At 48.2% G+C, this 71,701-nt stretch overlaps 2 protein-coding genes across 2 annotated transcripts; one reads left to right on the top strand and one right to left on the bottom strand.

Annotated features, from left to right (window-relative positions):
• Window positions 1-25,682: 25,682 nt before the first annotated feature.
• FGF9 (fibroblast growth factor 9) lies at window positions 25,683-55,288 on the bottom strand. The gene is made up of 3 exons (XM_070800288.1): window positions 54,262-55,288; window positions 45,462-45,565; window positions 25,683-29,040 (listed from the first exon to the last, which is right to left on the bottom strand). Exons 1-3 carry the CDS (start codon window positions 54,536-54,538, stop codon window positions 28,795-28,797), a joined length of 627 nt encoding a protein of 208 aa, XP_070656389.1. The 5' UTR covers window positions 54,539-55,288; the 3' UTR covers window positions 25,683-28,794.
• Window positions 55,289-56,605: 1,317 nt separating this feature from the next.
• On the top strand, window positions 56,606-65,394 carry LOC139186155 (uncharacterized). Its single transcript, XM_070799959.1, has 3 exons — window positions 56,606-56,955; window positions 57,155-58,385; window positions 64,941-65,394. Exons 1-2 carry the CDS (start codon window positions 56,606-56,608, stop codon window positions 57,699-57,701), a joined length of 897 nt encoding a protein of 298 aa, XP_070656060.1. The 3' UTR covers window positions 57,702-58,385; window positions 64,941-65,394.
• Window positions 65,395-71,701: the final 6,307 nt, after the last annotated feature.

The following is a 71,701-nucleotide window of genomic DNA, read 5'->3' on the forward strand; positions in this document are numbered from 1 at the left end:
TGGAGCAGTGCTTCAGAGCAATGAGAAGCGCCTCCTGCCCATGGGAGGGGTGACCCAGGCTGGGGTTAGGTGACTGAGAATGGGGCTGCCTTAGGTCCCCCACCTAGGCAGTGTGTGCGAAGAGGAATGAGGTCACATTCAGAACTTCTCCCTGAGCTCCATCACTGCTGCAGTCATCTGAGCACATCCCATAATCTCTGTGAGCTTTCTTCATTCGTAAAAATGCAAACAAGGAGACCCACCGCCAAGGTTGTTGTGAGAATGAAACAAGCACCTAGCCCTGAGCAGGTGTGGAATTAAGACTCCCCATCTTAATGGAAGATCATCTGCTTGCCTCCTGTCCAACCCCTCCCGGGGCTTTCACCAGGTGAGGGAGAAATTGAGAGCAAGGCCAGTCCCAGGTGTGCCCTGCCGTTCTCTGCACCCCAATACCTTTGTGCAGACGACCTCAGATTATTAGAAACAGAAAAGCCATGTTTGCAAATGACTTGTGCCCTCCCCGCTGCACCAAGACTCCACAAGACCGTCCCTCTCCTGAGCAGCGACCTTCAGCAGGACTCCTCCACCTCCCTCTCTCTGCAGCACTAACCTGGCTGGTTTCCAGCCTGAAAACCACTTCTCTTTTGGTTTCTGCAACACAATACTGCTCTGGGTCTTCTCTTCCATCTCTGCACTTCCCCCCCAGCCTCCATCCCAGGCCCCCCTGTCCTTCTGATGGGCGCCCCCCCCTTCACCTCCTACTCACTCCCCCTCATCAGTTTCACTCAATAAATACCTCAACTCATCTCTCTAAAGTCAGTGCTCCCAAATCTGCATGTGTCACCCTGACATCTTTTCCAAACCTCAGAATAAGGCGTGAACACCCCAGTACCCAAAGGGGCCAGCCAGGTGGTATAAATAACTCAGGCTGGATGGGAGGATGGAAGGGAGCAGTGGAGACTGAGGCAGCGCGGGAGCACACAGTCCCTCCAACTCCACACTACTGCCATCTTGGGAGAATGAACGCTCGGTGCTCCAAATAATAAGGTTTTTCAAAAGAAGTCAGAACTGCAGATTTTTATAAGCAGTTAATGAGCAACCACTTCCATTTTTTTAATGGTGCAGGTTAAGCCCATACCAGGCACAAACCATCCTACCTAAAGCCAGAAGTGACCTGTTAGCAAACATTTATGCATTATCCGAGACCAACAAGTTCAACTACTCATTTTAAGCCTCATTTGAAAGCCCTCTGGACCCTCAGATAAAACAGTCAGACCCCACATAACCTCCCCAAAACCAGCTCCTCTCATGGATCTGTGGTTCAGATATTGCCAACCCCAATCTCCAAGCACCTGGGTTTGAAACTTCCACAACCTCTTGGATGTTTTCTTTACTTTTCTCTCAGCTGGCTAGCTCTGCTCTGTTAAGCTTTGCAACAGGTATTGAATCTAAATCCTCCTTTTATTCCTGTGTCCTGAGAATTCCTGGAGAATTCCAGTGAATTCTCCACTGCAGCACTGCAGCAGACTCACTGGCCTCCCCAGCTTCACTACATCTCCATCTTAATTTGTCCATGCACTACAGGCTGGTTATCCTTCCTAAAATGCTCCTTCTCATGTCATTCCCCTGCTCCAAGCTCCACAGCATCCAATGGGCTCTGAAGTTCCATATGCTGTTCCCAGCCCAGCACTTGAGACCCCCTGGTGACCTGGGATGGGTACCACCAGTTATCCTTGGACATAGCAGGACCCTGTGGTTCCCAGGGACAGGGGCAGCTAAGCTGGAGCAGATTCCCAGCATCCCTTTCAGCTAGGCATGGCCACATGATGAGTTTTCATAGTCATTTCTGGGAATGCCCTCAAAAGGTGAACATGTGCCCCTCCCCAGCCCTTCTTCTCTGATCCGTTCTGCATCCTGACTCTAGAATATGATGCTACAACCTTGGACTGTCGGCTAAGGGCCTGCACTGAGGACCAGCATGAGGAATATAGACCAGGATGCAGTGGGGCCCCAGGGCAGCTGTAGAGACCACTGGGCTCCCTGTGTGTGCATTTTGTTTAAGCCTTCACTCCTCTTGGTTCTCTGTCACTCTCAGCCAAACCTCATCCTCACAAACCCCAATCCCTCCCAGCATACCTCTCCTGACTCCCTGAAGCAGATCCCATCCATCATCCAAACTAAGCCATACACAGTTCCCCAAGTGCATCTGCTTCCCACCTCCGCCCTGTCTCATGCTCCACCTGGACTGCTTTCTCATGATGAAATTCTATCCCTCTCCCAGGAGAGAGGACTCCTCTCTCAGATCTCATATTTCACTCCCATCAAGTTGTTCTTCATCCCCCCAAAGCACATGTTTCCTCGCCAAATCCCATCAGCTCCTCATTTGTTCCTCTCTCACTTCCCCTTGCATTATATTTATCCTAACACACACACATGCGTGCACACACAACCTCAGGTCCAGACATTGCTGCTCAACACACCTGGAATGGTGCGTCTCTGACACGATGCGTGTGATTGAATTGAGAAGGAAAGCCACCAGCAAGAGAACAAGTGGGCCAAAGGTGCGTGCAGAGCCTCCTCGCAGGTTTCAGGCCAGTTGGGGACAGGGGCAGGGTTCTGGTGTGGCTCCATCTACACATGAGCTGGACATGCTGCCTGATGCACGAGCTGGCAGACCCATCTCCCATCACCCCTCAGAGCCATGCCACCCCTTGGAGCCACATCACCCCAAGGGGGAAAGTGGTTGCTTTGAGTCACTGCACCTTGCTGCAGGCTCTGCTCCTCCCCCCGCCCCCACCCCCAAGGATGGCCCTGACATCGCGGCTCAGTGGGCCACCGTCTCTCTGTCTGACCAGAAGCACATCTCACATCTCTGACCTGGGCAAGGCCTCCCCTGCACCTCCTCCACATATCCTGCCGACTTTGTTCTCAGAGCCTGTCTCTGAGCGACAGTCGGACGGACTCAGCCTGGCAGAGGGGCCGGGTTAGGATTACATGACATATGGCCCTGTTGGAGGCGAGCCACAGGCCAGCTTCTCCAGGGGCCGGCCTGTGTGCCTGCGCACTGCTCACCTGCGCCCCCATTACCTCTCATCGCCGGAGGCCTCGGACAAAGGATGACACTTGACTATAAGCAGCAGAGGAAGCACTGGGGAAAGAAGGCCTGCCTGCTCTCTGAGGAACCCAGGCTGCTGAGACTCGGCCAGCCAGGGCCAGAGGCTCCGTTCCAAGGAGCCCACATCGACATATGTTTCCTGAGGAAGCGCACGGCCCACAGGCAGGTCTGCGGCCCCTCCGTGGAGAGAGGCCTCCCGCCGGCCTCTGTTCTCCCAGCCACACGTCCTGCCTCTCCTGAGCATGGGTTTGCACTAAGGGGACCACAAACAGGAGGACAGGAGTATCCGTGCCACAGGCTGCCTGTGAGAGACTCCTGCCGGGTGAGGATAGGGTTGAGCAGGGAGGAAAGGATGGGGGTGAGGGGAGGGGGAAGGACCCAGCCTCCCTAAGCTAAAAGAAAAGGCACCTCCCCCCCAACCGCCGCCGCAGCCTGCGGGCGCATGCACCCCTCAAGGCCTCTGGTCCCAGCAGGGACCCTGCTGTCCCTGCAGACACAGAACATTCTCCAGGCACCTTCAGAGGGACTCATCCAGACAGAGACCTTGGCTCAGACCTTGGGTCTGTTGTTCTTTAACCCGTCCTTTGCTTTCACTCCTTTTTTTTCTTTTTATGTGCTACTTTTAACTTCCTCTTTACTTTTATTAACATTCGTTTCATCTTTTCCTCCTTTTATTCAGCAGGAACAAGAAGTGACTGTTTACAAAACCCACACCGCAGGACTGTGCCTCCAAGATGTCTTGGGTCTGGGGTCATCAGATGGTCTCTGCCAAGGGCTGGAGAGCAAGTGTGCTTGGACTCTGCAGGCTGCACGCTCTCTGTCATAGCCGCGTGCTGAAAGCGGCCATGGACAACACGTACACACAAAGGACTGTGTCTATCCCCCAATAAAACTTTATTTACAAAAACAGGCAGCAAGAAGATCTAACCTGAGGCCTCAAATCCAGAGCTAATCCAGATAAAGGAACCCAAGGGAAAGGTCCAGGAAGGGAACTGCCCTCTTCAACCTTTCATCCAGGCACACATTCTTTGTCCAGCCTCCCAAGACCCGTAGGACTGCCTGGCTCCCATGTGGATTTCTCAACAACCATAGTTCTCCATGTTCAACAACCTCCCAGAGCCCTGCTCTTCAGACCATGGACAGGACCTTCCCATGCTTGTCTGTTACCAGCGCCACCCTCACATGCCCTAGCTTTCATCTCCCAATGCCAGACCATGGGTCTTATCTGGACAAAGTGATAAATATGAGGACACAGCAAAAAAAAAAAAAAATTACTGGTGGTGTCATAAAAGACGTCACCAAGCTGACATACGAGCTGGGTCTTTATCACACAAAGAAGGAAGAAAAGCAGGTTCCAGGTAGAGGAGAGAAACTGCTAAACAGAACACTGGCATGAGGTTTTCACCTTAGAAAGACAAACACTTTCAATAGGGAAGGATGGAAGAGGGCAGGACCAGAGGCAGAGATGCAAGAATGGGCTAAGAGGCCGGGCAGATGGGGATGAGCCCCCGGGAACATGGGGTAGTGGCTGGCATCATGGACTCTGTGTTGTGTCCCCTGACACACACACAAACTCGTGTGCTGGAATCACCATCCCCACTGTGGTGGTGTCAGGAGGTGGGTCCTGGGAGGTGATTAGGTCATGAGGGTGGGGCCCTCGTGATGGGGTTGGTGCCCTTAGAAGAAGAGATAGCAGAGAGCTTGTCCCGCTCTGCTCTCTCTGCCATGTGAGGACATGGTGAGAACCAGAGGTCAGAGGTCAGTCAGCTCCCAGACTCCCATCTGCTGGCACCTTGACCTTGGACTCCCAGCCTTCAGAACTGTGAGAAATAAATGCTTATTGTTTAGCCCATCCATTCTCTGGTATTTTGTTCATGGAAGCCTAAGATAAGGCAGCCGAGAAATCATCACAAACACAAACAGTTTCTACTATAATATTCAAAGAATTGAGTAAGCAGAGGAGTGGGCAAGTAGAGGAGCTAAGCTTGGGTTAAGACTAGGTTAGCTGCAGGGTTGGGTAGCATTCAGGTTAAGATGAAGTTTAGTTAAGACTAGGTTGGCTGTGGAGTTAGATGGCATTCAGGTTAGGGTTAAGATTAGGGTTTGGCCTAGAATTAAGGCCCCCACTGGTTTTCTTCCCATTTGAACACATGACTCAAGAGATTTTTGTGACCCATTGTAAGGCACAGAGTCTCAAATGGACTATTTTTCACATCTATTTTTAACACATTCATTTTTCACATCTCTAATCAAGGGCTATTTTACAAAGGTTCATGATGTCTCCGCTTAATCAGCAGTATATTTATTTCATAGCTGTACATTAAATAATGGTGGATTTTCTAACCAGCAGCATCTCACATTTTTTTGTAATATGCTGAATGTGTTCAACACACAATGGAAAATCAAATAGTTCGTGTTAGTTCAGAGGAAGCACAAGCATTGTGGGGTGTTGTCTATTAGTCCTGTCTCCAAGTCTTGTTTCCTAAGGAAGCTTTCAGACTCAGAAGCGTTTTCTTGAATAAACGTTAATCACGCTCTCTTATGCATGCTGGCTTGAGGGACCATAGAGCAACAGGTCAAGAGCTGGGTGTGTTCCTACAGCAGCATGTAAGAAGACAGAAAAATTAAAGAATAAGAATCAACGTGGCCTCGGCAGACACTGACAGGGGAGTTCTCAAAAAGTCTTAAAACAGAAAATATAGGGGAGAAAATATGACAGCAAGAGGTATGGAAGTTTGGTTCAGGAATCTAGCAAGCAGGTAGACTCAGTAAACAAAATAGCTATTTTTAAAACATCTTGTGACTCATTACCAACCTACTCTATGATTTGAGTTCATTTTGGTCTTTTGCTGTTGTTCAAACCAGACTGTGTGAGTTACCTTATAAACAGAGGGTCATGTGAGCATGCTAATTGCCTGAGTCTGCAAAGGGGCCAGAAATCCTAAAAGGTGCCTCAGCCAAAAACTAGGATCTCCCTGAAAAGGAATTTCTGTCTTCCTGTTTCTGGTTGCACTCCCAGAAGAGGGTTAACAGCTGGTGACGGGAACCCCCAACTCCGGGCTTCAGTGTCCAGCCACACTGGTGCCTCTTCAACACCATTTTCCAGCATCCCAAGTGGCTCCCCAGGGCCTCAGACCTGCTATCCAAATGTTGCTGCTTGATTCACAAGGCCCCCGAGAGGGCAGATGTGGCTGGTTCTCTCCTGTGTCCTCAGCCACCAAAAGCTCACTCCAGTCCTCCCTCTGTATCTCTTTTTTAAAGGTCCTTCCCTCTGGATTCCATGCATCCTCAGAGGCTGCCATCACCAGGCCAGGCCAGTGAAGGTGACAGTGACGGCCACACCAGAGCTCCTGTGACAGACACCTGTGTGAACCAGCCTTGCGACACAGCCCTCCTGGGGGTCCTGCTGCCTAGGTGACTGGCTCTGCATCTATAGGACTAAGAAAGAGACTCTGGCTGAAGCTGACCAGGTGAGGATGGACTCCTAACTGAGGTCCACAGTCCTAGGCTGGCCAGTGGCCAATGAGTTTGCTGGGCAGGTACAGAGAGTCTGCTTAAAGAAGGACGATGAGGACTAGGCAGGACATGAGAGCCTGCTCTTGGAAATCTGGACAGAAGAGAGAGAGAGAGTACTCTAGGAGCAAACGGTCGTGTTTCCTTAACAGCAGAGCCTCAGAGAAGGAGCCAGAAGTCCTCTAGCTGCCAGGCCACGAGGCCACCCTGTTACCAGAGCAGACTTGGGTCCTGTGCAGCCTACCGAGCCCAGTTTCCGCAGGTCCAGGTCTAAGTCAGTTTCTGTCTTCCTTTAGAGCCCTATGAGCAGAGCATTTCCTGGCTTCTTGTGGAGTCTGAATGGCTAAGAGTCTTGTTTCCCACATGTATCCATACAGTCCTGACGGCAAGTTGAATTCCCTTAAAGTTAATTCATAAAACAAAGAACAATACACGTGCAGTGACCTTCACTAGCCCTGCTCCCTGAGCATCTGCAGCATTTCCAGCCTGAACTATGCCATTTGGCACTTACTACAGACAGTCCCTCAAGGTCACTCATTTTGCATTGGTTTTTCCTCCCAGCTGTTCATATACTTCCTCAGGGCAGGGCTCATGCCTCATGTGTCTTTTTTATCTCTCAAGTCCTATATGGCCTTGAATAAGGTATTGACAGTTAACCTCTCCAACCATCGGTATTCTTGTTTTCAAAACTGGAATAACAGTAGCAACTACTTTAAAGGGTAATTTTGAAGACTAAATGAGAGCATGTCTGCAAAGGGCTTGGCTTAGTGCCTGGCATACCGTGTGTGCTCAGTAAGCACTGGTGGAAGCAATGATGGCAGTGCTGGGGATGCTGGTGGTGAAGGTGGTGGTGGTGACCATGGTGGTGGTCATGATGATGGTGCTGATGGTGAAATTAGTGATGGTGATACTGATGGTAGTGGTGATGCTGGTGGTGGTAATGATGATGGTGGTGAAAATATTTATGGTGATACTGACAGTGGTGGTGGTGATGATGGTGGTGGTGGTGATGATGATGGTAATAGTGATGCTGATGGTGATGATGGTGAAAATAGTGATGGTGGTATTGATGGTGGTAGTGGTGGTGATGGTGATGGTGGTGGTGGTGATGATGATGGGATGACAATGGTGATGATGATGATGGTGGTGATGGTGGTGGTGGTGGTGATGATGCTGATGGGATGATGATGGTGATGCTGATGCTGATGGTGGTGGTGGTGGTGATGGTGGTGGTGGTGGTGATGGTGAAAATACTGATGGCGATACTGATGGTAGTGGTGATGATGGTGGTGGTGGTGATGATGGTGATGACAGTGTTGATGCTGATGGTGGTGATGATGATGGTAAGAGTGATGCTGATGGTGATGATGGTGAAAATAGTGATGGTGGCACTGATGGTGGTGGTGGTGGTGATGGTGAAAATACTGATGGTGATACTGATGGTGGTGGTGGTGACGATGATGGTGGTGATGGTGGTGGTGGTGATGGTGATACTGATGGTGGTGGTGGTGATGGTGGTGGTGGTGATGATGATACTGATGGTGGTGGTGGTGATGATGTTGGTAGCGATGGTGGTGGTGGTGGTGATGATGGTGGTAGTGGTGATGATGGTGGTGGTGATGATGATGGGACGATGCTGCTGATGGTGGTGACAGTGGTGGTGATGGTGAAAACAGTGATGATGATGGTGGTAGTGGTGATGACAATGGTGGTGGTGGCGGTAATGGTCGTGCTGGTGGCGGGGTGGATAGTATGCATCATATAGTTCTGAACATACAGCAGTAACTTAGAAGTATTCACCGTCATGTGGGTCACCTGGCAATCCACACATACTCATGGGCTTTGACAGGAAATAAGAGGTAGAGATGAGCAGAAGTGAAGGCCAATACATGTGGGGCAGCTGCCGGGACACCAAGCCAAGCCTACCAAGCAGGACTATGACCGTATTCACCTTTTGCAACACACGGGCAGAAATCCTAAAGATGAGGGGAAAAAAAATAGGCTCTGATAAATTAAATGACTTGCCCTGTTTTATAAAACTAAGAAATGACACTGCCTGGGCCTCAGATCTGCATAAGCCCAATGGTCAGGCCTTTGCCATGTACACCAGGCTGTCCTGCAAGTGAACCTTTGAGGACTGACGGGCGGAGGGAGAGGCAGCCAGTGAGCTCTTCCACGATAGCCATGGCTCCAGAGCAGGGGCTCTGCACACGAAACACGTCAAAACCCACAGTTTGTTGACTCCTGATCAGGGTTTACATATGCATCAGAAGAAATAAAATCCAGTCGCTCCATTTCAACTTTGACCTGAAAAGGAGGAGGAAACAGAAGCAAAGTGTTGAGAAGTGGCGGCACTGCTGAGGTTGGCGACAGGCCGTTAAGACACTGCAGGTCAAGTTCCTTTAGAGACGGCCTCCGAGGGTGGCTGGTTCTCGTCTTCAGATGACGCTTCTGAAAGTTCTGGCTGGGCTTTGTGTCCTGATTCTGCTCTCCAGGTGATGGAGTGGAGAGGGGAGGTGTGACAATGCTTTCTAAGTGTCCACTGCAGCCAGGAACTTAACTTCCACTCACCTGCTTACAGATTTCAGTGTGCCTCTCTCCTCCACACTCCATGAGGACGAGGAACAGGCTGGAGCAGGGCCACCTCAGCGCATAACTTGGGGACCGGACATGAATCCAGCCCCGGCCCCATTGCCCAGCGTCACCCCACCTGCCCTGAGTCCCCTCATGAGACATACTGGTTCCAGAGAGCAAAGGCTTTGCAGTCCCGCAGCTCCGACTCAAACCAGCCGGCTCACCTGGAGCTGGGTGGCTTCCTGCTACTTCCCCAGCATCTCTGGGCCTGTTCCTCAGCCTCCATGCCAGCATGCTACAAGCCTCAAATATAAGACACGCAAGGCCTGCAGCAGCCCCAGCCTGCACACCGTCACTCTCCCCGGGGCAGGCATGGTCACCGCCACTCACCGTGCTATGACACCTGCTCTTGGGGGCTCTGCCCCCTCTTCCCTCCTCCGCCTGCCAGTGCTGAGGCCTGACGGAAAGCTCCAAGTTAGTGAGAGCATCGTGGGCTCAGCCAGCCCCGCCAAGGCAGGGTGATGGTGAAGAGAAAATGAGATATGGGTTAGTAAAGCTGATACAGCAGCTAAAGGGCTAATGCAGGTTTGGGCTTTGTTCCCAGTGGTTTCATCAGCAGAGAACAGAGGTGAGAGTCCCTCGTTAATAGCCTTCTCCAAACCCCACCTGGAAAATTACATGAAATTCCGGGCACTTCAATACCATAAAGATGCAGGAAAGCTGAAGGGAGTACCGAGCCCAGTAATAAAAGCAGTGGGGTGGTAGGGAGCCGTGATTTACTGGGAAAGATTAAAATAACTAACTATGTACAGCACGTCTGGGTGGTGACTGCTGAGGAGGCAGGGAATCGTAGCAGCCTATAAATAATGAAGGCATGTAAACAGCGCGGCAGACGCTTCGCCCGGTACCAGGAGGCTCAGCAGAAGGAGGGTAGCCCGCCGGAGAGGACAATTTATGAAGGGCGTTCAGAGAGCTGTGTGGGCTTCTTTTGAAGAGAGAGCGAAATTAAAGACACTGAGGAGTACTGTTCCAACCCAGCAGGAGGAAATCCTGCTTTTCCGAATCTACTGGTTTCCGGTCCACCCTGCGTGACTCCTACCCCAACTGCTGGAGCCCGTGGCTATCACCTCCTCTCCCCAACAGACCGCAAGCTCAGCAGAGTGGAAACGCACTGGGTTTGCTCACCAGTGACTCCCCAGCACCTAAGGCAACACCCACCTCGTGGTCATCATCCCATAAATATCAGCCAAATGAAAGACACAGCAGATGACCAGTTTGCAAAGAAATAAAGCATTTATTACCAGAAATGACATGAGGTAGCAGTCATGGTAAAACACCAAAGACCAAAGACCTAGCAGGCTCATTGCTATGGATTGTAAGAATTTTAAGGTTAGAAGGGCCATTAAACATCCTATATTTCCTATAGGATGAATAAACAACAAGGTCCTACTTCATAGCACAGGGAGCTGTCTTCAATATCCTGTCATAAACCATAATGGAAAAGAACATGAAAAAGAACACATATGAATAACTGAGTCACTTTGCTATACAGAAGGAATTAGCACAGCATGATAAATCAACTAAAACACATCAATAAAAATTTCTTTAAAAATCTTACATTTCAACAATTCTCAATTTATTTTCCCAAACCAGCTCCTGTGTGCCCCGGTGCTTGTGCACAGTCTCCAGAACACTATGTACACCCAGGGCCTTCTCTCCACCCTGAGAGCGCCTCTCAGAGTGCAGCCACGTGAGAAGGACGGTCTCCCACGGAAAACCTCGAAGCCTCTCTAATTGACTAAAACAAAAGAGTGAACCAGTGGAAAGGCAGACATTGCAGGTTTAAGTTAAACAACTCAAGACTGAAACCGCACGGGCCACCTGCCGAGCCTCCTGCTCCTCTGGGCCACCTCCTGGGGTCCCCTCCCACACCCCAGACTCCTCTGCAGCAGCTCGTGTGACAAAGCTACAGGCACCGGTTTGCCGAGATCTGTGGTGAGCACGGGATTTTCCCTGTCAACTTAGCCGACGCTGATGAGCCGTAGTTATGAAATTTGGAGGCAAAGTCCAGACAGCCCTTGATGCATACATTTGTTTCTGGAAAAGTCAACTTCAAAGCCCAAAGTCCATCTATGGAATCCCGATTCCCCATTAACACCCACAATAAAACAGTAAATACATTCCAGGGAGAAAGCAGTGGGGAGAGTCATTTCTCAACTGAGTCCCCAAAGTGGTTGCTGCCCCCAGGGCCCAGGTGCATGGGGGTTGTGGGGTGGGGGGTGCTGTGGACAGAGCCCAACATAACTCAGGAATCCGGGGGTCACACAACCCACCATGTCAACACTAGGCACTGAGCACAGGAAACCGGAGGAGGAGGCATCTGAGCTGGGTGGAGTCACCCCAGGGAGGAGGGACAGGAAACAGCTGAGTTTGTTGTGGAGGGGTTGGAGGGGAGGGTGGGTTGGGAAGCTGGGAGATCCTGCTAGAATCTGCTCAGACGTGGAGCAAGCAGATCAGAGAAACACAACAGATGTTCAGAGCAAGGGGTCAACACTTTGGGGGACAAAGTCAGAACTTAAGGCCACACAGTCCGACCTCCATGGATCTGAAGCTACATATAGACTTTGTCCACTTTGATCGATTGTTCTGAACAGAAACATTAACACTTTGGAACTTGAGGTGGTACATCAGACCCCGCTGGAGTGTTCCCTAATATGGGGTGCATGTACCAAGCCCCCTTCCCAAACTCTAGAATGTTCTAGAACACAGCAGTTCAGGGCCAGGGAGTGGCAGGGCTGTACAACTCTCACAGCTCCACGAAGGATGGAGGGAAGGATCGTGAGGGAGGTGAGAACGAGATCAGCCCTACAGATGGAGGGGACCCGCTCACGGGCTGGAGAGAAGGAGCTGGCCTGGGGGCAAATCAGTAGGATTTCGTGATATTGAGAGGTAGGGTGGGGGCGGGGAGGGGTGGGGACAAGGATTTCACAAGTTTTGTCCTGGACGCAGGGGTGGGCAGAGGCGGCACCTTTGAGACGATGCTCACAGGTGGGAGAATGTGGTTTGTGCACCTCTTGAAATTGGGGTGATAAAGAGCTACAGAGTCTTCTGAGCTCGGTTGTTATTATGTTCAGCAGGTATAATAATAAGACAGTTCCATGCACCTCCACCATCACACTTTTCCTACTACTAGATTCCTTACACAGATTTTTGGTCTTCTCTGGATAATCTCTGAAATGGTTTCAAAAGTCATTTCTAAAATGCAGGTATAACTCCCAGCAATAAGCCACCAAATTCCAAATCAGGGAGGAAACCTAATGATACACGTAGCCACGAGTAAATAACAAAGTGATTTTGTTCAAACAAGTAGTTCTGGGGCAGAAAATAAACAGCAGAATCACCAAAGATGGCAAAGTCATTTTCTGTGAAACGCATTCTCACTCCATGAACACAGCATAGCTGATGGGCTATTTTCTGGTTTTGTCTTTAGAATTTGTTACCCACTTAAGTGATCCAGCAGAAAGATGCTAGAGATGGAAAACTAAGAATCCTGACCTGATGGGGAGGCAGAAGTGGAAGAGGGTCGAACGAGATGTGGTCACCGGTGTCCCTGCTAGTTCTGAACAGTCCAGAGTATACATACATCCATGTGTCCAACTCTTTATGACCCCATGGACTATAGACTGCCAGGCTCCCCTGCCCAAGGGATTTACTTGGCTAGAATACCAAGAGTTGCCATTTCCTTCTTCAGAGGATCTTCCTGACCCAGGGATCAAACCCACATCTCCTGCATTAGCAGGAGGATTCTTTATCACTGAGCCACCTGGGAAGCCCAGAGGAGTTCAATGAACTATCCCTCCAGCCTCTTGGACATTGGGCTTGTCTACAAGGTCAAAGTTGACTCTCAGGGTCATATGGGAAGGAGGAGTGATGTGTGGTGTTTGAGGCCAGCTCTAGAAATCCCATAAAATCTCTTCTACTCTCGTCTATTGCTATAAATTAATCAGGTAGTCAAGCCCTCTGCAAGGGAGGTTGGGAATTGAGTCTCCAGCTGGGTGGCTGAAAGGAGGGAAGCACGTTGTTGAACATGTTGACCATGAATCTCAGCCTGTGGTCCTCCCTCATCAGGCCCAGTGACATGGCAGTCCCAGCAGATACCCCCCAGAGCTACTGGACCACTACCTGCCAGGTATCCTCTGCATGGAGACACGATAACCAATTGAGAAAACTGAAGAGGGGATATGTTATTGGGACACGTACAATGAAACCTGGATCACTGATCTACTAAGGAAGACTGCTCCTCATTCCCAGTGGAAACTGAACCAAATCAACTCACTTCACATCCCTAAGTCCCATGTGTTTCCAATTCAAAGAAGAAAAAAAAAAAAAAAAAAGCTACTTCTGGGCTATGGCCCCACCTCCCTGGAACGTGGCGAAGGTAGGTGAAGCCACACTTGCCCTCTGCTTTGCAGTCCGAGACGTGCTGGCTAAACGTGGTGCTTCGGCTGCCCAGGCAAAGTGAGGAGGTACACATGGAGTCCACCATGATTGAAGGAAAATGCTAGGTGGGAGTTTCCAAAACCTAGAACTCAAGTGGACCCATCTGTCCGGTGTTAAGTCAAGATGGGGGAGAGAAGCTGAGGCCAAGGTCAGAGAGCCCAAGTGCAATCCCAGGACTGTCGTGAATCAGCTAGTGTGTTTTTTCTGAGACAGACATGATTGTGTGATTTCAAGGATGCAAATTTGAGGTGTGGAAGGAGAGACACACCCTGCTGTGAGCCTATGCAGGTCAGGTTCTATTCAACACGCTTTACAAACCTCACTTACCCCATCCTGACAACAGCCCCCTCAGAGGCAGGGATGAAGGGCCACGCAAAAACACACTGAGGAACATGGTATGTCCCTGGCCACAAAGTTAGAAGAAACCATGGATACGGGATTCAAACCCAGGCCACCAGACCACAAAGCTTACACTTGTAAACAATAACTAACTTGGTAGAGAATGGGTATTTAATAAATGAATAACGACACTCATGCAACTTCCACGATTTAAAAACATCAATCAGCCTCATTGACCTTCCATCCCAGGAGAAGATGCAAGTAAATACTCTTTGTAAGCTGGTATCACCCGTGTGTGAATTAATAGCAGTATAAACGATTACTACTTCCACAGGTTCCATCCTTCTGTAAACAATTAGCACAGTGGGAATGTGTTGTGTTGAAGTCCAATAGAGTGTAGGCACAACATGGCCTGATTTCCATCGAGACAACCATAGCTGGCTTATTTGCTGTCCTCCAAATGTAAAGTTCTCATCCTAGTTGTGTAGAAAACAGAAATGAGCCTTTGATTCTCTTCTGCCTTACAAAAACTTGTTTTCAGACCATTAATCTGCAATCCTGTATACAGTCTTGACGTTCATGTCATGTCTTCAGTATAAAGTCCTACGGTCCTAAGAACAGGTGAGTCAGTCACTGTGTTACATGTTGTATTAATTCTTCCCTCTAATCTCTAGTGAACTTCACAGCATCGTCTGCATTCCCAAGTTTGCTTCAAACGCTTAGCCCCTGTCTAGAGAGCAGTAAGTAACTGATCGAATGGTTTTATAAATTGTTCGTACATTTGTCACATGCTCCTTAATATAGTCCCCTGACTGTGCTCAGAACCATCGGGCGTGGCTCCCGATTTAGCCCCATGACAAGTTGTCACGAGATAAAAACAGCTAAACAGGAATTCTGAAACTTAACTCCTTTAGTTCTGAACTAAAAATACAGAACTAATCATTACAAAGCAAGCCCAGAAAGGTATTCTATATGACACCACATGTATGTCTTGATTTTTCTTGCTGTTGTTCTTTCGTTTCGCTCACAGGTCTCCTTCACAGGAGGTTGTAAGTCAAGCCTCTCTCTCCTGCAAACAGTGTGCAATGTGGTTTGGGGCTGGGGTGGAGGGCTCCCTGGACCACCACCGGTAATGAGCTGCTCTCTCCCGCCCCAGACTCACCTTCCTGTCTCTGGCAGATCACTCAAGTCCAAGGAGCTGGGTTTTAGAAAATGGTGATGAGGGACAAATATCGTCATAGTTTCCCTTCCTCTGGGTGTTCCTTGTCCTGCTGTTCAGCAGACGTGAGGATCTCCTTGAGGGAGGATATGAGGCTGTGGTTGTCAGGAAGGGGGCTGACTGATGCTCCAAGATCACACTACCACCATCATCACATGTCAACTACATGATGGCTGTCTATATAAATACGTAAAATATTTTATGTAATATTTTTTATTTTTTCCATGCTGTAAAATGGCCATACAACAAACTGTACAGAAATGTAGAATGTGAGGTTTGACATGTCTCTCCAGCCAGTAAATCAAGATCATTACCAAACCCATCACCCCAAGGTCTCCTCACTGCCCCATCTTCCCACTTCTGCTGGCCCTGCTCTTCCCCAGGAAACCACCATCTACTGCCTATAACTTCTCATTTAGATTTAATTTTCTAGAATTTTATTCAAATAGAAACAAGTACATGTACCGTGTACTTTTTTGTCTAGCTTCTTTCATTCAGCTCAATTATTTTGAGATTCATCCATGCTGTGGCATGTTTCAATAATCCACTCGTCTTTATTGTGGAGCGGTCCTCCATTGTACAGACACATCAGAGTTAATTCATTCCCCTGGAGTACATCTAATACATTTGGGGTTTTTCCCAGTACTTGGCTATTACCTTAACAGCTGCATATGTCTTTTTCTGTTGGTACATACATAGAAGTGGAATGTCTGGATCATATAGAACAAGCATTCCAGTTCCTCTGAATCCTTACCAACACTCAGAAGGGTCAAATTTTTTAAATTTTAGCCCTTTTAATAGGTGTGTAATGGTATCTCAATGCAGTTTCACCTCCCATCTCCCTAAAGAGCAATGATGTTGAGTATCTTTTTAGGTAATTATTTGCCATTTGCATAATCCTTGGAGAAGTGACAGTTTAAATATTTTGCCCACTTTACTGAGTTTCAAGAATTCTTCACACATTCTAGCTTCAGATCCTTAGGCAGGTAAGTCTGGACATAACTTGAAGATGTTATATTCTGTCAGTCTGTGGATTTTCTTTTCATTCTCTTAACAGTGTCTTTGAAAGAGATTGTGCTCTTCCTGTGTTGTATCTGAGAAATCTTTATCTAAGTTCACAGATATTTTTTTTCCTATTTGATTCTAGAAGTTTCATAGTTTTTGGTTTGATGTTTAGGTTTATAGTCCATTTTTAGTTAATTTCTATATATGGTACAAGGTATGGATTGAATTTTTTGTGTATGATATATTCAACTGTTCATACCATTTGTTGAAAGGCTGTCCTTTCTTCATTGAATTCCCTTTGTGTTTTTGTCAAAACTTAGTCATCTTGACTGGTAAGGATGTGAAGCAACAGGAACCCTCATCCATTTCTAGTAGGACTCTAAAATGGTACAGGCAGTTCGGAAGACAGTTAGACAGTTTCTTACAAAACTAAGCATACTGTTACCATATGACCCAGCGATCTTACTCCTTGATATTTACCCAAAGAAATGAAAACTGTGGTTCACCAAAAACTCTGCACAGGGATGTTTATAGCAGCTTTATTCATAATTAACAAAACTGGGGGAAAAAACCAGATGTCCTTCACTGGATGATGGATAAATAAGCTGAGGTCCATCCAGGCAATGGAATACTATTTAGTGCTGAAATGAAATGAGCTAGCCAGCCATGAAAAGACTGGGGGAAATCTCAAGTGTGTATTACTGAGTGAAAGAAGTCAATCTGAAAGGGCTATGTTCTGTATGATTTCAACTGTATGACACTCTGGAAAAAGTAAAACTATGGAGACAGCAAAAAGATCAGTGGTTTCTAAAGGCTTGAGGGGTGGAGGACAGAAGACTTTTAGGACAGTGAAAATACTCTGTATGATACTATTAATATAATGATGGATATGTATCATTATACATTTTCCAAACCCCAAAAACGTACACCAAGAATGAACTATAACAGAAATTATGGACTTTCAGTGGTTAAGATGTTGTATGGATTGGGGACGGGGGTAGTGTATGGGAAATCTATGAACATAAAATTGCTCTAAAAACATACAGTCTTAATTTTTTAGAAGTATAGAGATAAAAATAGTGAATTTAGCACATCAGATCTCTTTTTCAGTCCTGTTGCTGCTATAATACAATTTATGTATGAGTATTTGCTTCTTAGCATAAAATAGAGGGTAACAATACAATTTTGAAATTGAGGTGTCTCCCGATTTGTGGGTCTTTTTATGGACTTTGTATTCTGTTCCAGTGATGGGTAGGCACAGTCTCAGTTACTGTAGCCTTATAAGCCTTGAATTTACATGGTGTCAAGACTCCAACTGTGTTCCTTGTTCTGGATGTTCTCACTCCTTTCTATTTCCATATGAACTATAGAATCAATCTCTAATTTCTAAAAAAATGAAAAGCCTGTGAAATTTTGATTGAGGTGACCTCTGATCAATAGGCCAGTATGTAGGAGATATACAGCTTAACAACACATAAACGTGGTGTATTTCTCCATTTATTTGACTTCTTTTATCTCAGCCACATTTTGAGGTCTGTGGTGAATTGGTATCTTGAGTATCTTCTGTGACATTTGTCCTTAAATATTTGCATTCTATTAAATGTTACTTTTATTTAAATATCTGATTGTTCATTAAGAATATGTAGAAATGCAATTGGTTTTTGTAGTGCCTGGTGGCTCAGTGGTAAAGAATCTGCCTGTGATACAGGAGACATAGGTTTGATCCCTGGGTTGGGAAGATCCCCTGGAAAAGGGAATGACAACCCACTCCAGTATACCTGCCTGAGAAATCCCATGGACAGACAGGTACACTACAATCCATGGGGTTGCAAAAGAGTCAAACACAACTTGGCGACTAATCGATAACTTGCATCCTTCAACCTAAACTCGTTTTTTAATTCTACTGGCTTTTCTGTAGATATCATCAAATCTTCTGCATAAATGGTAATGTCATCTGCAAAAAAAAAAAGATGGTTCTTCTTACTTTCCAATGTGGATGCCCTTCATTTCTTTCTGCTTAGGATCTCCAGGACAAAGTTGAACAGAAGTGGTAAGAGTGAACAACCTTGCTAAGGGTTTTGTCAAGAATTATTTTTAATTTTGTCAAATACTGTTTCTAAATTTACTGAGATGACTGATAACTTGCTTTTCTTTTTTGCATGGTAATAAGTTGAATTATACTAATTTTCAATTGCCAAGTCAACCCTGAATTCTTGGAATAAAGTCCTACTTTAGACATGATACATTATTCTTCTTTAAAAAAAAAAAAAGGTTGGATTCAACTTGCTAAAATTATATTTAGAAGTTTTAAATCCATATGCTCATGATGGATACTGATCTGTCATTTTTTCTTCCTGTAAAGTCCTTCTCTGACTTAATTCATAAAGTGAGTTTTAAATATTTCCTTCTCTTCAATTTTCTGCATTTATCTTAAAGTGATATTTCTTTTTCTTAAACATTTGGTAGAATTTACTAGTGATGCTTCTGAGTCTAGAGGTTTATTTGTGGGGAGGGTCTTAATTGCAAATTCATTTACTAATTTTGTAACTAGTATGAGTATCTATATCTGTTGGTAAAGTTAATATTTCACATTTAAATATTAATAGCAATGATATTAATCCTATTAGTAAAAATAGGGCTATTCATGTTATCTATTTCTTCTTGAGTAAGCTTGGTATCTTGTAGTTTATGTTTTTCAGGTAATTTGTCCATCTAATCTAAATGTTTTAATTTATTCAACATTAAACTTTGTCATCAATTGTTCCTAGCATTCCCTCATTTCATTTTAACATCTATAGAATCTATAGTAAAGTAACCTCTCCATTTTTATATCTCTAAATTGTGTCTTCTTACTTTTTTCTCTGATCAGTTTGGCTAAAGGTTTATCAATTTTATTGATCTTGTCAAATAACCAGTTTTTTGTTTCATTAATTTTTTTTCTGTTGTTTTTATGTTTTCTATTTCATTAATTTCTACTCTGATCTTTATATGTCTTTTGCCCTGCTCACTTTACGCCAAATTTTCTCTTCTTTTTCTAGTTTCTTAAGATGGAAGTTGAATTCATTGGTTTGAGGATTTTTTTCTTTTGTTTCTTCCTTTCCTTTTTCTAATAAAGGAATTTAGTAAATATCAATTTCTCCTAAGTATTAACTTAGCAGTGTTCCACAGTTTTTGAGCTGTTGTATTTTAATTTTCATTTAGTTCAAGCTACTTTATAGTTTCACTTCTGACTTCTTTGAGTCATGGGTTCAAAATCAGAATATTTAGAAGTTACATTTTCTTAGTTTTCAGTGTTTATGGATTATCCAGAGACCTTTTTGCTAAATTGGATTCTATTGTGGTCAGAAAGTATTTTATCTTACTGGTTGCTTGATATTTTTTATTTCCATAGATATTATTGAGCATTGTTTGGGGATAAAATTAAGCTTACTTAAAATAGTTTCATATTTTTTGGTGTTTCTTTTTAAATATATTAGGTAGAACTGGAACAGTGTTTAGTCTAAGGCTAATTACTCTCCACCACTGACTGAATCAGACCTTTCTGTGTACTCCACCCAAAGCTCTGTGAATCCTGAGATTTTTCAGTCTATTCCTCTACCCTTTCTAGAGGGCAATTACTAATCAAATGTATTTATAAATTGTTCATACATCTGTCACACACTCCTTAATATAGTCCCTTCAGTGTGCTCAGAACCATTGGGTGTGGCTCCCCAGTAAGAGAGCCTCATGATAAGCCATCACATGTTTCTGAGATAAAAACAGTCACACAGGAATTTGGAAACTTAACGACTGTTCTGAATTACAAATATAGACTAATCATTATAAAACGTGCCCAAAATGTATGCCAAGTTACATCATACTGACTTTATGTATGTTTCATTTTTTGGAGCTACTTTTCAATTCCAAGTAAACCAAGAAGGAATACCTTTGAGAACAATTCTAAACATCCAGTTGAATGGGAATCCAAAGAAGATCTCCAAGCTACCCAAATCCATTATATTATAAAGCACCAGATGGCACTCTGCTTTAAACCACATCCCAGTCCTCTTCTCCAGAAAAAAGTGATATTTTATACAAAGGGGGCAAGAAGAAAAGTTACGACAATGAACTTATGACATTTTCACAAGAGGTAGGCGCAAGTTGTGTTAGGTGCTCAGTTGTGTCCGACTCTTTGCGACATGGACTGTAACCTGCCAGGCTCCTCTATCCATGGGATTCTCCAGGCAAGAATACTGGGGTGGGTTGCCATTTCCTTCTCCAGGCACAGCTAAGTGAGTCCATATAGATTCATATTGTATATGAAAACAAATTTTAACAATTCTGTTCTGCTTTATAATCCCCCAAATATATTAATATTTGCTTGCTGAATAAATTAAGGAGTTTCCATTGAAAAGTTCCCTTCACTTAAATTTTGGTCAGATTCTAAATAATCAAGTGTGTATTATGTTGAAAGATCATGAGTTTCTCTAAGAATAAAACTCAATAGTTGACCAATTTTAAATGGCTTAAAAATTTAAAGCACCAAATGTGACCTTATGACTACAAAAAAAAAAAAAAAACACTTCTATTTATCCAAGCTACAATAATAATATTTATTCTTTCTATTTTAGTTTTAGTTTTCCTATAATTTGAGCTCCTGTTATTTGAAAAAAAAAAAAAAACATGACCCAAGGGTCCATAGCAACCAGCTAATTAGGATACAGAGCAGCTCGATGGAGTGCAGTTTGACTGTTTCAAGGAGTTGATGTGTTTGGCAACACGTGTAGTACCATGTAGAATGCAGAGCAGGGCAGTGGCTCTCAGATGAGGACTTGATGTGACTAGACTTATTTTCAGGCACGTTAATTCACGTACTTTGACAGGAAGCACTGCTGATACGACTCTTCCCCTTAATAATCCACATTTTAAGAGAAGCAAGCATTTTGCATCTGGAACCAAATGAAAGCTCTGAGATGAGAACAGCAGAATCCAGCCTTCTTGAATAGGAAATATGCCAGGAGGAGGCAACAGGAAGCATGGACATAGGCACATGAGAGTCACCTCAGAATTTAAAACTGCTTCTTGGAAGCAGATTATCTGAAAAAATCCAAATTTTGCACCCTCCCTGGTGGCTCCACAGTAAAGAATCTGCCTGCCAATGCAGGAGATCCAAGTCCAATCCCGGGGTTGGGAAGATCCCCTAGAGGAAGAAATGGCAACCCACTCCAGTACTCTTGCCTGGAGAACCCCATGGTCAGAGGAGCCTGGTGGGCTAAGGTCAGAGGGGTCGAAAAGAGTCAGACACAACTAAGCAAGCACAGGCAAGCACCAAAGTAGCATTTCAGGACTCAGATCAATCTCTGGACGGCACCACACTGGTGGATGGTCATGTCAGGGAAATGTTCTGCCCTCGGGTTCTCTCCATCCAGGGCTGGTCATGTGTGTCTCCTGAGGATGGCACTCTCTCTTCTTGCCACTACACTCTGCTTTGAATGCCCCTGGTGGTAGTTGGTGCTGGTTAGTTGTTCAGTCATGTCTGACTCTTTGCAACCCCACAGACCATAGCTGATGGGATTCTCCAGGCAAGAATACTGGAGTGGATTTCCATTTCCTTCTCCAGGGGATCTTCCCAACGCAGGAATCCAACCTGGATCTCCTGCATTGCGGTGGATTCTTTACCATCCGAGCCACTAGGGAAGCCCTGCTTTGAACACTGCTCTAATTCAATTAGCCCTCATCCCCTAAACACAACATCATAAACTCCTCCAGAGAAATTCTAAAGACCACCTACCACATCCCACTCGTTCCATTTATTCTGCAGCAGGCACTGAAGCATCTCTACTCTTCAAATATGGGACAAAGAGAGAAGACCCAGGAAAGCAGGAAGCCAGGGCCCCCTAAGGTAGAAAAGGATTAACTACAGATTTTTAATTCTGGTGAAGACAAAATGAGAAGTTTTATCCCCCTAACCACAATGTGTAATTTCATCTCTGCAGTATAAAAGTTGCTGTTAGAGGCCCCTTTATATTTCTCTTTTATTTACCTTTAATTGGAGGATAAATTGTTTTACAACATTGTGTTGGTTTCTGCCATTCATCAGCATGAATCAGCCGTAGGTATACTTATGTCTCCTCCTTCTTGAACCTCCCTCCCACCTTCCACCCCATCCCAGTGCTCTAGGTTGTTACAGAGCACTGGGTTGAGTTCCCTGAATCATACAGCAAATTCCCACTGGCTATCTATTTTATACATGGTATTGTATATGTTTCCATGCTACTCTCTCTATTGCTCCTTTCTTTATATTTCAATGAGGTCAGTTGTATGGGAGATGAGGTTGTTTCCAAAGCTTCACTGGTTCTTGTACCTTCAGACTCCTGGTATCCTTAAAAGATATCACAAATATGGAACTGATAACGTTTTGAAATTCTGGTGGGTTTTCCTGTGGATTTGCCCACAGAAGGAAAAATGGTGCAGCCTCTGTTTCAGAAGAAACCCATTTACTGCCCAGGAGCAGATCATCTACAGAAAGAGTCTGTACCATCAAATTCAAGAACACTCTATTAAAACACTGTCCTGGGGAAGCAGGGGTGGGAGAGGGGTGGAGTGAGAGGGTGGGTCTAGCAGATGCAAACTTATATATAGAATGGCTAGCAAAAGGTCCTACTGTATAGCACATGGAGCTACATTCAATCCTGTGATAAACCGTAATGCAAAAGAATATGAAAAAAAGGGGGGGAAAAAACATTGTCTTAAAACAATAGGACTTGAATGGGAATACATCTAACTGTGTTCTTATATATTCCTGTAAATTGGATACATAGTTGAAGACGGGTGACGTTCATGGAACATTCTCCTAATTGCCTTCTCATATGGGCACCCCAGTCCAACAGGATCCAAACTGCACGCTTATGTAACAGTCGCCATGGAACTTAGCCTGAATTTAAGTAACAAGCTCTGAATTTGACTTCTTTCCCTCCACTACATCTTTAGCACTGTTTCATGTCGTATAGCAGCTGCTCAATACATATTTATTGAAAGAATGTAGTGGATATTTTAAAGCTTGTATTTTCACCTCTTTTATTATTCTGTATTTTCAGTGCTATCCTGTTGTGGACTGTGCCTGTGACATGAGGTAAATGAGAGGGGGATGTTAAAGTAATAGTAACAAAAACTAATAGGGTCACCTTCCTCTAAACACAACGAAAGTCTGTGCGTGCAGCCCCCAAAGACACCGTGCAGCCAAGCTGGCCTGACTGCAGGCCGGCCACCTCCATCTCCAGGAACCAAGGCCCCGACTGGTGCTGGCCAATCAGCCAGCCCTCTCTACTTTCTCAGGGTCCATCACAGGCGTCCAGGAAACTCCAGTAAAAGACCCAACAAGCCCAGATTCTCCACGAACAAAGCACCATCGACACATCCAGAGGGCCGGCAGCTATAAGCTCTCTCTCCTGTCTCTCCTGCTCTTTTATGTTTCATCCCAGACATGACGACCTCAGATCCTCAAAAGTCCACATGAGGCGCATGTACATATCCCGGCCCCCGGCCCCTCCCATCCCCAGGTTCATTGCAATACACCACGGTGCCTGTGGTTTAAGCTCCGGGACCCCTGGGGGACCCTGCCTGTCTCTTTACCGCTGATGCCAGCTCCACACAACCAAAGAAAGGGGGAAGGAAGGCATGCGGAAAAGGAAAACAGAAAGGGAGGGAGAGAGGGCAGGATTTGCTCGGCCGTGGAGTGAAGAGACATTCAGAGGACTGCCTGCTTCTGAAAGAGCAGTTATAGTCCTCAGCATCCTCACGGGCCAGGAGAAGCCCTCTTTTTATTCATCAGAAGCAGAAATCCCACAGAGCTGCCATCCACTTGCCCTGCACACCCGCAGACACTGGAAGCCAAAGACAACAGCCAGGTGGAGCCTCCAGAGTGCTCTGCCGCACCCCACAAAGTGTTCAGAAAGAAGCCTGCCAGAGTGTGTTCACAGCAAGGTTCCCCAAGCCGGGCCACGGACATGGTCAGGACCACTTACCCACCCCCGGAGGCCCTGAGCAAGGCAGGCAAACTCAGCAGCTCAGCCCAACATGGGCCGATACACAATCTTGTAAATCCTTCATTCCCAGCATCAAATGTGCCCAGTTCAGTCCATGAAAAACCAATGGGAATCACAACCAAAACCACAGCGTAATCAGAAGGATCTTCAGAAGGGCTGGGAAAAACAACAGCAGCCAGTTACAAGCACAGTTGGCCAACGGTTGTTGAGATACCTGGTGCTGTGCTCAGTTGTGTCCAACTCTTTTGGAACCCCTGGACTGCAGCCCACCAGGCTCCTCTGTCCATGGGATTCTCCGGGCAAGAAGACTGGAGTGGGTTGCCGTGCCCTTCTCCAGGGGATCTTCCCAACCCAGGAGTTGAACCTTGGTCACTTATGTCTGCTGCATTGGCAGGTGGGTTCTTTACCACTAGCACCACCTGGGAATTTTGAGATACCTGGGGATGCCTACAACTTTTTAAATTCAAGTTGTTTTAAAAATGTTTTCCAAGACATAAGCTGGAATACATTCAGAGAATAATGAGAAACCTAAAGATGGATTTTCTCTTTGACTATCAACCAAACAGCAAAGAGGCCTCTCTTTGGTGTCTTCTCGACCTCCCTGGTTGCAGTCAAAACACCGTCCAACCTTAGAACCAGACCCACCGCCCTACTGAGTGTGAGCTGGAGCAGTGCCAAGGGGTAGGTAGGGCCCACGTGGGCAACACTTATTGCCAATTTCTTCCCAAAGATGATAGAAAAGGCCGTGTCTCATTTCTGCCTGCTCCCCCTACCAACCCAGTGAAGAAAATGTCAAACAAAAATTCTTATAAAGACCTAAGGGAACCGGCCGCCCAGGCACAGGGCAGGGAGAGAAGCCACACGGAGCTCTCCTCCCACCTGGCCAGCCCTACACACTCCCCAGGATGCGGTACTCTTAATGATGGAGGCAGGCACCTTACAGTCTCATAATTCCTCCCTGTCCCACTGGCAACAATAAAATATCAGTTTTAAAACATGAAATGCCTGTGGACACAGTATGACACTGCCTGTATCACAGATGCATGCACACAGACACACGGGCTTGGTGGCTCATGCATGTTTTGAGTCCATCTGGTGCATTCCCCAACCCCCACCATTTCATTGCACTTTCGCACAAGTGGCCACAAACAGTGGATCTAAATCTGGCACGTTTCGAGGTCAAATGACACAGCACACACAGAACGCGACCTCAGACAGAGCCTTTGTCCCCTCACCGTCCATGGAGGCCTGCACACAGCTCCGAGTGCTGCCCGAGGCATGCCCACGCCTCTCTAACCCTGGCACTCCCCACTCCTTCATCTGAGGCTCACAGAAAAGACAGACACCTGGGTGGGTCTGCTCCCCCCTCCCAGCACCCCACCCCCTCGTCCCCTCAACACACACGCAACAGCTGTAAGAGCAAGGAGATCGTGTTTTTAAAATTCCATCAGTGGTGTAGGCACAGAGTCGGAAGCAGCTCCAACATGGACATCGAGTAAAAAATACCAGTTTTCCAAAGTCTGTAATTTTGTATTTACACAAATTACATAATCCTGTATGTATTTACATACAATTACAGATTATCAAGTAAATAACACAGCATAGTGTCAATGAGATGAAATCACATGAAAACCATAAACTGAAGCTGTTCACTGACCCACAGAGCAGGACATGGTGGGGACAAGTGCCCCGGGGTGACCTGGCATGTCCTGCGGCACAGCCTGGGGACAGGTGCCCCAAGATGACCTGGCATGTCTGTTGGCATGGCCTGGAGACATTTGCATGACAGATGGGGGGGTGATCAATCCATGTCCGTTAAGTCTGTGACTGAGGTGCAGCGTTGGCACCAGTTAAGACAGTGGTTTGGCTGGCCAGGCTCATGTTTGTGAAAACTGGACCCACCACTCCAGAAGTGGAGGGGCAGCTGTCCACGGCCTTGAGTGCCTTACGACAAGAACCGGGTGCAAAGCCAGGAGCTGGGGGGCTCACTCCACGGCCCCACAGGACAGTGCCAGCCCCAGACCTGAGCCATCCACTCCCCTGGCACACTTATGTACAGAAATTGCATAAGTCAGTATTTATTTATTTACACACCATTACAGTTTATTATATCAGTTGCCAAAGCATATAACATTTTGTTTTTCTTTAAAAAAAAAAAAATCACTGAAAAAAAAAAAAAACCTCCAAAAGTCAACATTAAAGTAGCACTTTCTAGGAACCCATGGAGAGCTTTGTCTTTTTCGCAGATGGTTTTCTTTCTCTCCGACAGGTCAATCCAGCATCTAGTGCTACCTTAAGATCACTTTTGGCTGTCTCCTAAAATCAGTTTCTTCAGTGCTAAACATTGTACCCACAACATCCTAGAAACGTGATCCTTCCCTGTGGTCAGAGGCTTGGTGTTTCTCAGCCAAAAATATTAAATGCCTTTTGGAAAATCTACAGCCTGAATATGTGCACATATTAGCAGCAGCAAAGGGTTAAATAATAAATAAGAATACTACATCTTGGGATTAAATGCAGCTTCTGTTTAGAGGAAAAAAAAGAAAATAAATGAAGAGGACATTCTGACCTTTATCATCAATCAGATATTTTACATTGCTTCTGCCCCCTCCCCCACATCATTTCTTAGTTCCAAATCTTGGACTTGGTTCTTCCTTAATGCACATCAGTGAACCTGCCCATTCTCCACTTCGGGCCAGGGAAGGGGCCCCTGTGCTATTGACAAGAAGCCATGAGCTTCTACCTCAAAACAGCTTTGACTCACCAGTGACATAGTTTTATTTTTCATACAGAATGTGCATCAGAGCAAAACAAAGCTGGAATATTAAACTTTAAAATTAGTTACATAAATCCCAACACATTTTTTAACTGTCACTTTCAATTTCCCATGTAACTGGCTAGAAAGTGTTATATGTGGTATTTGAATTTATTATAAATTTCTTCTTCTTAAATATTGCTTTAAGAATTTGGCTCTCTTCTCCTTAGTATAGAGTAAGAAATAGTCTCCCTTGCCCAAGGGAAGGTTTCAAAATTATTGCTACTAAAGAAATATGTATTCTTATGCTTTTCAGCATAAAATGTTATAAAAGGCTAGTAAAAGAGATATTATAAAGTAACTTCCCCTCTAAAAAAATCAAGTGCTTGTGAAGACCTTTTTAAAAAACAAAACACAGTCAATAAGTATTTATTTTCCCTCTCATTGTCATGATTGATGGAGATTTATTAGTTTCATTTTGCAAGTCTTATTTGAAGGGTGTTTTTACCAGGTATTATGACAGGTCACACGGAAAGCAATTTTCTATAAAAGATGTTACAATGACCCCTATGGTGCTTGTGTAATTTAATATCTGAAAGCCAAGTTTATAAGAATTATCCTGCTGTTTTGATTCAGAGTGTTGTCCCCTAAAAAAAAAAAAATCTGTACCAAGTAAGCTTTTTTTTCCTTTTTGAGAATTCTAAACCAGTACATGTTTGAAATGACTCCTGTTGTTCTGGAGCTTGACTGAAACAAAAACACAGTCATTGTTTAGCTTTGGTATATTCTGCAATAGATTTCGACAAGTAGGATATATACCAACCATTATGTTCTCCAACCGTGATAGAGGAAGCCACTTAGGAGAGAGGAAATAGTACAGACACAGAATAAACGTTTGAGACCCAGTTAATCTTTAATCCTCTGGGGTAAGCTATGGGACAAGCAGTCTGAAGAGTGGATACTCGGTGTCATGAGCGGTACGCGTCAGTTTACAGTAACATGGGCACGACAGCGGCTGTCACCTTCGGGACACAGGGCCATTCGAGTGTCTGAAATCCATGCACGCCACGTTCGCACGTGGACTCACCACAGGTTCTAGCGGACTTGCCATTTAATGCTTACAGAGCCTAAAGCTTCCAAATGCCTATCTGGCCTGTACATATTTCATTAAAAATAAACTCTATATAATAAATAAATATATAAAATAAATAAAATGTCGCCTTTGGAATCTCTATAAATAAATTTAACTTTTTTTCTTTTTCTTTTTTTTTTTTTACTAAGAGGTCTTTGCTTTAAATTCACTGGGATGACACCCGTGACAAGGAACCGAGAAAGTCTTGTCGGTAAGACCGCGCCCACCGCACCTGCGGAGACGCAGCGGGCCCGTGGCCGCCGGCCAGTCCCGACGCGTCCAGGTGGAGCGGCTGTGCTGACCAGGATGAGAAAGGACAGACCGGGCAGGTACATGCATGGCCTGTCCTCTCTGCTCCCCTCTCTCTGCAGGCCCTGCCCCCATGTGCCCCCCACCCCGCATCCCCAGCCGCCCTCTGCCCCAAGACCCACCCAGCAGCACAGCAGGCAGGGGTCCCGCGGGAGGACAAGCCCGGAGTACAGCACAGTCACACGTCCCCTCCACGCCTCCGTCAGGCTATGCATGCGACAGAGTTTGGCAACAATGGATGTGATGACACAGCAAATCAATAGGGACCCACCGCGTGAAACCTTTATAGTGGTTACTTTTTTAAGGGCTCAAGTGAAGAAAAGGTCTTTGTCAACTTTGGCTTAGGATATCCTTATAGAGTTCGGGTACTTTGTCAGGGTCCACGGGTCTGGGTAAAAAATGGGTGAATTTCTGGTGCCGCTTAGTCCTGGTTCCTTCCCGGGGGGTCCCGTCCTTATTTAACGCGACGTAGAACCTCCGTCCAGTGTCCACATGCTTATACAGGTTGGAGGAGTACGTGTTGTACCAGTTCTCTTCAAACTGTTCTCTGAAGACACACTCTTGCGTGAGTTTTTCCTGTTAAAAAACAAAAGCAAATATTTTGCAAAATTAGCTCCTTTCTGTATTTAAAAGTTGTTACATAACTGGTGAGAAAATACCGATTTTAACCCACTTTAAAGGCACTCTGCAAAAGCTACTTACCTCTATAAATTCAACTATGTTCTAATTTTTTTTGTAACGATTAAAGCACAAAAAGAATCTAAATTTCTTCTAGTTAAACTTTTCCGAGTGCCAATTATCTGAATGAGTCAGCAGGCAAAGGCAACTAACACCATGAGCTGTTCCTGTTTTCACCACAACGTTAGGATGGAGACCATCCTGGGGGCGGGGAACCTTCTCGTGGACAGAGCTTGAGAGCCGCTTCATCGTCAGCATCCTTTCAGAGTCCTTGCTGTGTGGACCAACATCACCCATGATGTTACAAGTTTTCTGCCCTTTGAAGCAGTGGAAGTTATTTATTACTCTACAAGAGTGGTTTTCAAACTTCAGCGTGCAGAAGAATCACTTTGGGATACTTTTTTTCTTTCAATGTAGAGTTCCAATCCCCAGCCCTTTACAATTCTGAGCCAGAAAGTCTGGAAATACGAATTTTGAACAGGCCACTGGGGACTTTGGAGGCAGCCACCACTGGGTCCACAAGTTGAGATACAAAGCTTTCTATCAGGACTGGGTCTTCCTTAGTACAAAGAAGTGAAGACAAAAATCCCAGCCCTTGGGCTTCCTTCAATTTAGACAGAAGAACCATTCCCCTCCCGGTTTAAAAGCAGAAAGGCTCCACATTTTCATAAATGTATTGCACTTTGCCTTTCACTGGAGCTTTATGAAAGCCTGGATTCCCAGGAACCACACAACCAGGGCCCCTGCAGTCATGTGTCCTGAGCGCCAAAAGGAGTAAGGACCGGAGGCCCTGCTCACATCTCACCCCGACCGCGAGCTCACTCCAGGCACAGACACAAATGAGGCAATGCGGGGCGGGTTGGGGGGCTGCTAAAACTTCAAGGTCCACACCTTCCCAGGTGGTAATGTAAAAAATAAACACTAAAATGACTTTTGAAAATATTCCCCTTGCTCTTGCACACCTGGCCCCTTATGTAAGTAAGAAAACCTACAAATATATATTCACGCAGTTACACACTTGAGGACACAACTCAGCGCGGTGATTCACAGCCAGCCTGATGGACAGTGAGGGTGAGGACAAGGGGGGCGAGTCCTGCTGAGGATGCTGAAAACCAGAGGCCTCGTGAGCCAGCTTCCTGACATCGTTCACCAAACGCTTAAACCACCCAAGGCACACAGGACCCACACCTCCTAGGAGGGGCACTTCTGGATAATCAAAATGCACTGAGTGAGTTGGTAGCAAAATATGTCCTTGGACAAGTCTCTGTTAAGTGAGCTGAACCAGGGGAAAGGATCGAGCAAGAAAGACCAATGGGGAAACACTGGACCACTGATGCCAGGTCTACAGGGACAAGGGGATTGCAGGGGGAGCGGCAGCCCCTCCCCTGGGAACTAACAGAAAGGCCCCCACCTCCCTCCATGAGCAAACCCAGAGGAAACCCCCACACTGGGGAGACCAGGCTGAATGTGATTTCTCTTCCATCTCCATTAAAGCGGACAAAATAAAACTAGTGTTAAAGACATTAACAGCTACTTCAGACTTTACTTCCATCTGTATAATAAATATTCTCCCCACAGACAAGATTACTCTTGGCTTAAAAGGTCTGGTTTGAGTTTGCAGTGATTAAGTAAGTTTTCTAAGCAGGTGATGTTCATTTATTTTCTGCTTAATAAAGTGGACCAAAGAATGGAATTGTAGAGCCTTCAGTTCTACCAAGGAAGTCAAAAAAGGAATTTTCTTTTTCTTAGCAGGAAACCACATTACCTGACAGATGCATGTGTGTGCTAAGTCACTTCAGTCGTGTCAGACTTTGTGCAGCCCCCTGTACTGCAGGCTGCCAGCCTCCTCTGTCCATGAGATTCTCCAGGCCAGAACACTGGAGCGGGGGGTTGCCATGCTCCCCTTCAGGGGATCTTCCCAACCCAGGGATGGAACCCATGTCTCTGATGACTCCTGCATCGGCAGGTGGGTTCTTTACCACTGCACCGCCTGGGAAGCCCCGGAAGATACTTTGTTTATGAAACAGGGTTCCCCTCCTCCTGGACCCTGAGCTGTGCCCCGGCCTCCATCTGCTCTGAATACGGGTCACACCTGCTGGGCACTGGCCCTCCATGGATCAGGACAAGACACGCCACCTCAGGGTCTGCACCCATGAGGGGCCTGCCTTTGGAGCCACAGGCATGCTCCCAGCTTCAGCCTCCACAGCCCCTCCTGGAGCAGGTCAGCGCCACACCTGGGGCAGGGCCAGGTCAGGCACACAGCTGGGGACCGGCGCCCAGAGCTCAGGACACCACTGGTCATCAAGGTGGCTGTGGTCACATCAGAACCTCTCAGAACTGGAGCAAACCTCAGCCAACAGCAAGTGTGTCTTTCCCCCGAAAATGCCCTAGACGGGGGTCCCTGCTCAGGATCCTGTCGTCATGGTGAAGGGGCATCTCCAGGAGCCCTGCCCAGACTCCCCACCTCCCACTTCTCACTAACAGAGGCTCCCTCCAGATACCCTATCCGTCCAGGGACTTCCAAGGCCCCTCCAAAGGGGCTTTACATGTTTGGGGGGTATTGTCAGTTTACAAAAAAACCTTTTTAAAAAAGTTGAATGTGGTTAAGAAACTGAACTAACCTTTTCACTGCTCCACAAACATGGCTCTGTTTCCCTTATGAGGCTGTTGTAACGTTGTTACACATACAATATAACTTTTTAGACAACTCAGAAAATGAAGTAAACTGTTCCACTATGATCTCCAGACAGCAGTTTTTGTGATGGCTGAAAGGTCAATCATCTCATTCTTGGGAGGGCTGGATAACTTCAGTTAACTATTTAAATGAGGCATGCAGACAATACATTGCCAAACGCCTGGTCCAGTTGAGCTCCTCTAATTATTATGCAAGGATTACAATGCCGCTCAGATAAACCTGCAGACCTTAAAAACTTTTTCTAATTTAAAGGATCATAAAAATTGAAGACCCTAATACCTTTCTATACCATGTATACGCTTTCAAATAATTTTTTCTTACTATTTGGGTTTATGTTAATTAGTGATTTTTGTTTTAGACAAACACAAAGTAGCAAGAGTTACAGAATTAATCTTTTCATGAGCAGACTTCAGTACTTAGGGATAAAATATTTAGTTGAGGTGAATATATTTATGTTAGGAATGTGCAGTCCAAAGTTATTTACCTAAATTAAAAATAAGTAAATAGATGCAAATCAGGACAGCAAAAATATATACATTAACCTGTATTTTTATATATATATGCAAAGGAGAAGAAACAGTTTCTGCCTTCAAATAAACTATACACTTTAGAATTATAGAACTCAGATGTTTTAAAACTCACCACATGTTTCCAATGCAGACGGTTTATAGAGTATTCCACTATAAAGTGATCAATTCTTGTTTTATTGTATTTCCATGTTTTAATTTTTTTTTTTAGATTATTTAACTGTAGCTGTTTATGGCATACCTATCTTTGAACTGCTGGATTATGTCACTAGGCTTGGGTGGAGAATGTGGCTTTAATTCAAAAGTCTTCTAAAGCCCATGCTTTGGAACAAAATCTGGTGAATGTTAGCAACTATGGAAACCTCTTTTCATTTTATATCATCAAATTCTAAGCAGTGGGAAAAACTGAAATTAAAACTTCAAAACTTTTACCAATCCTATTAAAACCAAAGTATGAGATAATAATGTGAAAATTATAGTATGCCCCAGAGAATACTTAGGAATGTTATACGACATAAACTCATATGGACACTAATTTCAACTATTTGACAATTGGAAAATGTGTAATTCACATGGGCGTTACCATGCCCAAGTCCCCATTTAAAAACTGAAATCAGAAGTTTTCAAACTTTGAGAGTCAAGAGTTCTCATTGAAAATACATAGACTTATGCTGCTATTTTAAAACATGGTTCCATTTTTATACATATAAACATATGGTGTAGTTCTAACCACACCATCCAAATGGTTGCTTGTGTTCAACTCAAAGAGTTGTTTAAACCCCCAGCATAAACTCACAATATGTAAATCCCAAGGTCAGAAGTCACACTGATAGGAGAGTTTCCGACCTTTTATAAGTTAATGATTTGATGTGATCACTCATTCTCTGTTGTTGTTGTCCAGTTGCTAAGACCTTTCTCATCCATCACCGAGGTTTCCACGTGCAGGCTTATAGATTCAGCAACCCCGCTCTCCTTACCTCCTTGTTGTTCAATCGCCAAGTTGTATCTGACTCTTTGCGACCCCACTGACTGCAGCACACCAGGCTTCCCTGTACTTCACTGTCTCCTAAAGTTTGTTCAAACTCATGTTCATTGAGTTGGTGATGCCATCCAACCATCTCATCCTCTGTCATCCCCTTCGCCTGCCTTCAGTCTTTCCCAGCATCAGGGTCTTTTCCAATGAGTCAGCTCTTCGCATCAGGTGGCCAAAGCATTGGACCTTCAGCTTCAGTCCTTCCAATGAATCCTCAGGGTTGATTTCCTTTAGGATTGACTGGTTTGATCTCCTTGAAGTCCAAGGGACTCTCAAGAATCTTCTCCAACACCACAGTTCAAAAGCATCAATTCTTCAGCACTCAGCCTTCTGCCTATCGTTTATCCCAGTCACGGTATTTAGACTTCCCTTAACTCCAATTACTTGTATAGACACACCTTCCTCATTAGTAATCCAGCTGTAAAGTCTTAGTGGGAACTGTTGCAAGGATCGGGGTGATTCAATATAATGATGAAAGGACCACTATTAAGAAGCCAGGTCTTTTAGTGCTTCTCTCCTGGGAGAAGTCTCCAAACAGAAAGCAACAAACACAGAGAACAGGTGGGAAGACACTGTGTCTTATTTGATTAGAAGCTCCATTTAGGTCCAGTCCCTTAACATGTCTCACCTCCAGACTCATGTTTCAAAACCTCTTTAAAATCCCCACCATCCCCCATGGGCCTGCTTTTACACCTGCAATCCTGGCCATCAAATGTGCCACTGGAATTGGGGGAACATGTGAAGAAGCAGATGTGTCTGGTGAATGCACATAGAACAAGGTGGACAGGCAATACTGTGTCATCAAATATACAGAAAATTAAGAATTCCTACATTCTCTCCACTCCTTCCACCAAACCAAACCAAACCCTCCAGAAGTGGCTTAAGCATCTGTGGACTCGAAGGCAGGGCCCAGCCTGAATCTGGAGGAACACACCGACATCTCCTAGGCTGTATGCTCACCAGCCACGTGGTACCCACAGTTCAGCCAAGGACAAGACCTGCCAAGAGTACTGCAGGGCAGACAAGGCTACTTAGAGGTAATCTTCACAGCTACCCCCAGGGACAGACATTTGTTTCGTACATCATGTTAGTTCACATACTTGCAATATATTTTCAGAGATGGAGACCCACAGGGGAAAGAAAGTCCCGCCCAAGGTTGAAGAGAATTCCAGTTTGAGAAGTTTAATATTCACTGTAGGCAATATTCTTACTTCTGTCTCAGTGTCTAGACAATGCACATTTGATTCATCTGCCAAGAACTCTACAGGAAAAGATCATGAAATTTCTTTCAGGATCTTAGAACACCTAGTTAAAAAGAAAGCTTATGTAACATTTCTTACCATAGTAACTATCTTGATGAGAGAAGTCATTCAATGACCACTTAAAATGCACATCACAGACTTGCAAAAGCTGAAAAAACTTCAAGCTAAATATTACTCTCTCTAAAAACTGAAAGTAGAAGCACAGACAATGGAGGAAAAGTGGAGAGCTTCAAGGCAGGGAGGTGGAATGAAGGAAACAATTCCTGTTGTTAAGGACACACCTAGAAACAATGGGACCCAGGCACCGAGTCTGCAGGACAATCAACACACATTGCAGGGAGTGGAATCAAAACAGAAAAATGTACCAAAGATTTTCTGTGGTAGACGAAACAGGCAAAATTCAGGCCTTGGGTTGCAGAAATGAAATTAGAGAAACTGAAAGATTAACAAAGACAATGGCTGTATAAGCCCAAAGGCAATTTCTGAAGAACTACAAGATTCACAGAATCTCTGCAGTGAAGTGATGGTGACCTCACACACACAAACACACACACACACACACACACCCAAAATGGGGTTGATCAGCCATCCTGGGCCTCAGGTTCCTTCTCTGTGAAGAGAGGGTACAGGACCCAGAGACATCTAGGGTCTCTCTCAGCCTAAGATCAAATGGTCCAGGCTTGGAGCACCCAGTGTGGAAGCCGAGATGCCCACAATGACTGGAGAAGGACACGCTGAACGGGAAATGGAAAAGGAGCTGCAGTGTCGCTGGAAAGTAGGGAAGAAACCAACTAAAATGTGCAGCATCCGTTGCCAACGCAGAGACGCGGCCAAGTGATGCTTCTGGCAGCAGCCAAGCAGGGAAGCTGCTGTTTCAGGGAAGAAAGGACAGGGACAAAGACAGGGCTATGGCACCAGGGGTCCCTCCTTCCCTCCCTGGGAGACTGGCACGACACCCCCCTCAGAGGGTGTCTTATGTTGGGGGCCCACCGCTGACCTCTTCCCTATGTTGACCTCAATAATCACAGCTCGTGAATGAACGTCTGCCTGACCAACAAAACCTGTGTCATGAGCTGCCCCAAGAGAACTGACTGGGAAGAAAAACCAAAACCTGTAGCAAAACAGTTCTCAAAGTCACAGAGTATCCAGAGCACATGCGTGCTTAGTCAGTTAGTTGTGTCCAACTCTCTATGACCCCATGGACTGTAGCCCACCAGGTGCCTCTGTCGATAGGATTTCCCAGGAGAGGTTTACCATTTCCTTCTCTAGGGGATCTTCCTGACCCAGAGATCGAACCCATATCTCGTGTGTATCCTGCATCGCCAGGGGGATTCTTTACCCACTGAGCACCTGGGAAGCCTGGGGAGGGCCTAGAGCTGGGGGCAAAGCTGGGCGTGTCACACAAGGCAGAGGAAAGGCGGCCCCAAAGAGAAGTGACCGAGGACTGGGAACTTCTCAGACACACACAGTCATCCCCCCAAGATGCACAGAGAAACCCCTCATGGGGTCACACACACACACACGTGTCTCTGCTACCTCCTGACTCCCCGGGTGCCCCCACCACTCAGCTCCAACTGGATTCACATCAACCCAGACTCCTCTAGAACCAAACTCATCCTCCCAGCCCCCACCTGGTGGTACAGAAATGGCCCCATGCTCGTGGAAAGTTACCGGTGCCATTGTCCCTTCCTCTGGGCAACATGTGGGTCACTCTCTCAGGGCCCCTCTGCTAACAGCCCACTTCCAGGACAAATTCGAGCTGACACTGTCAGTCACCCTGCTCCCCCCAGGCACCAAATCCACAGGCCATCATGGGCCATTTTCAAAACAGTGCTGTCACCCTGAGACCCCAACTCTGGGGGTGGACACTCTGGTACTGCCATGGCTGGTAGACTTTGCCAGCATGTGGAAAGGAGAAACCATCCTCACCACCATCAGTGATGGAAACTCTGTCCTTAATAAAGAAATCCAACTATTTAATTCAACTAAGAACATAACATACTAATGTGCTGCACTTAAGAAGAAGGTATACAAAATGAACCTCGGCAAATACAGCTTTATGGTTTACAGTCTGAAGGATAAAGCAAGGGATGTCATAGTTTGATCTGAAGGAAAATGCTTATTTCCTTTCAAACATGATGTCCTAACTCTTAACTTCTGAATTCAAAGGTGCAAGAAACACGACTTCCATGGGTCTTGCACAGGGAACTCTGAGGTTGGACGGGACAGCACATCCATCATGGCTGCACTCAGTCCTGAAGGAGGTTGAGGAGCCACTGCTTAGCCCCCAGGAGCCCAGACGGCGCCCACGCCAGCCATCCTCACAATGGTTCCTACTCCAGCCCACAACCCTGAGGCCTGGAGCTCGGGTCCCAGCCCTGTGCTTCCCCCACTCCATGCTTCATCTCCAAGTTCAAAGTCTTCAGGACGCAAGAACAGGCAGGAACCTTCCATAGAGACACAGCAAGCTGAAAACCAACTTCAAAAGACAGGGAGGGAAGGAAAAGGGATGCAAGCCGCTCCAGAGGACCCGGAGACAAGGCCCTGTAGACAGCGAGGCCGAAGGAAAACAGGGTTGGGGGGGTGCGGGAAGGAGGGGGTACAGAGATCAACCCTGGGTGGGGAGCAGACAGCAAGCCCATGTCCACGTCCCGGGCAAGGTCCCTGCAGGCCACGCAGAGCTGCCCGGTGGCGGCTTTGGCATTACCCTGGCGGGTCCAAGCTCACACCACACAGACACTTCCCACAAAGGAGAAGCAAACTGCGGCGGTGATGTCAAGACAGGGACAAGGATGACAAAGGGCTGAGGGAGGAGGAGACAAGCTTGGACAGGATCCTAAGTGCTCACAAGCCCTTCTTGGGCTCCACTTGACACCACGGCCTCCCCATCCTTGGGGGGCCCTCAGCCGGGGTGCTGGGAAAGCAGACACATCTTTCAGCTGCCTGTGAGATCACCGACGGACACCCAGGTCAACGGACAAGCCCTCCTGACTAGGGCGGGGTGGTGGCGGGGGTAGCCCCAGGATGGGGGGCTTTCTCAGAGAGGCTCCAGAGCGCCAGCCAGGACACAGAGCAGCATGGCAGCAGTGTCCCCTGAGCAGCTAAGGACAGTGACAGTGGAGGACCCCTCAAATGTCAACGTCGTGGCCTCTGGCAGCTGCCAGGAAAACCAGAAGCAGAGACAGGACCGCTGTGTGTGTGGGGGTGGGGGGGAGCAGAATAGGGACCCGTGAGCAGCCGCGTCTCCAAACCCTGCAGCCCCAAGGTTGCCTTCACACCGGCCCCTCACAAACTGTCTTCTCTGTGAACCATCCAGACCTCCCTCCCAGCCCAAGATGAAGCCCCGCCCCCAGCCCTCTCTGGACACAATTCCATTACCTCAACCACGTTTGCACATCCAACTCCCCCCAGAGTGGCAAGTTCCCCTTGAACCAGCGCCAAGGTCACCCAAGGAGGAAGCAGCCTTACGCGCGAGGCCACTCCATGTGGATCAGGCCCTGAACTGCAGCTCCTGGGGAAACACGGGTTCAGAGCCTGTTTCTCTGCTCATCACATGCTTGTCAATCAACCAATACACAGCCCTGCTTTGTTTTGTCTCCATTTAAGTTAATATCGTGGATTTTTCAGCTGTGGACGCAGGGCAGTGACCCAGGCCGGCTGAGACTCCTGTGAGGCCCGTGTTTCCTCCGTGACACACACCCAGACTCCTGCACTTGGGACACGCACAGCATCTCAGCACTAGGCCCCGGGGGCATTCTGATCAGAGAAACCACCCTGGAAAAGCACAAAAACATGAGACCCCAGGCACTACACAGATGCAGGAGAGGATGCTCACTCAGCAGGAGTTGAAGGCACAAGGCTGCATGGCCTCGTGGGGCCCTGGCCAGCAGTAGCTTCTGCTGCTGCTCTTGGCAGGTTTGTGAGTCACACCATTCCAGGGTCATACAATTGGGTACACAAACCCCAGCTGGTGGACAAACGTGCAAGCACGTGACCTGCAGTCAAGAGGGTCGACTATTCTCCAGCACCTACAGAAGTGTTGGCCTGTGTGCACAATGACACCGCCAAACCCTGCAGGGTTATGAAAACGAGTGAGTGTGCACTTGTGTGTGGGTGCGTGTGGCAGGGAGTGTGCACGGCTGCCCCACAGCATCATTGCAAGGAACGCGGGGATGCAGAGACTGAAGAGAATCAGAAGGTCCTGTCCCGATCACCTAAGCCCCAGGCCAGGCCCCACCTGTTCTACAAAGAGATGCGATGTGTGGGGCAGGGGGTGGGGGGGAATCGGAGCACCGACTCAGGAAGCTTCTGTACCGAGATCCCGGAGCCTAAAGGAAGCCCGCCCCTGAGCACGAACCCCAGTCCCGGGCCATCCCTCTCTTCCCCTCTCTGTGCACATGGGTGCACTGAGCCCAGCCCGTGGGCCTGACGACGAAAACCAGGTCCCTGGTGGCTCCGACAATAGATCGTCTGCCTGCAATGCAGGAGACCTGGGTTTGATCCCTGGGTCAGGAAGATGCCCTGGAGGAGGAAATGGCAACCCACTCCAGTATTCTTGCCTGGAGAATCCTGTGGACAGAGGAGCCTGGCGGGCCACAGTCCATGGGGTCACAAAGAGTCGGATACAACTTAGTGACTTCACTTTTCATAGCCTGTGATGCCTCCCCACCTGTGAGCCCTGCCGCCGCTTATCTGCCAGGTTAGCCACACAGGCCTCAGAGCATCAGGGGAGTCAGCTTGCTGCTTAACAACAGAAACTTGACTACAGTTACATAAAGAAGAAGATAAATTTTTTTATAAAAGATGATTTTCCACCAATTAACAGCCAGGAGTATAGATGCTAAGGAAACAAATGAACCACTAAGTAAAAACTAGGCTGCTAGAAGGAAACAATTGTTTCAAAATCATGTCTGTGAAGGGCAGACTAGACCCTGCTCTAATAAAAGGGTTATTTCTGGGGGAAAAAAAAAAATATATATATATATATATTTTTTTTTTTTTTTTAATTCACAAAAACAGATGGCCATTCTTGTGTGTACTGGACAAGATTAATTCACCTGCATTCAAACCAAACTCCTTCCTTACCCTCTGTGTGACCTTCACTAAGGTCACTAAGCCACCAACCCCCATCTCCTCACCTCCAGCACAAAGATGCTCTACTAGCTAAACTGGCTAATACAGTAGGAACGGTCTCCCGAGGCGCTGCCCTCCTTCACAAAGAACCGCCACGCAGTCCTCTGACAGCCGGCAACCCGCGCATAGGATGGGAGGCCGGGCTCCATCACTCAGTGTCTGCTTAAAGCCACCCACTTGCAGAGCACGCCCGCCCCAGGGAGGCCACCACACAGAAGACTCTTGCCATTTCCCCTGCAGGAATGACACCCTCAGACTCAGCATCCAGGACCCACTGGCATGGCCGCTGCCGGAGTTGTCTCAACTGACACAGCACACAGACAAACCGCTGAGTCCAGCGGGACTGGCCACCAGGCACGGTGTCCTGTTCCACAAGCACACGCTCATTCTGCACGTGCCCACGCTGCTCACACAGGCGCTGCAGACGCCTCACAGAGACCACAGGGACCGCCCCCATCCCGGCAGGTTTCCACAGCTGCACGTACCGGGAAGAAAAAGGCTAATCCAGGGGCAACAAGCTTCCTGCAGGAGCATCATCTCGGACTTTTCATCTCCCAAAAAGTAAAGGAATCCTTCTAAGGCCACTCAAGACCCTCCTGAGGGCTGCCTATAACCACACATGGTCGCCTAAAGATGTGTCTGTCTCTGACGTCACCTTCAGCACTGAGCAGCAAAACCCTCACCACTGGGACTCACAGGAAGAGAAACGACATCCTTGGACCATCTGTGAGGGCCAGGTGACACCTGGCTTCCCAGCAATTCACCCAGGAGGCCATGGGAGGCCGCCCCCGCCCCAGGAGCCCTGGGGACAGGTGTGCTGCGCCCGAAGCTGTATCTCAGCCCCACTCAGGTAGCTTCACCCATCACATCAGACCCCGCCTGCCGCTCCAGAGTCCAGCCATTCCACGGTCCAGGGTGAATTTTAATATACGTATGGTTTGCGTTGCAGTCACCAAAGGAGCACAAAGTGTCTATGTTTGTACATATTCACTTAAAACAAAAATAATTTAAGGCAAATGGGGTTTTGGGATCTGAGATATTTCACTGTTTCCTCTTACAGGGGTGGACATACACCTTCATCCTGGGATGGGTGGTCCTTGAAGCCCTCCAACCACTGCCTCCCTCCATGGAAACACTGCACGAGGGACAGCTCCGGTTCACACAGGCCCAGCCAGTGTGGACAGGCACCCCACGTGACGTCTTGGGCTTTAAAGTTTCTACGCAGTGGAAACACAGTTTGAATCCAGCACACCCTGGTTACTGATTACACGGACTCACGTGGACCCAGCCAGGCACACCTGTGTCTCTGGAAACGTAACAACTAACCGACGGTCTGCAGGTGCCTGTGTGACCAGCGTCTCTGGCAGGTGGTGGCCAGGCTCCCGTGCTCCAGCGCTGGTCTAAGTCCTCGCTCTGCCCCACAAGCTCTGGCCCAGGAGCAAGTTACCCCACCTCCTCTCTTTCAGCCTTAATATCTAAGCAAGGTCCCAACAGCAGAAAACCAGGGTGGCCCAGGTGGAAACCAGGACAGTGGAGGTGGACAGTGACAGCTCGGGTCACGCTATCTACGTGTGACATACTACACGGATGCAGGCGTGACCAGCCAAATGGCTGGGGTGATGACCCTACATGCCAACAGCATGCGACATACACAGCACGGCCTTCGGGAGACAGAGACCGGCTCCTAAGAGCCAAATTCAGTGGGAAAGACCAACGGGAATGAAAACTCCAGACAGAAAACGGCGGGTGCTGAAAGGGATACAAACAGGGGTCTGTCATCGTCCTCACCACGTTTTCAGGTCCCATGTTCCCCTTTCCTGTACCGTTACAGTTTTAGAGACTGCGCTGCCTCTTTTTAATGAAAATGTCAACAACTCTTATTAAACGCAGGCTTCTTGAAACAGATTAATTGTTTTCAAGGCATTCTTTTTTAAAGAGGTATTTATTACAGTGAATTATTCTTGACACTGTGAAGTAACCTGATGATGCTCAGATGATTTAGATTAAGACTCTAGAGGTAATGAAGCTTTACATCTACTCTTTCTCTGTCATGAGAACAAAAGTGAAAAATGTAAACTAGTACTCTAACATTTTAATTCTCTGCCCAAGTACACACTCATATGTGTGTGTGTGAGAGAGAGAGAGAGATCTAATACCCTTCCTAAATCTCACCCAGGCAGGGTATTCTAATCTTTACATTTGAAAAATTACATACCTTTCCTTTTATGCCTCCCTTTTTGGAGACTCCTATACATCCCTCAAAACCCAGTGAAGTGCTGCCACCCAATTTCCCCAGGCAATTACTTAGACACTCTTCTGGATTCCCAGGATATCTGTGATTCCTCTAACATGGTACAGTTCATACTGCACTGAATTATTTATAGGTATATTTCTCCCACCAGAGTCTGAGATACTTGCTGTGTTATCTGGGCACATATTAAGTATAAATGTTTGTGAAAAAATGAGCAGATGAATGGACATAGGGATGAATTCAAAACAGGATTACAATAATCAGACTCCATCCCAGAAATAGAATGGCTCAGATTTTCCTTAAATCACATCATAGTATACATCAGCAATAGAGTTTTTTCTATTTCCACAGTATGACAACGTGTGTACATGCTAAGTCACTTCAGTTGTGTTTGACTCTTTGCAACCCTACGGACCATAGCCCACCAGGCTCCTCTGTCCATGGGGATTCTCCAGGCAAGAATATTGGAGTGGGTAGCCATTCCCTTCTCCAGGGGATCTTCCCAACCCAGGGATAGAACCCACATCTCTTATGTCTCCTGCACTGGCAGTTGGGTTCTTTACCAACTGCCATCTGGGAAGCCCTCTAACAGGGTTCAGAATCCTATATATTTTTCTGAATACGTATTACCCCATTCACCTCTGACCTTTTAGATCTAATACTAATATAGTCTTGGAAGCAAAAGAACCACATAAATGAAAATAGAAAAAACAATCCTAAATACATTTTACATTAACTTTTGCTGCACTTACATATGCATAGACTTTATAAAAGTGATGGCTAATTCCCCAAATCTCCTGTTCACCTTCTTTCCCAATGAGATCAGTCTTTCCAAGGTTTCCTCAATGTTTAGAAACACATCTTCTCCACTCCGCTGAGCTTCACACAACTTCACATAGGTAAACTTCTCAGCTACCGTTTCTGGCATGCTAATAACAGAATCGCTGTCTGCATCTCTTTCCTTCTCTCGGTCTCTCTGGGATGGAGAGGAGATGTGTGGGTCACCCCGTTCTCACTGCCACACAAGGGTGATGACAACCACAGTGCAGTGTGGCTCTGGCCACCAAGGAGATGGACTCCCTCACACCTGTGTGAGGTATGCACACAGGCAAACCAGGCAGGCAGCTTGGAAGAGGCGATCCTGCTGTGTAACATCATGGGCACACAGAGAACATCAAAGGACAGGCAGGGAAGACGGGAGTGAAGCCCGGGGCGCCCAAGGCATGAAAGGCCGAGACCCAGAGCAGAGGAGCCATGAGGCCACCAGAGTCCAGCCCCTATCTGGACAGGAAGAGCAGGTGGGGGAGCCTAGTGTCCCAGTGGCCACCACCCTCCTCAGACACCATCCTCTCCAGCCTCTGCCTCTCCCCACAGGGATGGATGCTAGGACAACACGTCACAGCCTGGCTCAGCAGGGGGAGAGCAGAGATGGACATTCCCTCCAGCAGGGCCCAAGGGACACACTGACCACACAGGCAGAGACAGCCAGGGCCACACATTGAGGGTCGGGAAGCCATGAATAAACCACAACGTTCAATCCACTGCAACCCAACTAAGACCCTCGCCGCTGCAGGCCCAGGCTGTGTGCAGAGCAACACTGAAAGGAAACCTGCAGCCCCCACCTCAACACCTAGGGAACGCAGACCCACAACCAACACAGAGACACAACCACATCAGAAGTCTACATTCCTGGAGTGGACACATAACAAACATGGATATAACCAACATGGACACAACCAACCTGGACACACAACCAACACAGACAAACAACCACACCAGAAGTCTATGTTCCTCTAGTGGACACATAACCAACATGAACACACAACCAACACAGACACATAATCACACCAGAAGTCTAAATTCCTCAGGTGAGGATGGAAATATAAAGAAGGCACCGCCAGAGCCCAGAGGACACACACACATACGAGATGCTGACCCAGAACTTGGGCTCCAGTGGGTAGGAAGGTTTTGTAGAAGAGGCAGTATTATCACTGAATCCTAAAGAAAAAAAGCTGTCTCCTGAGGCACAGGGAGGAGAGGACGGCAGGGCGGGGTGGGGGACCCGACCCCACAGCCCATCAGATGACAAGTGACCAGAGAAGAGCAGGGGGCAGACTCGAGGCACATGGGACAGGGGCAGGAGACGGCCTAGCAGAGCAGACCCGGGCAGCAAGGTCCGGCGAGGCGAGTGCCTGGAAGCAGGTGGCCAGCGCCTTCAGGGCAGGAGCTCAAGCGGTCTGAGCAGGAAGCAGCGGTGTCGGGGGCTGAGGGACCCTCTGTCGGCGGGACCAGGGTGGGCACGGGGGAGGCTGGAGGCTGAGGAAGGAAATGAGGGAAAATGCAGGCCTGGCCACCGTCCACCGAGCAGGGCCCCAGCCTGAGGACACCTCCAGGCGAGCAAGGACACAGAGGGCGAGGGGGCTGTCCCACCTCTGCTGGGCACCTCAGGCTCTGAACCAGGCAGGGGGCCTCACAAGCCCGCAGTCAGACCTCCCCGCTACCCCATGGTCACCAGGTCTCTGCCCCAGAGGGGCTGAGCCGGGGACACGCGGAAAGGGCGGGGGCAAGGAATGGGGCAGATGGGCCCCTGGAGAAGCCCCCACAACGGGCCACAGCCTTGAGGACACAGGTCCATCTGCTATGGACAGAACATGGCCTCTGACTGCCCACTCGTCCATCCCTGCCTTCAGAGCACTTCACCTTAATGCGGGCTGCAGAAAACAACATAACATATATGGGCTACACTTTATGTACACAACTTTTAAACAATTTGACATGAGGCACTGAGATCTACGCTCAGAAAACTCTGGAGACCACCATTCCAGGTGCCCGGCCAGCTGCAGTGAGTGCTCTCTGCCTCCACAGGGAGCTTCCAACCCACTGGAGACAGGAAGGAAGACACAAGAAAAAAGAAACTCATAATAGTTACAAATAATTATTATATTTTTCTATTCCTTTTCGCCTACAAGAATATCTGACAGTAATTTCCATCTCCCTTGTCTCTACATAATGAAAATCTTATGTAGCTCAGAAAAAGGGCCGATACTCACTGCATGGTCTATTTCTAGTTTTAATTACAATGCTTGCCAAAGCTGGGGAGAGATCATTTCAATTCATTTCAAAAATTACTCCCATTCAATACCAGAAGATGGGATTTTTCACAGTTTTGAATATTTTATTTACTGGGTAATGAAAATGGCTCAGCATATAAATAAAGCATTTGCTTTAGAAACTTTGGTCTAGAGAAGATTGAGGGCTGACATCTATTCATAACAATGAAGTGGTTTTCTTCAAAAAGTGAAAGCCTACACTCCCCTTCCCACCACCACCAGTTTCATTTCTATTTATAACCTCGAGAAAGAGTGGTTCCCAGCAAACGTGAGTCAGGGATGCTGGTGAGGTAGCCCGCTGCACTTACCGATCCATACAGCTCCCCCTTCTCATTCATGCCGAGGTAGAGTCCACTGTCCACGCCACGGATGCTGACCAGACCCACGGCTATACTGATGAACTCCAGGATCCCTGCAAGACCGAGACAGAGGGACACAGGTCAGGGCGTGGAGCACTGCCCTCTGCGTGTCCACAAGCCTGGGAGCACCGAAGAGGAGCATTTACTCAGGAACCGTCTTCTCTTAAAACCACTGCCCCAAAGAATTGATTTTTCCACTAGATCTTAGCTTCTAGTCATGAGACAAAAACACTTATCAACATGACACATAACAAAAAAAAAGTTTTTAAATAAAAAGCTAGCATTTCTCTTTTAAACTTTTTATTTTATATTGGAGTATAGCTGATTAGCAATGTTTTGATAGCTTCAGGTGGACAGCAAAGGGATTCAGCCATACATATACATGTATCCATTCTCCCCTACCCTCCCCTCCCATCCAGGTTGCCACATAACACTGAGCAGAGTTCCCTGTGCTGTACAGGAGGTCCCTGTTAGTTATCCATTTTAACTACAGCCGTGTGGACATGTCCATCCCCAACTCCCCCCAGCCATCCCTTCCCCCTAATCTTCCCCCCAACCTTCCCCCACCCTCATAACCATAAGTTCATTCTCTAAGAAAAAACCTGGTATTTACACAGATGTGGTAAGAAATGACAGGTCAGATAAGCCAGTGTACATGTTCTAACTAACTTATACGAGCATAATGTAAGAGAAAATTTACTTCTACTTTAAAACTGTGAAATGAAGTATCCGTGTATGGACATGGATTGGAAAAAAGTTCTATTCAGAGAGAAGTCTATGTCTCTTCAAGTAAGAATGGAGATGCCAACCAAAGACTTCTCTGGTTTACATCGAAAATTATCCAGCTCTCTCTATCCAGTATAACTGTATTATGCTCCATCTGGAAAACTAAAAGGCCTACATCCCAAATATTTCTGCTTAAACAAAGTATTGATTTTTCTCTGTGCTTATCTAAGCCGCAAAGAGATAGTTAGGCAATTAAGATAACACAATATTTGGAGGAAAAAAAAAATGCTCATTCCAAAAAAATGCTCTTGATTTAAAATAGACATGGATTACTATAACCCAAAATCAAATCAACATAACAATCTTATTTCCTTCTTTCCTCTTGCTTACCTCACTAAGAATAACATTGCCTAAGCTGGGCATAAATCCAGAATTTTATAGTCACACAACAGCAGCTCTAGGTTCCGTAACAATAGTGTTGTTTTAACATGACTATCCAATGGCATTTTGGAGACAACAGTAAGACACTCACGCTCAGCCATTTTCTCCACATTTTGTATTAAAGTGCTACACTCTATGTAAACCTTGCATATACCTTGTGTATACCAAATACTGCATTACCTTGCAGAAATATCTGCAAATATGAAAATAATTTACTTACATTTTAAAAGTTTAGAAAAAAATAGGGATAACACTGCACTACAGTCTCCTGTGACTTGTAAAAAAGCACTTACATGGATTTTTAAACAATTAATTTTGCAACTCTCACAAAACAGACTGTGCAGCAATCATAGCAAGACATGAAGTACATAAATCTAATAAAGCAAAGGTTCCAAGGTGATGGACAAAGAGAGACTGCTTATAAAAGGGTGTTCCTAGTCCTGTTATAAGCACAAAATGTAACAAATTCTTTGAGCTTAGTTTACAGACTGTCCATCTGAACCTGCAAAAAAAAAACAACTATGTATTTTTAACAGAATGTGAAATAGTGTGTGGGAAAATATGATGAGAAATTGCCTTCTGAATCTGATAACTGGTGAGTCTCGAATGAAAAACACATCTGAAATAAGTTCATTAATCAGCCATTCCCTACCTCACAAAGCAAATGGAAAGACAAATAAGGCAATATTTCCATGAGAGTCAGTTCATGTGAGATGCACGCCCTTATTGATGAATCATTTTATTTCATTATGCCACATCCAACTCTAAGGATTAAAAATAACTTACACTGTGGCATTTTATTACTAAAGGAGTCACATACTACAGTGTGAGTCTCTTCTTAGCTACCTGAAAACATACACTGTAAATCATAGTAATCCTGAAATAGGATAAGGAATTCATTAACATCCAATTTTCATTGTAAAATGGAAACATTTTGCCCCATTGCAGCTGAACAATTTAATACACTATGTCAACTGAAAGTCATAAAACTAAAAGATACTTGCACCTTCTAAGAGGGTATTTGATGATCTTTGCTTTCCCTAACATGAGGCAGCTCTGAGAGAACTAAGAACAGCTATCAACCAACGTTGCCCATCAGCCCCAACAAAACCTAAGTACACGAGCTCTCACAAAGCCATGTGCCTGGTTGGTCTACAGGACATCCGGAGCACCAGTCTCGTCAGTGACAACCCCAACAGCTGGGGTCCTCCAGCATCTAGTATGTGCCCAGTGAGAGACCTGCCACTCGGGCCACATAACAGCCCAAGGCGTCATCACATGCGAGCCCTCAGATGACATATGGGGGTACTAGGCTTAAGGACAACCTCCCTGGGAGCAATCAGACTCCAAGGCCTAGGTCCTTACTGACCACGCACATCTTCCCATCAGCTTTACCTTTCCTCAAAAGTCTGGGATTTCTGTACCACTTTTTTTTTTTTATTAATTCATTTTAATTGGAGGCTAATTACAATATTGTAGTGGTTTTTGCCATACATTGACATGAATCAGCCATGAGTACACATGTGTTCCCCATCCTGAACCCCCTCCCACCTCCCTCCCCATCCTATCCTGCAGGGTCATCCCAGTACACCAGCCTTGAGCACCCTGTCTCATGCATCAAACGTGGACTGGTGATCTATTTCCCATATGATAATATACATGTTTCAATGCTGTTCTCTCAAATCATCCCACCCTCGCCTTCTCCCACAGAGTCCAAAAGTCATTCTTTACATCTGTGTCTCTTTTGCTGTCTCACATACAGGGTCATCGTTACCATCTTTCTAAATGTCATGTATATGCGTTAATATACTGTATTGGTGTTTTTCTTTCTGACTTCCTTCACCCTGTATAATAGGTTCCAGTTTCATCGACGTCATTAGAACTGATTCAAATGCATTCTTTTTATTAGCTGAGTAATATTCCATTGTGTATATGTACCACAGCTTTCTATTCCATTCATCTGCTGATATATATAGTCATTCTCTCACTAGTGAAATGGAAGATGTTGGCGAGATGAGACTTGGCTGAGCCAGCACTCAGGACAAGCAGCAGCAGAGGAAATGAAGAGCAGGTGGGCTCCTGTGTCTGCACTTTCCTCACACAGGACATGGGAAGGTGGGCAGCTCCAGGTGCTAACATACTGATTTTGTGCACACACAACATAAGTTCTGAAATGATTATTACACATTTTGGAAATGAAAGTGGTAAGAGATCAATCTTGTTATCTCCTGGCATCAATAAGACATGCACTCATTCATTAAATCAACAAACTAAGGAGTAAGCCAATGGGCATCCCTGGTGGTTCAGCAGTAAAGAATCTGCCTGCCAAGGCAAGAGACGTGGGTTAGAACCCCAGGTCTGGAAGATCCCCTGGAGAAGAAAATAACAACCCATTCCAGTACTCTTGTCTGGGAAATTCCATGGACAGAGGAGCCTGCAGGGCTACAGTCCATGGGGTCACAAAGGAGTCAGACACCAGTGAGCAACTGAACAACAACAAATTGTAAGCCAAGCACCACACCCTTTGTTGAGAATATGATGATGAGCAAGGACTAGACTATGACCTCAAAGAGCTTCCCATCTAGTGGGCAGGACAGACAACCAGGTAAGTGTAATGACAATGGGGGGGGGGGTGCAATGAGAGGTAGGTATTCATGGTAGGCAGGCAACTCACTCAGGCTGGGAAAGGGGAGTCTGGGGTGCTTCCAAGGGTTAAGACCAGAGACAAGTCTTCAAGGAGAGAGACTCCAGATGAGAAGGAGCTACATCTAGGGACCCCAGATGAAAAGGATGTCATCACCTCAAACTAGCATCCTTAGCTCTGCAGCCCCTTAAGACACAGAGACCTCAAAAGAACAGCCCAGCTTTTCATGAGGTCACCTCGTGATCTGGGGGCAAACAGAATCTAGAACATCTGAGTCACAGCTGCTCCCCCACATGCAGAGCTCATCAGAGCTGCAAGGCCAGGAAGACCTGGCAACATGGCAACAAGCCCCCGCCCCACCCAGACTGGAATCCTTGATATTCCTGGTATTATCCTGTCCACCAGGAACTCCAGAACCTCCAGCAGGTGGGTTACCCTCTCTCTGGGCCCACGCCAGTGCCAAGCATCTGCTTCAGAGTGCACTGATCTGAGTGGGGTTGCCCCCCTCCATGGCTGTTTCCACCAGCATGAGACACAGGGTTGGGGGTGGCTGTTGGTTCAGGAAGAACCTGGGGAGAAGGCTTCTGTGTAGACACAGAAGGGCAAGAAGGAAAGAACTAGGAAGAGTAGAAGGGAGGGAGGGAGAGAGTGGCCCGTCTCTTCTAGGCAGTGCAGAAGGGCCACAGCCATAGGCACTGATGGAGTGACCTGGGCAGCCGCTCTCCGTGATGGTGGCATCTAGCTGTGCCCTTTCACAGCAGGCAAGCACGCCCATGAGAATGCAGTCCCCGGGCCCAGGAGGCCTGGTGGGGTCTGACGGGGCCCACGGTCATCTGTGGTCCACAAGAGGCCAGGTCAGTTCCTGAACCCCTTCAGGAAAATGACCTCTGCACAGCATCCCCCTGACCCCAGACTCACTAGGTAAGTAGTGTTTGGCCCCATGCTCTGTTCACATGGACCATTACCCCAAAGCTGGCCCTGCTCCCAGGAGCCCCTCAGCCCTGGGCCGCACCTCCGCTGGCCCTGGGAAGTGCGTGGACCATGTGAAACAACCCTCCAGCCTAAAAGCCCCCAACACTTAACAGACCTGCATTCTTCAGAGGACAAGAATGTGTGCAGGCTGTGGAGAGAGGCACCAGGGCAGGCTTTCTAAAATAGATTAACCTCCCCCCTCCAGCCCCCTGCTTGGGGAGAACCGCACACCAGGGTTCTGCCAGATCAGTCATCTCAGAGCCTGAGGCCTTGAGCAAAGCCCAGGGTTCATTTGGGAAATAACTAGCTGAACAGGAGCCATCACCTTACCGATTTTTCCAGAATCTGGGCCTATTCTGAGAACAGCATCCTTTCCCTTACTGAGATACTGAAGAACAGATACACAGAACTAAGTTGTTTCAAGCGAGACCCCTGGAAATAGGACTGTTTAACCTGTCTTTTTAAAGCACGGCTATTGATCATATTTCTCCCCTCTGGCACTACTACTACACCTGACCCCAGGACCGGCCGCCCCAAGGCTCCGGCGAGGACCAGCCGGCTCCGCACCAGGCCAAGTCAAATAGCGGATCAGGCCCCAGGCTCCCTGTTTTTATTATCCACATTACCATTTCTTCCACTCATTTTTCTGCTCACTTTTTCCGTCCAGCAGTATTAGGGAACGAACCGTCTGGTTCCCCTGGGCCTATCACCCCAGATGGGATCCCGGGTCCCCTTCTCCGGGCCTGGCCTCCGCGCCAAGCCAGCACCCCCCACCCGGGGAAAACAAAGGGCCCCCCGCGCTCCCCGTGCCCGCATCGCGGCCGCACAGCTCCTGCAGGCACAGCCGCGAGGCTCCCCGCCCCCCGCCCGCACTGCCGCTGCTGTGTCACCGCCGCAGCCGCAGTCACCTGCGTGGGGGCGCGGGGTGGGGGGGGGGGGGCGTCTCTCCCGCTTCCTCTGCCATTTCCCCTGTCAGGTGGAAAACGCACCTTATGTTTTAACCGAGGTGCAAGCCCCCTTTGCCCCCTACCCACAGCTCCTCTCCTCCAGAGGCTCGGAAGAGAAACCCGGGATGCACTTGAGGTCCCCAGGGCGCGGCTGGGGGGGCGCGCGCGGGGGAGATGAGGGGGTCCTAGGTGCTGCGGGCGGGGCGAGGTGGGCTCCAGGTGTGCTGGCCGCGGCCCCCCCGCCCCGCGCAGGGTCCTAGCGCCCACACTCCCCCGCGCGCGCCCCCGGGCGGGGCCCGGAGCCAGGGTGGGCTGCCGGCGCCGCGCCACGGACATTGCTGACACCCGAACCTGCGGCGCTGACGGCTCCCGTGGGGGCTTCTCCGCGCCGCCCCCGGATGGAAGCCGCAAGAAGCCGGCCGCCGCGCCCTCCCTCCCCGCCCCCACCGCCCGCGCCGCCGCATCCGAACCCGGCGCGGGCGCGCCCCTCCCCCGCCGCCCGCTGCGGCCGACCCCAGCCCCGGGCCCGGGCTTCCGCTGCCCGGCCCCCCAGCCAGCGCCGCCCCCAGCTGCCCGCCAGCCGCGCGGGCGGACGGGGAGAGGACGCGTCACCTCCGGGATTGGGGGCGGGGGTGCCGAGGCCGCGTTTTGTTTTACGGTCTCCGTGCAGCCGCCGGGCCCGCGTCCTTGTCGGCTGACCCCGGAGCGCGCCTCTCGGCCGCCCCCCGCCCCCATCCGGCCCCCAGCCCCCTCCGTCCACCCTGGTCCCTCGCTGTCCCCGAGGCAGAGGCACCGGATTCCTAATGACCAGGTTGCGTGTAGCGAACGTCCTACCCGAAAGGTGACTGCGTTTAAAAAACAAAAAAAAAAGCGCACGGTGGGGAGGAGAAGCCCCAAGCGGAGCCTCCCGGTCTTCCCGGGCGGGGTCTGCTGCTCCGCACCGGAGGTCGCCGGCCGCACGCGGGAGCCCATGGCGGGCTCCCCAAGCGGAGAGGGGCGGCGGATCCGCAACAATGGCACGCGGCCCCCTGCCTACGCCGCCCTTTGTCCCCTCTCTCTCCCCCGCGGCCCCGGCCCTGCTGGCCGGCCCGACCCACCTCCGGCGCCGCGAGCCCACCGCTCCGGGACCCGGCTGTGCGCTCCGAAGGACGGAGAGGGGTCCGAGACGGGACGGGACTCCGGGGCCTCGGCCCCGCCGCGCGCGCCTCCGGCGGCTCCCGCGCCACGCGCGGCCCCGCTGCTCCTGGCGGCGGCCCGATCCGCTGGACCTGCGTTCTCACACCGAGAACGCGAAGGGACGCGGCCCCGGGCTCAAGGAGCCCGATCCCTAAACGCAGCCGGAGCACGCCCGGGCCCGGCGCCCCGGACTCGGCGGTCCCAGCAGCCCAGGGCGCGCGGGGCGGGGGCGAGCCGCCGAATCCGAGCGCGTCTAGGACCGCGCGGAGCAAGCCGGCGGCAGCCGAGTGCGCGCGGGGCCGGGGCGGCCGAGTGGCACCTGCCGGCCGGCGCGTGGGGGCCCGGGCTGGGCGCTACGTCCCCGCACCGGGCCGCCCTCCCTGGTCCGGAGCGCGGCGCGAGCGCTGGCGGCCTGGGGGCGGCCGGGGTGAGCGCTTGCGCGAAGTTTCGTCCTCTTTCCGCAGCGGCCGGAGCCGCCTCCACTGCTCGAGCTTCCTCTGGGTAACTGGAGACTGCAAAGCAGACGGGGGCGCGGGGGCGGGGAGGGGGGACCCTGAGCCGTCTCCCTGGTGGGTCCCTCCGGGCCGAGGCTCGGGGAGGGAGGACAGAGGCAGGAAACCCCGGGGCCGGCCCATCTCAGGCCCGGGCCGGCCTCACCTCGGCCATCGTCTGCAGCCCACGAGCTACACGGACAGTTCAGACCGTGCTCAGCATCTGGCGTGAAGCTTAACGAAGAGAAAGCACCATAGGACTTTGCTTTTACGACCTAGTTTTAAGTTGTCAGGTGGGTTCGCTCAATAAGTTAACTCCTTCCAACAGTCCGGTTGCCCAAACGCCGCCACCTCCCCCCCACACACACACCCCCGCTTTATTTTTAAGTATGGGGTGGGGGGGAAACCAGGAGAAGCCCCTCCACCCACCACCCCCGGGGCGCTGCCGTCGGGCTCGACGGCTCAGCAGGCACGTGTGTGCAGTCGTTAGAGCGGACGGTCTCCATCCTCTGGGGTCTGCAGCCCTCGTGCTGAGTCACAGACACCCTCCTCGGGAGATGAAGCCCTAGGAATGCCCTTTAAAATTAGCTCGCCGCTTTTGCACGCGCGCACACACGCACACCAGAGGCACCCAGGAATCCTACACAGGGCTGCGCGCGGTAGGAACTGGACAGAGCACAGGGCATGACTCGATGGCTGGAAGGACAAACGACCCCGGACAGGGCCCTGCCCCTGCCCGAGTCCGTCCCCCATCCCCCCCTGCGCCCTGCCCCTGCAGCCCCGGAGTCTGAAATACGACTTCAGTCTCTCCTCCCACGGAACAATCTGCAACCTTCGCCTAAAGCGCCCCAGTCCCTCTCGGTGGGAATCAGCAATACGCTTCATATACAATTTAAGCAGGACACTTCTTGGAGGAATAGAGGGAAGGGGCAAAAACTTCATTTGGCACAAGATGGTAACCATTGCCTTGAGCAAAATGCATTTTAAGTTCTCCGTAGTTAATGATTAAAGCTTGAAACTCGTGGAATCAGTCCATTCAAAAGAAACTTCCTAAACCCGATCTTGCCCGCCTTTATGATGCAAAAGAACTAAGGGTATGTGTTATATTTATAAATCAAGCCCTCCTTAAAAAAAAAAAAAAAAAGCCTTCCAGTGTAGACCCGCATCAGTGCCAGCAGCAGGTCTGCAATTCCGGAGGCCTTTTTCTCCCCTGGAGCTAACGAGACCGAGTCAGTCCGAAACCAAGGGAGGCAGACCCCTTCCCGCATCCGCCACCCGCGCCCGGCCGCCTTCAAGGCAGCTGCGGTCCGAGCCTGCCAGCTCGGGCCCTCAAGGGTTAACGGTGCACCTACCGAACCGGCTGTGGTCCTTCCTGGTTCCCTGGATAGTACCGTTGGGGAAGATTTCTAAGTGAAATCCAGTCCTGCAGTACAGCTGCCTCCGCCTGAGAATCCCCTTTAAGTGATCCAAGTCCGTGACCGCGGGTCCCCTGGGAAGCCCTCCTGCTTCGGACTGACCCAGGTGGTCACTTAGCAAGACCGGGCTGTCCACCGGCAACACCGGCCCGTTCCCGAACGGCACCGCATCCTGCACGCCGAAATAGTTCCCAACTTCACCCAGGGGAGCCATCGGCAGAGTCGGCAGGCGTTCCGAACACAGCGATAAACAATGATGATGGTGCCAACCCAGGAGGTACTCGGCGAGGTAAATCCAACTCCGTCCCTCACTGCAGTTGCAGAGAGAAGAAAAGAAAAAAAAAAAAAAAAAAAAAGGTCCTTTTCTTCAATCCATGAAATGCATCAATAAAAGTAACCTGCCGTTTCGCTGGCTCAGGTTCAAGGTCAAACCGCGGATAGTCTAAGCAAGCACCACTTTATACTCGCACACTGACATATTGATAAACGTATCTATGTATCTCTACACACAGATCCCCAGCTCTCGGCAGGCACGCAGGTCTTCATCTCATCCGACCGTAGGGAGGGAAAAAAATCCGGAGTTTCTCCATTAGGCTTGCGACCAGAATGACCATAGCAACTTAAATGCCTAGGCGTTATTATAGGGGTTTTTAAGATGCACGGGCTACGTCAGAATTTACGGATCCTGACTCCAGGAAGGCATGCGCTGTTTTTACTCTAACCGACTCTGCAGACATCAGCAGGAATCCTTCAAGGGAGGAAAAAAAAAAAAATCTCACGTTGGTGGCGGCGACGAATCTGCAGCCTCGTCCCCTCCTCCAAAAACGAGAAGGATGATAATAAAACAAAAAGAAGGGAAAACTTTAAGCGTCCAAGGCTGGTGTCCAGAGTCCTCCGGAGGCTCGGCTGGCGTCCATCGGCCGGGCGCGGGCGGCGGGCGGCGGCGGCGGCGGGAGCGAGGGGCGCCGCGGCAGGACCCGCGTGCCGCCGGCGGCCGCGAACAGGTGTCGCCGGGGCGCGGGGCGAGGTGGCCGGAGCGCTCCTCCTGCGCAGCCCCGCGGCGCGCAGAGTGGCGCAGGCGGCGGCATTGGGCCGGGTTTAAGGTAGCGCCGCGCCGCCCGCGCTCCCCGCGGTCCTAGCGCCCGCCGCGCCCTCCGCGCTGCGGCAGGCCCCGCGCCGCGCGCCCGAGCGCGGGGACCCGGGGGCGCCCTGAGCCCCCAGTCTCACAAAGGAAGCGCGAGGCTGCGGGCCCCCGTGCCACTGCGGCCGCGTCGCTCACACGGAGTCGCAGCCGCGAAGCTAACCCCTCGTTCGATGCGGCGGCGGAGGTGCAGACTGAATCGGGAGAACTAGTTTTCCCACTTGGGGCTCGGGGGCTGCTTTGAGTTAAGAAATAAAACTTAGCTAAGAGTTGGAGTGAAGGGGGCTGATTTAATGAGCTTGAACGGACCCCACAGTTCCGCTCTCATCTCTCCTGCAAGCGGCGCGGCAGGTGGGACCGGCGAGGCGGGGGCGGGGGACTGTGCGCCCAGCCCCCTCCCACGCGCGCACATCGGCCGCAGTGGCCGCTCCTGGTCGGGTTCGGGGCTCTCCCGGCGTCTCTCGAGCCGGCGCTGCGTTTAGGTCCCGCCCCGCGGCGCGGCCGGCTTGGGTGGGGGGGCGCCCGAGCACCGCCTAGCTCCGCGAGCTCGCCTGCGTCTGCGGAGAGTCCGGGTGCAGGAGCGCGCGCCGGGGGCTCCCCCTACCCTGGAACCCTGGACCGCGCTCCGAGGGGCCAGCTGGGCCCGCCCTCGGGAGATGAGAAAGCCGAGGGCCCCGGGTCCCTCGCGGCCCCGAAGCCGCCGCCGAGCTGAGGGAGCCCGGTGCGGGGAGCGCCCGAGGGTCGCGGATGCTGCTTCCTGCTCTAAACCCGCGGGACGCACGTGGAAGCCGGAGTCCCGAGCCCTGGGCTCGGTTCTGCTCGCGGCCGGCGGCCCTCGCGCCCAACCCCGGGCTCGGGACAAAGAAATCCGGCGCCCGAGCGGCCAGGGAGCCGCGCGGCGCGCCCTGCGCCCGATCCCCGCGGGGCCGGTTGGAGCGCGGCGCCCCCACGCCCGCCCCCAGCCCGCTAGCGCGCCCCGCTCGCCCCTGCTCCTCTTTGTTCACATTGTCTTAGAAACGGCCAGACGGTGAAAGTTGCCGAGACTTGAGCACCGCTCCAGGCCGCGGGACGTGCCAGGGAGAAGCAAGGTGGGACGCAGACCGGGGCCCCGGCGCTGGGAGAAGTAACCGCAGCGTTTTTATGGGGAGAAGTCGGGTCCGCCTCTGCGGCCGGCGGCAAAGGACCGGGCTGGCCCTACTCGGCACGGAGGGCTGTCGCCGGAAGACGAAAGGGAGCAATGAATGTGCAGATTTCTCGGGCGCCGGAGGTGCCGGCGACCCGGGGCGACCTGCCCCTGCCCCCCAGGCTGGAAGGCGTGCTCGGCCTGCCGGGGGGGAGGGAGGGGGGCGCGGCGTCCTGCCCCTCCGTGCCCACACCCGCCGCCGCAGTCCCGGGTCACTGCGTGTCCGGGGCTGCCTCGTGCGTCTCGCTTACGTGTGCGCGGAGCTCCGGAGCCCTGCCCCGCGGCCTTTACAGCAGTCACGTCGACGGTGGGCTTGAACCTGAACTGCCCGGCGGCAGACATCAGAGGCGGGGGAGGAAGTGTCCCTTCTCAGAAACCACCCGAGCTGCTCGCATCCACCACGGAGGCGGCCAGCGGCGCTGGGCTAGGCGGGGGCGTTACTGGACCACTTGGGTACAATGCGCCGGGTTGCTTACTTTTTTTTTTTTTGGTAAAACCTAATGAAGAAAGACAGGCGGGCGGGCAGACGGAAGGAGCGATGCGGAGAGAGGGAGCCGCCCGACTAGGCAGGCCGAGCGGCACGTGGGCACGGGCCCTGAGGCCGGGCTGGGGACGCTTCCCACCCGCCGGCCCCGAGCGCATTCTTTCGGTCTGGATTTGGACCGGCAGCCAATGAGCCGAGAGCATTTCCGCTTCCGAACCCCGCAGCCGCGTGACGGCCCCAGTAAAAGCGCTGCGGCGGCGGGCGAGCCGGTGGAGCGCCTTCCCCGCTGCCGGGCGCCCCTCTCCGCCGCAGTCTCTCCGCCCGCGCTCCTCTGCGTCTCCACCCCCGGCTGCAGGCAGAGTGCGCGGCTCCCTCGCCCACCGGCTAGCTCCCCCTGCCCCTCGTGCAGGGACGGACGCCGTGTCCTTCCTCTCGCCCATCACACCCCGTTTCTGCGGACCTCACCCACCGCCCGGGGCGGACGCCCTGCAGACCTTCCCGGCTCCGCCGTGGTGCACGACTCCCCTGCCCTGGCCTGTGCGTATGCTGCACGGGTATTCTTCAGTTAGTGCACAGAGGCTCAGCTCCGAGAGGACCCAGGCCTTGCTTTCTTAGAGGCACGCAGTGTCACTGCCTCGGAAGACTGTTGTTAGGAATAAAAGAGAAAATGCCATGGAACAGGCAGCACACAATAGACGCTTAAGACGTGGTGGCTGTGACCACACTCTTCTTAACACAGCTCCGTGGCTTCATCTGCGCGCGGGGTATTCAGCAAACACTTACTGATTTGAACCCAAAGCCACGTTAGGCTACCTCTTCCCAGTACGTTCATCCTTCTGGTTTCCCCGCCTTCCAGTTTGTCCCTTGTCTTTCCTGCTGATAATTTAGTCCTCGGACCCAAATAGGAGACTTGACAAGGGAAATGAAGAGATTCTGAGGGGAGTGCGCACTAGGACGGGGTGGCAAGTCTGCACCCGGCTTTGCCACCCCACCCGCTCCCTGCGACTTCCGGTTCCTCCCTCGCGGTCCTGCTGAGCGGATGCAAAGATGGAGCTAGGATACCTGTGTGTAAAAGTGGCCTGAAGCTATTGACTCGCTACAAACCTAAGGAGACATTGGAAATAGTGCTCTGCCCACCCCTGTTGGGGTGGTAACCTGCTGCTTACTCCATCCGCGTGTTTCTCCTTTGATTTCCTTGGATCCCCAAACGCAGACCATCCAGAACCCTTTCATTCTTTTCCTACAACAACCAGGTAAGGGGTCTCTGTCCTTCCAGTTCCATCCCCCAATCCCCCCACACAATAGCCCTTCCTCTACTGGTGGGCTTCGTGTGAGAACTGGGAGGCGGGCAGTGGTTCCCGCAGATTGGAGTCAGTTCCCACTCTGACCCCCATGGACTAGATTTGAGCTTTAATGGTGAAGACAGAACCACAGTAGCCAACATTGATCCGTGGCTTCCTGTGCTCCAGACTCTACTAAGGGCTTTCCTGCTTTATCTTTTTAACCCGCAAACTACCTTACGAGGAAGGTACTGTTACTATCCCATTGTACACCAGAGGAAATTGGCTTATAAAAGTTAAGTAACAGTACCCAGTGCCACGGTGCTCCTAAGTCGTGGAGCCAAGTCCACAGACCTCAGACCCCTATGGTGCAGATCCCAACTGCCCTCTGTTTTACTGGATATATGCTTGTAAAATTTAGAAATAGCATGTTTCCGTAAAATAAACATATACACATAAAAACAACCAATTAAAATATGTAAGGAAGAAATAAAGGCCACACTTAAAATAGGAAAAAAAAAGATAAGATTCACAGGAAAAAACTTAACAGAAATGCACAAGATTTATATGAATAAATGTGTTTAAAGCTCTCTAGGGACACAAAAGAAAACATGAACAAATGGAATGCCACACAATGTTCTTAAGTGGAAAAACTAATTTCATAAATATGCAATCATTCCTAAATTAATCTAAAAACAGCATCATAATAAAAACAGCTGTTTTATTAGAAGAATTGATGCTAAAATTAATATAGAAATTTTAAATTGACAAAAAATGTTTGAAATTGACATTAAAAATAAGAAAGTAAGTAGCAGCCATAAATATTTTAAAGTTGTACTAATTAAAACAGAGTAGCATTATCCTATAACATTCATTTCAGCATGTGAATAAAGAGATAAAGCAATAACACAGAATAGGAATCATAGAAATAGACACAAATGCATATTGGAATTTAATACATAATAGTCAATGGGAGGAAAATGTGAACTATTGAGTAAATGATTTTGAAACAACTGAATAGAGAGTAGATATCTAAATAGTATATAGTAGTATCTATACTTCACATTCTACATGAAGATGAAACCTAAATGGAGCAAATATTTAAACATAAAATATAAAACCATAACAAGTACTAGAAGGAATAATGGAAGAGTTCCTTTATAATCTGAGTTATGAAGGCCTTACTAATTGTGTCACAGAATGAAAATGTCTAAGAGAGAATAATAATAAATTCAACACACAAAATATTTGTTTAACTGCATGGGGAGAAAACACAAATTTAAAATATAAAGGACAAAACGGGAAAAAATGGTCATCTTATATCAAGACAAAGGACTGATTTTCCTAATATGCAAAGAGCTCCTACAAATCAATAAGACAAATATGACTTCTGGTCTCAGTCTGGACCTGCAGAGCTTGGAAGTCTCTCTTCACAGAAAGAAAAAGGTTGAACAAAGTAAAGTCAACAGCTCTTCTTAGATCCATCAGAGAATTGAGGTCACAGGACAAACTGCTTGTCTGGAAACTGGAGAGACGGATGCAGAGAGTTCTTAACTGGAGCCCACAACTGGAACCAGGATCAGTAGGAACATTTTAAACTATAATTGATGAATTTCTGGGGGCTCAGTGTGGACAAGTTTGACAATTAAAAACTCAGAAGAGCCCCAGTCTTAGAAGGGACTCCACACTTTCCTGAGATTTACCTCCAGAAATCCTACCAGGTTCTCACTGAGGAGATCTGAAAAAAATTCCTGCTTCCTTCAGGAAGAGGAAAAACAGTAACCATTTTGAAACATGCCCAGAGCTCTCTGTTCTCCTTAACATAGCTTGCCTTCAAGGGGAACTATTTTACCAGCTCCTAACACACCTGTAGGGAAGGGAATATCCAAGTCCAGCCCTTCCAGCCTTCAACATGGGGGAGGGGAAATCCCAGACTCCAGCTGGCTGAGAGACTGAGACCCAGTCATGGGACCACAGAATACTTCCCTGCCCGCACACCTCACTGGCTGCATCCACAGGGCTTCTGTGTGGTAACAGGAGTTAGAGCTAAAAGAACTACAGGCTCAGACCCTATTTAAGGAATCTCCAGGGAAACCCAAAGACAACAGGGGAGGCAAAAACAAGGACACCAGAAGAAATTTTAGCCCCTGACACCATAGCTACTGCAAACAGTAAAAGCAGCCTAGCTCCCAGACAGATAAATATAAAACCTCACACTAAGGGACTATTGACCTCAGCAGTTTTTATCCAATACAACTAGCTTTCAACAAAAAATTACAAGGTGTGCTAAAAAATAATTTTTTAAGCCTGTAATATGAAGAGACAAAGGACTCATTGGAATCAGACCCAAACAGACTCAGACATGATAGGGATTTTAGAAGTATCACACCAGGAATTTGATACAACCATGATAAATATGCTAAGGGATCTAGTTGGAGGAAATGGGCAACATGTGAGGACAGACAGACAATGTAAGCAGAGAGATCAAGGCTAAAGGAAAGAATCTGAAGGAAATGCTACAAGTAAAACCACTGTAACAGAATGAAAAATGCCTTTGATGGACTCATTCCTAGACTGGACACAGCCAAGGAAAGAACAAGTGAGTTTGATAATATGTTAATAGAGGTTTATCAAGCAGAAATGCAAAGATAAAAGAAACAAATGGAACAGAATATCCAATAACTGTGGGACAATTATGAAAGGTATAACATATATGTAATGGGAAGATCAGAAGGAGAAAAAGAAGTAGAAATATTTGAAATGATAATAGTTGAGAAGTTTCCAAAGTTGATGACAGATTCTAAGCCACAGATCTAGGAAGCTCAGAGATACTAAGTAGGATAAATACCAAAAAATCTATGCTGTATCCCACATTCCACGTATCATATTCCATGTCTACAGTGTAGACAACCAAGGACAAAGAGAAAATCTTGCAAGTGGCCAGAGAGGGGAAAAAAATCTTGCCTACAGAGGAACAAGAGTAAGAATTACATCAGACTTCTCTTCAGAAACTATGCAAGCAAGAAAAGAGTGGAATAAAATATTTCAAGTGCTGAAAGAAAAAAGAAAAATACTAACAATAGGATAAAATAGTTTACAGAAAAGAAAATATAAATGGTTCTTAAACATTAGTAAATAAGCTCAATTCCATTCATAACAAGAAGAAATAAAAATAAAGCTGCTGATATACCATTTCTTACTATAAATTTGACCAGTACTAAAAATAATATGAAATGGCATTAGAGTTTGGAAAATTCAGGTACTTTCATACATTACCATGGAGGTGAAATTGACACAGTTTGGTAATATTTATTAAAATTACAAATGTACAACAATGTCTTTGATGCAACAATCTCTCTTCTGGAAATTTATCTTAAATACCTGTACATACATGTGCAAAATCATATGCTTAGGAGACTCCTCACTGTTGCACTCTTCATGTTAGCAGAAGACTGGAAGCAGCCCATCAAGAATATCCATCACGAATAACTAACTTGTCATGTGACTCATAATAAATCCATAAAGTAAAACCTTGAGCAGTTTGTTAAAGGAAAAAAAAAAAAAAAATAGGGAAAGTTTTCTTATACAGCTCTGAACCAACCTCCAAAGAATGTGCTCAGACACATTGGACTTCTTGCGTCCCCTGTGGACTGTAGCCCACCAGGCTCCTTCTGTTCATGGGACTTCCCAGGCAAGAATCCTCAAACGGGTTGCCATTTCCTTCTCCAGAGGATCTTCCCAAGTCAGGGATCGAACCCACGTGTCTTGCACCTCACGTGTGGGCAGGTAGGTTCTTTACTGCTGAGCCCCCTGGGAAGCCACAAAACCAGGGAGACCTTGATAAGAAATGAGAACTCATTCCAGGTGTGGTGCACAACCACTGTGACGACAATTCCCTTGCAAGGGTCCACCCAGTGGGCTTCACACTGCACTTATTTCTCTTTTCAGACATAACAGACACAGAGCAGGGTTTAAAAACACCATGGGTGTCCTCTGGAATTTCATTAACTCATTAGAATCAGTCCTTATCTTTCCCAGTACTTCCTGTGACTCCATATTCTTTCCCAAGACTATATTTCCCCAGGTTTCCCCACACCCACTTCTCCCCAACTGAAGCTTAATTTGTAGCCAGGCGCCCACTACATCATCTGTCCATGTCCCCCACTCATATTTCCTGCCTCAGAACCTTATCATTAATGAAACATCCAGCTACCTCCTTTCTCACAGTCCTATGCCTTTTCAGCAATTCAACGGGTAATTACCGAGTTATTGTTTTTATAACAAGTACCTAAGAACATAAGACATAGAAAGAAGAGAAAAACTATAAAAGCATAAATTATATTAAGGGGAAAAAAATAGTATTAGAGGTGTGGCTTAAATTTCTAGAAGCCATACATCAAATGTGGTAAAGGATGAGTAAAAAAGGAAAGAAGGGTAAAGAGAAATTCATTATTTTTTAAAGTACTTTTTATTACTTATTTATTTTTGGCCATGTGGCATTTGGGATCTTAGTTCCTTGGCCAGGGATCAAGCCTGTGTCCCCTGCAGTGGAAGTGTGGAGTCCTAACCACAGACGACCAGGGAATTCCAAAGAGAATATTAACAAAGAAAATTGCTATTGCTATTGCTAAGTCACTTCAGTCATGTCCGACTCTATGTGACCCCATAGATGGCAGCCCACCAGGCTTCCCCATCCCTGGGATTCTCCAGGCAAGAACACTGGAGTGGGTTGCCATTTCCTTCTCCAATGCATGAAAGTGAAAAGTGAAAGTGAAGTCGCTCAGTCGTGTCCGACCCTCAGTGACCCCATGGACTGCAGCCTTCCAGGCTCCTCCATCCATGGGATTTTCCAGGCAAGAGTACTGGAGTGGGGTGCCATTGCCTTCTCTGAACAAAGAAAATAAGGGCATCTAATTCCTATTATCTCTCCTAGCAAAAACTTTATAATTCATGAGAAGGGCCAGGAGGGGCTTGTCCAAGGGCTTTGCTGGCCTGGCCAAGCTGTGTCTTCTGCTTTCTCCTAAGGCCAGCTTGGTAAGGCTCCTAGACAGACAGGAAGGATAAACATGTCTTCCTCTGATATAAGATATGTTTATCCTTTCTGTCTCTGATATCAGAGGAAGACATGTTTATCCTTCCTGTCTCTCTAGAGAGCCTTACCAAGCTGGCCTTAGGAGAAAGCAGAAGACACAGCATCTTTAAGCACCTTCTTGACAGCTTGGCCAGGTCAGCGAAGCCCTTGCCCTAGGGCACAGCGGCCACTCCCTGGCCCAGCTGGTCCTCAGCATGGTGGTCAGCAGGGCTTCTGCACTGACCTCTGGACGTGATCCAGAAAGTTTCCCTGCCCAGAACTTCTCCCCTTGGACTAACGCAATTAAAACCGAACAATGTTCATGTTGATGTATGGTAGAAACTAGCACGATATTGTAAAGCGATTATCCTACAATAGAAAATTATAACAACAAACAAACAAGAAGAGCAAATCAGAAGGGGAAGGGCTGTGGTCTTATTCACAAACTGGTCAGACTCTGAGGACACCATTAATATCAGTGGGGTGGGAGCACTTACAGGGCTTCCCTCATAGCTCAGTCGATGAAGAATCCGCCTGCAATACAGGAGACCTGGGTTCGATTCCTGGGTCGGGAAGATCCCCTGAAGAAGGAAATGGCAACCCACTCCAGTATTCTTGCCTGGAGAATCCCATGGACAGAGGAGCCTGGCGGGCTACAGTTCACGGGGTCCCAAGAGTCAGACACGAATAAGCGACTAAAGAGAGTGAGCATTTACTCAGGAATAATTAAATTGCATGAGCTCAGAGAAAAGGAGGAATATGCAGCCACACCCAGCACACTGTATCGTGGCGAGTGGTTAATGTTGGTGAGGCATTCTTCTTTGCAGTACACAGGAGTGACTTGAGGGCAAAGGAGGTGGACGCATGTTCTAAACACCAACAGTGCTGACACTTCCTCCTCCACAGGGCTGTGTTTTAATCCATCGCCCATGTTTGGGGCTGTTTAGGATGGCATCGTTTACCTCAGTAGGTTATATACACAGTGAAAGGACAATGAAGAATTCTTAGTGTTTCTAAGCATACCCCAACATGGAGAGAATGCTACATTTTGAATCAGTTCTCAGTGAAAAGGTACAATGAGATCCATTTGACGGGACCCATTAGTAGTCTTTGAATGTTTCTTTAAGGACAGCTGGATTTTTCTTAGTGGGCTTTCTATCCTTCCAAAAGGGCTGGGTGTCCATGGAAGGGGTTTCAAGTATGTATCTGACTATGTGGATTTCAAATGGGATAGTTAACCAGTGATGAACCCAAACCTAAAAACTATGGCTTTTTCCTCTGCAAAAAAATGATTGGAATGTGAACTAAATTTGAAAACAAATTAAAGCAAAACACCAATATTCATGCACTTAAAGAAAAAAGGTGTGCTCCCCTTTGCTGAGTTGTAGAAAACTATTTACACTAAAACATAAAATACAGGGCCAGATCCTGAGTCTCTGACATATTCTTTTCAACAGAAGAAGATGCAAAGGGATGTTCCCCACAGTTCATAACCCCTGGATCCACAGACGATCGGGTGAAATAAGCAAAACAAGACAACACAGCAAGGTAGAAAGAGGACTGTCTTCAGAACCCTGCCACCTGGCAGATTGGACAGGCTGGACAAGCTCATGAATGGTCCTGAGACCAATTTCCTCATCGGATGGTATTTGCCATGTACTTGCTTTGAGAATAAAAACAGAGAGACCATGGAAGACGCCTGGGACCTAAAAGAGACTCAGTAAAAGTTATTAATGAGCATAAATTAATGTTACATACACAGTAAAGCTATTTTCAACAAAGGAACAATAAAGAGGAAATGATATTTATGAAGACTATTCATAACAAAGGGAAAAGCAACAAAACAAGAAACCTCTTAAGACAGTATGACCCCCACCACACAGACGCACGTTTGCCTGGGGCGGGAGGGCAGGAGGGAACCCTGGCGGACCTGCGGGATGCCCGGTCCTGCTGGTCACAACCGTGAACTCTCCGCGTGTTTGTGCTCTAGTTCACAGACTTTCAATGGTGGGCTGAATGTTACTTACATAATGAAAAACACTGTTTTTGAATTTTGAAAGCTAAACGATGCCCTTTTCCATAAAAATCACCTCCTTCCTAGCAGAGACATTCAAAATATTGTTTTCTATACTCCAGAGCTGTTTGCATAATTGCTCATAATAATTTCATTCAGTTCATCATTTATTGAGCGCCCATGTGCCAGGGTCCAGGAGGAAACAAAATAAATGAGATAGGGTCCTGTCCTCATTATGTCCCTTGACAATAACAATGGTGGTGGTTCTCCTATTGTAAATCAGTTTGTTCATTAGGCTTCCAGGGAAACACAGAAGGGGGAGGGGTGGGAGGTTGATTGAAAGGCACTGTGGGGGCTGGCTTGGCAAATTCCAAGTTGGGCAGGCTTGCAGGCTGGAACGCTGGAGCACAGCAGAAATTTCCTGCACTTCAAGGAAACCTCACTTCTGCTTCTTCTTTTAAATGAGCATTCTTTTTTCTTTTTTTTTTTTAACTTATTAACTTATTTTTTCTATTTTTTGACCATGCTGAGTAGCATGTGGCATCTTAGTTCCCCAACCAGGAATCGAACTTGCACCCTCTGCAATGGAAGCACGGAGTCTTAACCACTGAACCTCCAGAGAAGTCCCCTCATTTCTGCTTCTAAGGTTAAACTGATAAGATCAGACCGGCCAGGTTATCTAGGATCATCTCTCCTGCTTCAAGCCATGTGGTCCGGACATTAACAAAATCATACATACTGGAGAGCAAGCCTGGTGGATGGTTTGACTGGGTGACGGGGAGCTGCAGCCTCTCCAGGTGGACACCTCACACCGACCACCCGGGCACCCAACTTTTCTCTCCCTCATCTTCTCCTACTTCCTCCTTTGCTTAAAGCCATTCATGCTGCTAAGCTGCTAAGTCACTTCAGTCGTGTCCAACTTTGTGCGACCCCATAGACGGCAGCCCACCAGGCCCCGCCGTCCCTGGGATTCTCCAGGCAAGAACACTGGAGTGGGTTGCCATTTCCTTCTCCAATGCATGAAAGTGAAAAGTGAAAGTGAAGTCGCTCAGTCGTGTCCGACTCTTAGCAACCCCATGGACTGCAGCCTTCCAGGCTCCTCCATCCATGGGATTTTCCAGGCAAGAGTACTGGAGTGGGGGTGCCATTGCCTTCTCCAAAAGCCGTTCATATCTCAGCTCATTTCAGAAGCAGGGCTCTCAGCAAACAACATTCTTGCTGATCCTCGGTCTTCCCTCCCAGGACCGGCAGGACACACACTTGGTGGTTGTGGAACTGTCCATGGAACTGAACCATTGCTACTCAAACACAGTGTCATTACTACAGGGTGTAAGAGGTCTCTCACTAGACGGTGTTCTTATTCTGGGTAGGCTGCAGCCTTGATCCTGGCAAAACTAGGGTGGAGAGGGACCAGGGAAGTCACGCACAGCAAAACCCCTTCCTGTTAGCCACATGTCAAGTGTGAGGAGCCAACACTGCAGGCTCCAAATGGTCTGAGATTCCTTGTTCGTGCTCAGTTGCTCAGTCGTGTCCGACTCATTGCAACCCACGGAATGTAGCCCACCAGGCTCCTCTGTCCATGGGATTCTCCAGGCAAGAATACTGGAGCGGGTTACCATTTCCTTCTCCAGGGGATCTTTCCCACCCAGGGATCGAACTTGCATCTCCTGTGACTCCTGCATTGGCAGCTGGATTCTTTACCACTGAGCCACCAGAGAGGCCAAGGGATTCATTAACTTTTACCTTTCTATCAAGCAGGCTCTTGTTTGAACTTACTTGAGGCTTCGGTCCCTCACTTAGTCACATGCTTGGCCTTGCTCACTGCATCTGTGTCTACACTGCAGTCATTCTCTCCCCAGGGACTCCAAGCAACAGCTGGAGATCTGTTTCATTGCCACCAATGGGGGAGCAGGAGTGCTGCTGGCACCTACAGGGTAGAGGGGCATCTACACAGATGGGCAGGCCCCCCAATGAAGCATTATCCAACCAGATGCACCGATGCTGAGGTTAAGAAACCCTGGTCTAGTGTGAGTTCTGCCACAAATTCCAATCAAGTGCCTCAAAAACTAAAGCTACACAGAAAAACAACTTGTTAAAATTTCTTAACTTTTAGTTTCCAGACATTGCTGAAATTGCCCTTCAATATTATGTTAGAGTTTTTAGTGATTTTGAAAGCATAAGATGAAGAAAATATGTCTGCTTTTAAACTAACTGAAAATACTAGTGTTCTGAGTGAAAGTAACTGATTGTGGTAAGAGTTTTAAATGTGATCATGTGCATGAGATGTCTGCCACACTGTTGTTAGTTTTTCATGAGACAATTTACGTTATTGATGTAACATGTTTCAAGTGATTTATTCAATTTTCATTTATTCTTTAACTGAACCTACATTAAGTCATTTGCTCCTTTCAAAATGCATTTCACCTCAAATGTGGAAGGGGAGGAAGTTTTCCAGATCACAAGTGTAGCATCCTCATGCCCAGTGGTTCTGATTTACAAGTAACACAACATTTACTTTTCTGCTAACAATCTGATACGTTTATCATTGAGGAAAAATATAAAGGCTAAAAATACATGAAATACTGTGAACTTTTCATTACTCATTGTATTAATCAGGGTTCTCTCAGTCTAGTTCAGTCGTTCAGTCATGTCTGGGAGTTTGTGATCCCGTGGACTGCAGCATGCCAGGCATCCTTGTCCATCACCAACTCCCAGAGCTTGCTCAAACTCATGTCAGTGATGCCATCCAACCATCTCATCCTCTGTCGTCCCCTTTGCCTCCCGCCTTCAATCTTTCCCAGCATCAGGATCTTTTCCAATGAGTCAGTTCTTCCCATCAGGTGGCCAAAGTGTTGGAGTTTCAGCATCAGTACTTCCAATGAATACTCAGGACTGACCTCCTTTAGGATTGACTGGTTTGATCTCCTTGAAGTCCAAGGGACTCTCAAGAGTCTTCTCCAACACCACAGCTCAAAAGCATCAATTCTTCGGTGCTCAGCTTTCTTTATAGTCCAGTTCTCACATCCATACATAACTACTGGAGAAACCATAGCTTTGACTGGATGGACCTTTGTCCCCTAAGTAATGTCTCTGCTTTTTAATATGATGTCTAGATTGGTCATAGCTTTTCTTCCAAGGAACAAGCGTCTTTTAATTTCATTGCATAGAGAACCAGGGTTGTCTAAAGAAATATAATCAATATGACATATGTGTGCATGTATATATATGTAGGGGCTTCCCAGGTGGCACTAGTGGTAAAGAAACCACCTGCCAATGTAGGAGACACAGGTTCGATCCCTGATCCGGGAAGATCCCACAAGTCGCAGAACAATTAAACCCGTGCCCCACAACTGCTGAGCCTGTGCTCCAGAGCCCGGGAACCGCAACAAGAGAAGCCACTGCAGTGAGAAGCCTGCACATCTCAACTAGAGAGTAGCCCCTACTCACCACAGCTGGAAAAGAACCCTCGCAGCAACGAAGATCCAGCAGAGCCAAAAAATAAACTAAAAAAAAATTTTTTTTTATGTTTAAAAGGGAGAAGAGGGAGAGCAGAGGCAGGGGGCGACAGGCTCCGAGGACCCTGTGACCCTGCAAACCTCTGCTAACCACGCCCCCTGGACTAGCCGCCCCCAGCAAACCTCCTCTAACCACGCCCCCCTGGGCTCAACCTCTCGAGGGGTGAAATCACCCAAGTGCGTCCCACTCAGTTCTCCTCTGGCAGATGCTGGCTGTACATCCTCAATGAGAAAGGAAATAAACAAACTCATAAATAGACACCACAGAAACCTGCACTGAGAGTGGAGGTGGGCGCACAGACAGCACACCTGGAAATGTGACCCAGCCCCCCGCACGCTGATGGCACGGACTCCTTACCTCTCTGGAAGAACAAGTCCCTTCCGGGAAGTGCATCCTCACCTGGGAGTCAGACACGAAGCGTGCTCTAACCTGCAGAGCTGTGCCTGGTTCACGTTCCGTGTTTCTCTCTCTAAGACGATCCGTTAGTGAGCCACGTTCAGTACATTAGGGCTGAATCAGGTGCCATTGATCTCCTTGTTTTTGCTCCACTGGCTCCATATCCTCTCCCTGCACCTCCTTGAATTCAGATTTCTCTCCTAGTTGACTTTTCCCTCTGCTTTGTCCTCAGAGTCATTGTCGTCTCCAAATGACAATTCTTCCTAATATGAATACCACCCTAAGTCTCCTCTCCACCGATTCTGTCATCCCACTTTCATTGTCCTCATTTCTGACCTTACCCTGTGTCTTGGGTTTTCTCCTCACCTCCCGTAGAAGAGGACATGTTCCCAACACCACCCAGGGGTGAGCCCTGCGGTCACCTGCACATTCAGGTCCTCAGAAGGGGCTGCCCTATCGCAGGGGCTCAGCAAAGAGGATCTGCCACCTTCCAGGTCTGATTCCACGTGACAAGTGAACTCTGCACCAGAAAATTCAGTTACCCTCTCCTGACACAACAGCTCTGGTGGCCAGGGTATTTGATGACACTGCACAAGAGGAGACCCTGGAGAAGGAAATGGCAAACCATTCCAGTATTCTTGCCTGGAGAATCCCATGGACAGAGGAGTCTGGCAGGCTGCAGTGCGTGGGGTCACAAAGAGTCAGCACAACTAAGTAACTAAAGCCACTAAACTGAAGCAACTAAACACCAACAACACAAGAGGAGACGTTCTTGAGTTCTATGAGCTAGTACCTGTGACTTCTTTCCAAAGTGTTTCTTTTGCACTCAAGCTGTCTTATGCACATCAGCTTTAAGGTTATAGTGCTCTTTGCCTCTAACATGTTTCGTTCCTGGTTTCCAGAAAGAACGGCGGTGATGTTTCATGCCAGGCCCCAGCTTTACCCTCGCTTCTGGGTCAGCATGCCCTCTGGCGTGATGTACCAGAGACTGTTGACACTGGGTCAGAAGCCAGTTTTGAACAAAGGCTGATGCTAACATCTTCCTCTTCCTGTGTGAGTGGTTATCTCCTCGCGTTCGCTCCTGAGCACAGTGACTTCCGGGAGAAGGTCTCCAGCTTGGAAAACTGGGGGCAGATTTTAGGGGAACTAGGAGCTCGTCCCTCCTCTCCCTCCATGTAGGGACATTTGCTGTTGTTCCTCAGCCTATGCAGGAAGGAGAGGAAACCCTCCAGGAGGAACCTGAGCAGCCCTGACGGCTCCATTAGACCCTGGCAGAGGCCCAAGGAGACCACCAAGCTCGCTCATAAATGCACGGTGTCTAATAAACATGTGGTGATGATTTCTATGATACATTTATTGAGCAGAAGAAATGCGCTACATTTAAAAATGCATGCACTCTGCTTTTCATACCTCCTGATGGGTGTGTAGAAACTGCTAGCCGTATGTCTTCCCCGGTAACTGCATCTTGCTATCCTGGCCTGAGGGCTGCCCACGGCCACCATTCTGCTCATGTGCTGGGGGTTATCTGTGGATCGAGGGCTGACGGCCATCCCACGTCAGGACCACTTAACTGTGGGGCGAGCTTCCGTCTACAGATTGCGTCAAGGATGCTTAACTGTGGGGCGAGCTTCCGTCTACAGATTGCGTCAAGGATGCTTAACTGTGGGACAAGCTTCTGTCTACAGATTGCGTCAAGGAGGCTTACTGAGCCCAGTGGATTTTTTGTTCTATGTCTCCAGAGGAAAGCATTCGTTTGAGCTTTCAAAGTGAGGGATTTGCTTCTTCACCCCAAAACTACACACACACACATACGTACAAACGCCATCTCGTACCCTGAATCCACTTCAGATATAGAAATCGCTGCAGGAAACCAGGATCCTCGCAGCCCCTTCTGTTTGGAGAACAGCGGCAAGAAATTGGTTCCTCGGGGAATTTTCCCCAACAACCATGACGTTACAAGCACTTTATCAACTCAGGCAAAGTGTCTTAAACAGCACGTGTTTAACAAGTGGGAAACCACAAGTTGTGTTTCAAACCAGAAATTGGTGCTCTGTGCTCACTTTCTCTAAACTCTGCAAAGAAAAGAATAAACCCAGTCAATAGAAAACTCTTAAATCAGGTGAAATCTGTTTTTCTTCCTTCTACTCCTTAAAAGCTAGAAGTCAGCAAAACGACCCAACCAAGGCAGAGAAGGCACATTTTGGGACCCAGCACAGGAAGGCCAGTACTCAAAATGCCCCCCCAATTTTCGCACCTGCAACTATTCTCAAGCTCAATGATAGAAGTAAAATG

Source organism: Bos indicus, chromosome 12, assembly GCF_029378745.1.
Source record: "Bos indicus isolate NIAB-ARS_2022 breed Sahiwal x Tharparkar chromosome 12, NIAB-ARS_B.indTharparkar_mat_pri_1.0, whole genome shotgun sequence".
NCBI lineage: Eukaryota > Metazoa > Chordata > Mammalia > Artiodactyla > Bovidae > Bos > Bos indicus.

What these genes read in the sequence shown, in the direction of transcription:
- LOC139186155 (XM_070799959.1), top strand. Translation starts at nt 56,606, where the DNA reads ATGGGGAGAAGTCGGGTCCGCCTCTGCGGCCGGCGGCAAAGGACCGGG. An exon ending in TTACAGCAGTCACGTCGACG is followed by an intron (nt 56,956 to 57,154) that starts GTGGGCTTGAAC and finishes AACCTAATGAAG; the next exon opens with AAAGACAGGCGGGCGGGCAG.
- FGF9 (XM_070800288.1), bottom strand. Translation starts at nt 54,538, where the DNA reads ATGGCTCCCCTGGGTGAAGTTGGGAACTATTTCGGCGTGCAGGATGCG. An exon ending in GAAGGACCACAGCCGGTTCG is followed by an intron (nt 45,566 to 54,261) that starts GTAGGTGCACCG and finishes TCGGTCTTGCAG; the next exon opens with GGATCCTGGAGTTCATCAGT. An exon ending in AGGGGGAGCTGTATGGATCG is followed by an intron (nt 29,041 to 45,461) that starts GTAAGTGCAGCG and finishes GTTTTTTAACAG; the next exon opens with GAAAAACTCACGCAAGAGTG.